Genomic DNA, 50,503 nt, shown 5'->3' with positions numbered 1-50,503 from the left:
AGTGGAGCTGTAGATATGCCCAAAAATAAACTTCTAAAGCTTTTCTAACCAAGGAAGAACACTCTGATAATTATGATGGAAAAACCATAGTGGAGACATTATGCCAAACATTAATTCCTAAAGCTTTTCTTTAAAACCATACACACACACACCCTGATAATGACCATGGAAGATAAACAAAACAAAAACTGAAATGAAAGGCACTATGAAACATCCAAACTACAATAAAGAACATTATAGTAAAGTTTGTATCTGATATTCACTTTATTTTATTTTTTATTCATTTTGTATTTTTATCTCACCACTTGGTCTTTTGGTAGGCTTCCCAAAGCAGCTTGCAGTAAATACCCAAGAATATTAAATATAACTGCATAGAACCACAATAAAACAGCAGAAGAAAAATTACAAGCATCAATAAAACCATGTTTAGACATCAAGTGAACTACGAACAGCTAAACAGCAGCTGCAAATTAAAATCAACCTACAGCTCCAAAAGCATTCCAATACAAAAAAGGAGCTTTTAAAAACCCACCAAAAATGGATTCTATTAAAAAAGAAGTCTGAATTGCATCTAGTAGGTTCCCTTAAGGAAATTGCAGAGTGAATAAAAAGTTTCTAATACAAAACACAATTCCCACATGATCAGCATAAAGTGGTACATATACGATGCAATATAATGAAGCGAACAACCAACCTCTAATGTAAACACCTTTATATTATACAGGCACAAGAGTGCCAATACCGTTAAGTTACGAGAGGTCAAACTGCGTCCCACCATTATGAAGCCTGAATGTTCTACATGTTAATAAAACAAAGGTGGTCTAAACTGTTTGAACTTAAGCATGTAGGACCTATGCATTTAGTGCCATAGTTGACCAAATTTAAAACAGATATTTTGAGCAATGGCTGAGATATAGCAATTTCAACATTTTCTCTTCTTGCAGAAATTAATTCTTCTCCTTTATATGCCTATTTTCCCCCCAAGGCATAACATGCCAAACTTTCCCCCCTTCCCCCATTTGGCTTTGAGGGAATAGCCAAACTTTAGTGCTTCCTGTTTTGATTAAAAATACATTGTGCATTTATCATCAACGTTTTCATTTTCAAACAGTGCACCTCAGTGCATTTTCCAGTACTGCCACCTAGTGCAACAGTCATTCAGTGCTTCTGTTACATCTCCCATGGGAAGCCTCTTCTCTAAACAAAGATGGCTGCCAGGAGACTGGCAGCACCAAACTTGTAGTCCCTTGGTTTAATTTAAATGTTAAACAGCAAGATCAAGATCACCCCCTATGGCAGTTCACAGGATTCCCATAAGAGTGTAGCATCATCACCAAGCACCTGTCTACACAATAAGAGTGGAACCATTAAAAATAGTGTCCCCATCTCTGGCAGTTTAGAAGGATACTAGTGACAACTGCAGCCTCCCTTTGTTCCACACAATTGTTAATAATAGTGTGAGCTATTCAACCAAATAAGGCTTAGGGGTTTAGACAAATTCATGGAGGTTAAGGCTCTCAGTGGCTGACAGTGCCTATATACTACACCCAAGATCAAAAGTGGCATGCCTGTGAATTACCAGTTGCTGGGGAAGAAGTGTAAGAGGGTTATTGGCCTTATGCCTCACTTGGAGCCTTCTCCTGGGTGCCTGGTTGGCCAGTGTGGAGAAAAGGTGCTGGAGCTCATAGTTCTTTGCTTTGATCCAAAGGGCTCTTCTTACATTCTTAAAATGGCACTTTAAGGCACTACAAAATATAAAGGATAGGTATATTCTATATATAGAAACAGGTATGTGCACTACTGCCCAACAGGTAAAGAAAAAGTGGAATTTGCAGTTGTGAACAGTTTTGACTACCAGCTATGCAAGGCAATCTTTCAAACAATCAATGACTCAACATATATTGAGTTAGATGACTTATGGGTTATTTGGTACACAACTTAGTCAAGTGTAATAGTACTGTTACATGGTAATTGAATTATACTTCTCTAATGAAGTACTGTGTGTGTGTGTGTGTGTGTGTGTGTGTGTGTGTGTGCGCGCGCACACACACACACACACACACACACTCACACGCAGGAAAGGGAGGGAGACAGAAAATGAATGAATGAGTGGACAAACAAACAAACAGCTGAAAATACAACTGGGGGGGGGGGGGAATGCCACAGGGTTTAGCACTTCCAACAGCAACACAGTCAGGCATTGACAGACAAGGAGGAGGGTGGCTCCCTCTGCCTCAACACTTCAAATGACTCAAGGCTGACAGGCTAAGTAGGCAGATGACAAATTTAAAGACCAGGGAGCCAAAGGGAAGGTAACTTGGGTGAGGAAAGAAGCAATAACATGGCCTGTGTTAATTAAGTACCTAGGCCAACCTAGAAGGAAAAGAGCTTAGGAGAAGCCCATTGGCAGGTCCTGTGATGAACTGGGTTCCTGACTTCTGAGAACAAAGGACTCAACAGGTCTACTCTGAAGTAGCCTGGCATTCTGTAGAACCTCAAGGTCAGAAGGGAGATCACCCCACTATGAAGTGCCACAGAGTCATAAAATAGCACCCAACACATGAACTACAGTAAATGTGCATTGAGTTTCAAATGGTCCCACAGCAGCTACTGGTGAGGATGAGACCTAACAAGGTGTAGTCACAGAAAAAGCAGAATACCCTTAATAATGCTGAAGGTATAGAGCAATTCTGCTTATAGCTTACAACAGAGGAGTTGTAACACTAGGAGCCACCCAACCAGAAGCAGCATGATCAACAGGGAGTAATTTAAAATAAGTATGTTACTCACCCCAGCTAGGGGAGGTTTTCTGTAGTAGGTGGGGTTTTTTGCTTTTTCAGGATTGATGCTTCATGCCCATAATAATCTACACATTCATTAGTAGCAGTAATAATAATAATAATAATAATAATAATTTATTATTTATACCCCACCCATCTGGCTGAGTTTCCCCAGCCGCTCTGGGCGGCTCCCAATCAAGTGTTAAAAACAGTACAGCGTTAAATATTAAAAACTTCCCTGAACAGGGCTGCCTTCAGATGTCTTTTAAAGATAGGATAGCTGCTTATTTCCTTCACATCTGAAGGGAGGGTGTTCCACAGGGTGGGCACCACTACCGAGAAGGCCGTCTGTCTGGTTCCCTGTAACCTCACTTGTCGCAATGAGGGAACGGCCAGAAGGCCCTCAGTGCTGGATCTCAGTGTCCGGGCTGAACGATGGGGGTGGAGACGCTCCTTCAGGTGTACAGGGCCGAGGCCGTTTAGGGCTTTAAAGGTCAGCACCAACACTTTGAATTGTGCTCGGAAACGTACTGGGAGCCAATGCAGATCTCTCAGAACCGGTGTTATGTGGTCCCGGCGGCCACTCCCAGTCAACAGTCTAGCTGCCGCATTCTGGATTAATTGCAGTTTCCGGGTCACCTTCAAAGGTAGCCCCACGTAGAGAGCGTTGCAGTAGTCCATAAATAAAGCACACATCTCCACACATAAATAAAACACCACACATCTCCAGTACTTTGTCCTCCATAGGAAATACTTTTCTACACTCTCTGGATGATGGGGGAAGAGCTGGTGGGAGGAGGGGAAACAATATGACCAACCTGGAATGAACATCAGACTAATGAGCTGTAATTTGGCTCAGCAATGAGACTCATCTGACATCATCTTCATGTGTCCCACCCCAAAATAGGGGATTTCCTGCTGCTGTTTTACACATAACAAAAAGCATTAAGCATTTTCCAGTGAGTAATGATACTGTTTATTATGTCTAATGTGCAGTTTTATTGAGGGCTGATTTATCCCACAACTTGCATTTATCTTTTTGCCTTGAAGTGACCTTTCTCTGACATTCTTATGGTGAACGGGTTCGAGATGCACTACACTGCCCATCAAGCCCCAGTGTACCTAACGCATTGAGGTTTCTGAATGTTGCTCAAAATGTGACTTCCAAAAATAATACCCTGGGGACCATGGTTGTGTGTTGCCGTGTTTGCACAGTTAAGAGTGATGCACTGTGCTTCAGAAATAGTGTGAAATAAAATCAATGCTCTGCATTAGCCAGTTAATATATGCATTAGAAACTCCGCTGAAGTACCATTTAATGGTATGGTTGGACTTTTTTGTTGTTTACCTCAGACAGCGTGCCACACAGAAGCCCCGTGCAGCTCCTTTTCTGAGGTTAGCACAGGAAAACTGGCTTCCTTTTAATGAGAAAAAACAAGGTTTCAGAAGGCTACAGAACTGTCTGTTTACCTTTTATCCACTGCAAAAACATTCAGTGAAGAATCTTTTTTACGTCACATGTTCAAACATACTCATAAATAGTGACCAATGGAAACACAAAAACCAAAAAGAAGTTGGCGGGGGTAGGAAAGTACTTTTCTAAATATCTTCAAGTAAAGGACAAAAATCAGAAGGACTAATGAAAGTTTTCAGCTGCAGAAAAAAACCTGGCAGTATATGGTGTAGTTCTGGGAAAAATTATATTTTCAATACTCATGAGATAACATAGGTTTTTTTAAGGTTGAAATATACTCGGAGTCGAGTGTGGATTTCATGCTCTTTATTCAGCTCATAGTAGTGAGGAATGAAAGTTCCCCCAAAATATCTGCTTTATATACATTATTTTTACAATGGGCCGCACGTGATTGGCTAATTCCAGAATTCTCCTGTAGGCCAATCAGGTTGCGGATTCACTTCCACCTGGAGCTGGATTGGGTGGCTCCTGCGGATCAATCATACTGCTGCATTGTTCTAGGACCAATCAGACTGCTGCATTCTGAATCCTATTGTTCTAGGACCAATCAGACAGCTGCATTTGGATCCTATTCAACTCAGTACATAACAAAGGTGCTAATCAAAGAACTGGGGAAATATCTCTACATTTGCTCTGCGCTGAATTTTTAATCCACCAATTGCTTGGCAGGTATCACTATCTTCTATGTGATAACCAGACAGATACAACTAACCTTTGCCAACTGTGTTTAGCCTCATGGAAATCAAGTAGTTCTAAATTGGAATTGCCCGTGAAATTATTTCCCACCTATTCTTACTGTATGATGGTCAAAGCCTTTCCTTAATATTAGCCCTGAACCTTTTGTATTCTCAGCAATGAATTTCTTGACTTTGACAACTGTCCGAAATGAATATCAAGAAAACACGAAGCATGAACCCAGCAATTACAAAGCTTCTTTGCTCAGTGATCTAATGCTGCTCTTTCTAGTCTGATTATTTGGGGTTACTAAAAATACCATACATTTTTAAAAATGATTATCTGTCAAAGCAGATCAGCTGTCAAATCACGCAGCCTCCCTATAGAGTAGGCATGTCCAAAGTCCGGCCCGGGGGCCAAATCCAGCCCACCAGTCGGTTTAATCTGTCCCCACCAGTGGTTATTCGCTGTGACTTGCTGCGGCTAGCCATCGTCTCACGCATATGTCCTCCTCTCTGCTGGTTTTGCTCCAACCCTGCTGGTTGCCTGCTCGCGCTGGCGCCCTGTGTTCGGCTCTAGGTACCATCCTCCTGTCAGCTCTCGCATGTGCCCACCTCTGTATCCAGGCTGTTTGCTGGCTTGCGGCAGCGGCCGTTCAGCCTTCTCTTCCGTCCGTCATTTGGCTCTTGCTGGCTCGCTCCAGTCATCCCTCACTCCCACCCACCGTTCCCTCTGTGCTGCCTGTGATGCAAGCCAAAAGGTATATGAATAGTATTTGGTGACTAATCCTTAAAAAAGGTCCAGAACTCCGGGGGGGGGATCCTAAAAAAGGTAAACAACAACAACTTTGGGGTAAAATCCTAAAAAAAGCTCTACAACTGTGGTCGGCCCTCATGCATGTTCACTTCATCAAATCTGGCCCTCTTTGAAAAAAGTTTGGACACCCGTGCTATAGAGCATATGTTCACTGGATTTAATTAGACTGACTTCTTTGCAATGTGTTTAGAGTTCGGGTATACAAGAGAACTGTAGATTGCCATCTGCTGGCTAAAAGGAATAGTAATGATGATGATGATGATTGATGATGATAAAAAGAAGACTCTCTCATTTCAATATCCTATTTCAAGCTCTAGATCACCTAATCTTCAGTCATGGGTGTTGCTGGGGTCCCAAGTCCAGGTCCAATCAGAGAGCAAATAACAAATACAAGCGAACAAATATATTTGTTTGCATTTGCATTATAACAAATGCAAGCGAAGAAATGCTGCACTCATCTCTGACCTTTTAAAAAGTATCAGCCCCAGTCCTCAGTTTCATTGGGATTTGCTTGTTCCTGAAATGAATGTTAGTGGAATTAGTTATGGTGTTGATGGCTCACAAAATAGTTTGTTTTAAGTATAGAAGGCTTTTCATACTTTCCAGGGTCTGAAGTAGCTTCCAATTCCCAACCACACTTGAAAACTGTGAGCTACCAATGTCATGCTTTAAAAATGTATGCATCTGAGTACAAGACAGGAACCACAGTTTATGCCACGTATAAATCTGATCTTAACACAACTGGTGCCAGGCATTGGTGTCATGCCGGAAAGGTTTCAGCCTCAGGAAATCATGCAGCTACCACCATTTACGTTCATTTTCCACAAGAGCTTCCTACGATGTGTGAACTACTCATTTTAAAGGTAAGTCGTTTTAAAGGGTTTGTTGGCTGCAATGTTATGGAGGAGATGAATGAAATGCATCTCCACTCACTAGAAACTTTTTGCAGACAGCTGTTGCAAGGAGGAAGAGGGATCTGTACTGCAAACATGGTTTGAGGGGGGAGGGTTAACCCTTTCCCCCTTGCACAATTTTCCTCATGAAAATCCCCCACAACTGCTATTTGTCACAGCATGAAAAAACTTACATGCCTATTTGTCAACATGCCTTTAGAAGAAATCTACTTGATACCAGGTAGCTAATAATTATTAGAGGCAAGTTGTAATTACTCTATCAGATGCAGTTAGCTATAACCTGGGTTCAAATCCATGCCATGAGAGTCAGTGAGTAACCTTGGACCAGTTTCTCTCTCTCAGCCAACCAACCACACAGGGTTCTTGTGAAGATGAAATGAGACAGATGCTATATACGTTACCATGAGCTCATTGGAGGAGAGATAGGATACAAATGTAATAAATAAATAAAATAACAGAAACAAACACTACTTTATAATACAGTGCATATAGAACATGCTACAATTCTGAATTTATGCATATTAGCGAGGCCAAGAGTGGGGTCTTGTCATCTAGGCAGCCCAGGACCTGCATACATGCTGCTCAGGCTTGTGCCCCCGATATATCACTTCAGGGCTACTGATGCATTGGTTTGACTCCATCGCCTCTCAAGATAGACGGATGCCAACAACAGCAACACTACTGCTGGGATCCAAGGCTAGAGTAATACACTGGTGTTCCTGTGTCAGCAACTCCTTCCAAGAGATGTGATGCACAAGAGTTGTTTTGGCAGAGTTAAGCTGCAGAGAGGCTTTATTTGAACCCCCCTTGAAGTATCTTATGGGTCGTTTGAGGAACTGCAAATGTGGGTAACATCAACAACTGAGATAAGGCCTCTTATGTACTATACATTTAAAGCAGTATTATACGGCTTGAAAGTCATGGGCTTCCCCCAAAGAAACCTGGGAACTGTAGTTTGTTAAGGATGCTTAGAGTTGCTAGGAGGTCACCATTCCTCTCACAAGACTACAATACCCAGAGTGGCTTAGCAATTACCAGTAATCCCTGTCTCCCGGAGGGGCGATAACAGATTTCCCCCTCAAGGACAGCCACTGGAACGTCCAAAAAGAAATCTCAATGGCACTTTATTGCTTCCACCCCTGTAACCTAATCATTTACTGGTGTCCCCCCCCCTCCAAATTTATAACCTTAAATTTATTTGCATGCCTTAAAACAAAGTTAAAAGGCACCATCTAAATTTATAAAGAAGAATTATATCAGTTTAAAAAGAAACAAACTAGTTGTACTGTAGAATGGAACCCTTAAATAGCTCAGCTCGAAGGGAGCCAAGATTATCACACAATTTTACGTCCTGCTGAAATGAATGGAACTTACTGATAACACATTTATGGTCAATGGCAATATCTAGGAAAAAATAAAAGAAATTATGATGAAATGGAGGTTATGAGGAACGTGCCCTTCCATGACTTGAGTCCTTTCTTGGGAATGGATTTTGATTTCTAAAACGAAGAAGGCAATCATTCTGAATTTTATTCTCGTCATATATTTTTTGCTTCTGAACTTGGCCAGGAATACTTGTTAACATAACCATATGCAGGCCTGCACATTACTTACAAAAACATGAACTCACTTGAGGCCTGCGACTTTAGCAACTGATCCCTCTTAGGCCCTGTGATAATTTCAGCATCTGTTTGAAGCACTAACAGGACCAAATCGAGAGCTCTACGCCACGCTTCCATCTTAGCAGTAACATTGTCATATACTTTCAGAGGCTTTTCAAATGTCCCACCATGTTCAGGGCTTGCTGTTCCCATCCTCCCCTTTTTAAACTCATCCAGCAGGTAGGTGGACGGCACACCACTCAAGGCTGCTTTCCTGAGATGCTGTTGTATAAAGGTGCTGGCTTCAAGCTCCGATGCAGAGTCTGCACTGTTACACATAACGGTACAAATGTACTGATGCCAACCGCGTGACAAAGCATTGAGCACAAGAGCTTTATATTGCTCTGAAGTTTTTGCAAGCCAAGAGTGGCCATCATGAAACTCTTCTTCCCTGGAATTCTTGGCTGCTTTCTCCAGATTCTCAAGATAAGCAAGACACAGGAGCTCCACGGTGCCACCTCCTGGAAAGACTGCTTGATCGAGAAGGGCATGATGCACACGGTGAGCGCAGGTCCAAAACTGATCTTCGATGGCTTGCATCTTGGATATAACCGGGCAACTAAGCACAGCAGTTGTCAGGTGAATGCCTTTTGCTGTTAAAGCAACTGGCACTTGGCCATTCAATCCAACCCAACTTAACTTTAATTCTCCACAGAGGTTCAGATAGACACCCTCACCTATGCAATGCTCATTTACTTGGGTGAGGTAAGTCACTCTGTCTGCTCTTGTAACATCACTAAAAGCCTTCAATACATTGTCAGCTACCCCGTTAATTGTCACTATCTTATTCAGCAGGCATCTTTCTTCTAAACTTGCTGATGTGTTGCCTCGTACCAAAATTAGATTTACCCTGGACTGAATCAGAATATCCAACATGGAGTTGACCCACAATCTTGAGCTGTTGTCTTCCACAGCTGGACTTTCTAAGAACATTCTTACATTCTGTGACCTGTTAAACCCCAGATGGTGGTATGTTTCGCTCAGGTCACCATCGGCAAGAATAATACGAAGAGGCCTATCCTGGAGCTGCTTAGCAACAGCAACTTTCTCTGGGTGTAATAAAGTGATGTACCCAGGACAGACACAAGAATGACTTTCAGACATGCCTGGTAAACAACACGTCACAACTTCTGAAATATTCAATTGGAAAGGATGGACAACAGCCATTCTGTTGGCAGTCTGCAGCTGGCATCTGAGAATATCCTGTACCAGTTTCATTGCGTGCCAATTTCCATGGCTCAAAGACACTGCCAGTTGCCCCAAATCACTTAACCCATTAAAAGGTTTTGTGCATTTGGCCAGCTGATTGGTTTGCTGCAGTGAAGGACTTTCCTTTATACTGCTTAAGTGCCTACTGAAGTGGGTTACTTTTGATATTTTCTTACGTCCTGAGGCACCCAAAGGACAGCTTTGAAAGCTAAAGCTTTTCTGACTCACAGTTTTGCAAACTGTAAAACCACAACTGGTTTCGACTGATTTACCTAGTGAACTAACTCTGCTGCCTGCAGTCAATACTCCTGGACATGCACACTTTCCCTGACAATAGCATGCATTTGCTTCCGGGATTGTAGCAATTTCTGATTCTTCTTCTGATACTTGTGCATAATCATAAGGATGTTCAAGCAAATAACTATTGTAGGATTTGGTATCTGGAGTTTTCATTTCAATTACCTGTTTTCCAGCAATGCCAGAACAGATGTCATTGGAGGCTTTGTCATCACATTTAAAAGGAATATCATATAGTCTTTGCTGCATGTTGTGTAGTGATAATGTATGGCACTGCAGATGTTCAATGCAAGAGTTCAGGCCTTCAAACATCTCAGCTACCACTATGGAAAGGGGAACACCCTGCTGAAGGCATTCAAGTACAGCCTTGCTCCAAATGCTGACAAGAAACAACAGGGTAGTTGTCCCAGTTCTATATTCTTTGTTCTGTGCCTGGATGGCTTCATTAAGAAGTTGTCCCACTGCACTAGTTAAATCCAAGCTTTCAAGAAGTCTTACTGCAGAACAAACCAACACACCACCAGGAGTACATTCATCAACAATAAATTTGAGTGATTTCACTGGTCCTAAAAATGTCCTTCCGGTGGATGCCAAAGCTGAAAGTTGCTGCAGTCCAATATGCCTCTTTCTGTTCATGTTCCGGAAAGCCATGACATCTACAAATGAAACACAAGACTTATTGCTTCTGCCTTTTAATGCCTTCCAGCTCTTACTTCATCCATTCCACAGTGTTGGATCTTACTTTTAATGTTTCCAAGGTGATATATCAACTTATCCATTTTCCTGACGGAAATAAAAATCCATGCTTCTCACATATTGGGGGATACCAAGTGGGTGCAGAACAGGAAACTAAGATGCCAGCATTAGAATTAAGGAAGGTAAAGAAACCACATCCACTACCAGAGAAACTGTGAGGACTTTATTAGGAAGAGAACATCACAGGAGCAAGGACAGGAAATGGGGGAGGCTATATGTCTTTCTCCATTAAAATAATGGACTTGCATCATTTTTGTTGCAAAACCTACCAAATCCTTAATTGTCTAAGTAACATAAGAAGCAGAAACAGGGGATGATACTAGATGAAGCATCTGGATCCGTTTCCTGGGTGGATTCTAGGTTGGCCACACCAAAGGATTCCAAAGTGTTCTATTTGGCAAGGCAGTTCTCAGAATCACCATTATGTCCTGAGGAAACACCTCTTCCAGGGCAGAAAAAATTCCTGGTTTTGAATGCTTTAGAAACACTTTTTACCTGAATGAATGCACACATACACACACAGAGTATACTAGAGTAGGGTTGCCATGGCATGCCAGGTCAGAGGCCAAGAGAATCAAAACCCTACTTTAGCTGTTGAAAATGTGCATTTGTGTGCTCACAGGTGCATTTTTGGCACACACATGGCAATAAATTGGCAAAATAGCCCTCAGGCAATAAATAAATACACCTCCCATTTCTGAAGTAGCATGAACATGCAGGTCAAGTGGTTTTAAAACTCAGGTGCATTATTAACTTGTTTGGTTTATGATGGATAACGGACTGAACAAATAAAGGGAATGTGACCCTATCTCTGTACCTTCCTTCTGTCCTTTGTGGTGTCCAGGTAATGCCTGGAAAAAATATTCAAGGCTTGCATGAAGAGCTTGCATAGCTGGGCAGCTGCCAAGGCCTCAATTTCCCAGGAAGGCTGTGTGTATAACAGCTGCTACTAAGCTGTAAGGCTTGAGTCCTGTTGAGTGGGTGCCATCGCTTACTACGGGATGTTCTGCTCTGTGCTGCGCTAAGCAACGCAGCAAGTGACCAAGGCAACTGCCAGCACCTTTGCTTGCTCCCTCTCTCCGCCTGAGCTGTGTGCCGTAGGAAGGAACTGGACCCAGCAGGCTCAAGCCATACTGCTGCATCCCCCAAAGGGAAGGCACAGAGCAACTTTGCCGTGCCAGCCAGGCGGCTCACCTGCACTTAGCACCCGGAGAGAGGACTGCGTAGGTCTTGCCCTCTCCCTGGGCAGCAGGACCACCATAGCCCAATACTTCCCAGCACACCGCCCTAAAAAAATACATTACCTGCTTAACTTTAGGTTCCCCTCTGAAAGATGGCATCACGCTGTGCCTTGAGCCTAAGCATCAGTTGTTCATCTCCCTTCCACAGAGCTCCCAACAGCTTTCGCTTCTCTCTGTGTGTATCTCTTTCTCTCCCTCCAGCCCCCACTAGCCTGCAAGCCCAAACTCTCTTGCCCGCCCCGGACGGAATTCAAGGCACTCTACTGAGCATGCTCCTGAGCTCCGAGCACGCTCAGTAACATCTACTGAAGCCCTTGCCCTTACCCAGCCCTTGCTGGGGTGATAGCCCAGCCTTTGCTGTTAGTGGGGATACAAAGGTAAAGGGGCGGGACAAGAGAAGTGGAAGAGCAGTGGCCGTTGGCCGGAAACCAGTCAGAGAATACAAAAGGGCAGAGGTGTGCCCCGAGCATTTTTTGGGTGGTCTCTGAAGAGGGAAGGGACCACACACACAAATTTTTTAAGGCACAAGAATTGCTGCTACTGGATTTTCTCGATTCCCTCCTCCGCGCTTCTCTGTGCTCAGTCATAGCCGCTATTTCTTTCTTCCGAGCCGTTGTAGATTCGCAGAAAAGAGATGTATTGACTGTAATTAGTTTGAATATGCTGCCTTGAAAGTATCGTTTAAGTGTAATATTTCAGAGAAGTGCACTGTGCATGCGTGCGTGTATTCACCCGCCTCTCGACTTGCAAAACCAACACCGAAAGGATTAGAAAGTGCGACTGCTTGCCTGCCAATTCTTGGAACTCGCTTCTCAAAGTGGAAGTGTTTGCGGCTCAAACTCCTCACCCAGGAACCACATTAACTGCAGCCTTATTACTGGGTGCACTTCCCGGAGAGCCAAGTCCCGTTTAAGTCAGCGGGCGCATAAGAGGACTGCGTGGTTAATGTGTAAAGCGTGCAGGGAGAACCCACTGCAGGGACAGACTGCAGACTGAAGCCTTTTCACCTCGTTGTTCTGGCTCCTGTACTCTCTTGTTCCTCCCTCGCTCCCTGATACCTGCGCAACCCACGTCCAGTATTAACATTCACGCCAAAGAAGCGTCCTGGAGAGCTCCAAAGCTTGCTCACAACTTTGGCATCACCGCACTATGGCGTTCAGGGTTCTCCCCACCCGGGTCAATGTGACTATCATCTAAGGGATTTGTACTAGTAGAGACACTCTGCACATGCTAAAAGGCAGTTTATTTTCCTCCTCCTTTTTGCTCCCTCATTTATTCCAGGACTCCGCAGTGCAAATAGAGAAGGGGCCAGCTTCCTGACATAAATCAAGCCCCTGGCCGCTCAGTCTCTCCTCCCTGTTAACAGCACGGCGGCGCCCTGGGGGGGGGGGGGGGCGGTTGCCAGGACACCGCCTCCGCTTTGTTTGTGTATCCAGCCAGAAATGGCAACAGCGTTCTGCGTGATGTCACAAGGCCCGCAACTCCCCTCCTGCCGCCTGGTTGGTCCTGGGAAGAGAAAAGGAGCCGGGGCTTGCCGGGAATCCCTTCTGTCATTGGACAGTGTTCAGCTTTTAGGGGCGGAGCGACATGAGTCAGAGAACGCAGGTGGTTGAAGAGTCGGCATCCGCCTCTTCGTTGAGCGAACCAAGCGCGGGGCGAGACAGATTTTACAGAATGGTGAGTTGTGCTTCCTGCCCGCAGTTCTTCATGCATTATAAAACAGTGCCTGCTCCCGCCTGCTACTTATGAGGACCAGAGCTGGTAAATCTGTCTGTTTGCCCGCCCATTCCAATCTCTTCAAAGCCTGCCCACCCCGGAACATCTTTCACCCCCCCCCCATCATGTTATTCGTGGTTTTCTCGCGGTTTGCTATAATAAGCAGAGGCGAGTAAAAACAACGCCAATATGAATCTGACAGTGCTCCTTTGAATGTTTACAGGGAAGTAAGACCCACTGAGTTCCTTGCAGGTAAGTGTGCCATTTAGCTTTATAACTGATGCCTCCATCTCAAATTTAGAAGACTGTGGGGCAGCAGTGCCCAAGCCCTAGATCTCTTGTGCCAGCCCCATCTTTCCTGCCCCTCTCCACTTTTTAGACTTAGTTGGGGGAAGGGTTACTTGGCTTTCAGGGTGACTGGGTCTGCTCGGTTTGCCCCAGACACTCCAGACGTCTGTGCAAACTTGTGCCGTGCCTCCAAGTAGCAAGCAGCATTCCTTCTCTGAGGCAGTTTGAACAGCCACTATTCAACACACTTTCGTCACACAATGTGCATGTGTGTGTATAATGGTAAGACCGCTATCACACAGCCTCCACTAGAAGATTTGCAGTGTCACATCACAATCCTGGATTTGCATGAAGTCGTGGTTGGGTAGGGGTAGGGGAGTCAAAGAGAAGACAGGTTGCACAACAGCTGTGGCTGTGGCATGAGAACTAGAAGGGAAGGACACTGAGAGGGGGAAGAAGTGGGAAAAGTCTGAATAGATTTGCAAAAAAGGTTTTAACAAGGAGAAATAGCAGAGGTGCATACAAAACAGAAGCTAACACCGAAAAGGTAACACAACAGAGCCTCTCTCCACTCCTTTCTGAAGCTTTGTTTTAAACCACCATTTCCCCCCCCTCAGTTATCTCCTTCTGCTTGCTCTACTCTGTTACAGTATTTAAAACCTCAATTTTCCACTCACTGTGGCCCTCTGCCACTGTTTAAAACTGCCATTTTCTTTTCAGCGCCTTTCATTTTTTTCTTGTACAGTGGTACCTCAGGTTAAGTACTTAATTCATTCTAGAGGTTCGTTCTTAACCTGAAACTGTTCTTAACTTGAAGCACCACTTTAGCTAATGGGGGCCTCCTGCTGCCGCTGCGCCGCCAGAGCACGATTTCTGTTCTCATCCTGAAGCAAAGTTCTTAACCCGAGGTACTATTTCTGGGTTAGCGGAGTCTGTAACCTGAAGCGTATGTAACCTGAAGCATATGTAACCCGAGGTACCACTGTATTCAAATTTTCTCCCTCTTCCTTTCCTCAGCTGCCCTGTGTGAAAGAGTTAAAAGGATGCAGAGCCCTCAAATATTCCACAGTACTTTAGCACAATGTATTTCATCCCTGGTACCATGTGTTGTTTTCAACATGAAGTTCCAGATTCAATGTAATCATTTAGAATAGGTCTTTTATTAGCAAGCATAAACACCCATGTATGTATAGGTACAACATCTATCAACTGAACTGAACCTTCTCTAACTGAACAAAGTAACTGGCAGGTGTGCTTCTCTAAGATTCTATTTGCCTTCAAGATACAGCAACTTATGTAATCACAGCAAAAGTGGCTACAGCATGGGAACGGATGTGGTCTCTGTGTAAGGGGGAGTTGAAAAAAGGAGTTAGGGTGAAGATAATAATGGAGTGTGTGGGCTGTGAAATAGACGAGGAAATATGAAAGTGGGGGTGGTCTGTGCGGAAGGAGGATGAAGAAGAGAATGCAGGGTAAAGGTGAAAATGGGTATGAAGGGAGTTGCAAAAAAGGGAGCAGAAGGTATAGGATAATGAAAACAAGGACAGGAAAGTGTTTGAAGAACAGATGGGCTTAATAAGTGGGCAGTAGTGAAAAGGGTGCTTAGTAGTTCAATATGTGGATGGGGAGGAAGATCCAGCTTAGCGTGGGAGGGGCTGTGTGCAAGGGTGGATTGCACAAAATAAGAGGGGAGGCATAGGCACAGGGGTGAAGGTGAAAATGGGTGCAAAGCAGGGCTGCCAAACAGAAGAGAGAAGTGTCTTCAGAAGTGGTGTTGAGAAAGTGAAAAGCGAGCTTAGTAGCTGCATTAAAAGGTACTGGTCTGTGCCTATCTACTTAGAGCTCCTCTTTGCGTGAGGTGGCACGGCTGCATGCTTACTTGGGGCAAAGGCTTATACAACACAGCTGGACTGCCTGTGTATGTTCAAACATGTATTTGTTGAATGAGCTGCCTTGGACAATGCATCTCCCCAGTTTGTGGAGGTGAGCATGTGTGCGCAGCTTGTCTCCACCCACCATGTCTGCCATGCCCTTCATGGTATATGCGAGGCGGGAAAAACCCAGTGACACTTGCACAATTCTATGTGCGTAGATGATAATTGTGTGCGTGCTTAATTTCCTGCTTTTAATAGGAAAATCAAACCTGATGTTTTTCTTTTTGCCTATGTGCATTGATAACTGTACACATGTGGGCGGCCGTTGTACATTCCATCCCCACAGGTAGAGATGGGGAGGGGCAGGTGGCGCTAGTGTGCTAGGAAGGAGGGAAGGAGTTGAGCGTGCTTTCTCCCCAATATGTGATGGGCCAGATCTGGGGGAAGGGGGTTGTATTGCCTGATCTGGTTCCATATCTAATATAGACCTGTGAGAACACCTTTGCGCGAGTAGTCATAATAGGTACTTCAGTACAGAACAGTGAGGAGCAGGGAGGTAAACAATTGTGGCCCAAAAGTCCTCAGCTCTTTAATTTTAGCAACTTTGGCAAATCAAATATATGTAGACATAATTTTTTTTTAAGAATATGATAACTATGTATTATTCTATTTTTAGGTAAAGGTAAAGGTACCCCTGCCCGTACGGGCCAGTCGTGTCCGACTCTAGGGTTTTGCGCCCATCTCACTTAAGAGGCCGGGGGCCAGCGCTGTCCGGAGACACTTCCGGGTCACGTTGCCAGCGTGACGAAGCTGCTCTGTCGAGCCAGCACCAGCGCAGCACACGGAAACGCCGTTTACCTTCCCGCTATAAAGCGGTACCTATTTATCTACTTGCACTTAGGGGTGCTTTCGAACTGCTAGGTGGGCAGGAGCTGGGACCGAAAGACGGGAGCTCACCCCGCCGCGGGGATTCGAACCGCCGACCATCCGATCGGCAAGCCCTAGGCGCTGAGGTTTTACCCACAGCGCCACCCGGGTCTCGCATTCTATTTTTAGCTTTCTGCAAATAATATTTTTAAATTCTCTCTTTCTCTCGCTTAATGAAAGGCATCCGGTTTTAGAAGACCAACCTTGGGTGCTAACCTGCGAAGGAAAAGTGGGCTGAAACATGAATTGTCTGAGGAGCAAAAGCAGGAGGTCCGGGAAGCTTTTGATTTGTTTGACACAGATGGATCTGGCACCATTGACGTTAAAGAATTAAAGGTATGTGTGTGTATTCTTTTAGTGATTTATAGTGTGATCCTAGGGACACGGGTGGCGCTGTGGTGTAAACCACTGAGCCTTGGGCTTGCCAATCAGAAGGTCAGCGGTTCAAATCCCCGTGACGGGGTGAGCTCCCTTTGCTCGGTCCCTGCTCCTGCCAACTTAGCAGTTTGAAAGCACGTCAAAGTGCAAGTAGATAAACAGGTACCGCTACGGCGGGAAGGTAAACGGCATTTCTGTGCACTGCTCTGGTTCGCCAGAAGCAGCTTAGTCATGCTGGCCACATGACCTGGAAAAACTGTCTGCGGAGCAGACAAACGCCGGCTCCCTCAACCTGTAATGCGAGATGAGCACCACAACTCCAGAGTCATTCATTTTTTAAAATTTTTTTTAATAACATATTTATTGAAATTTTCAAAAAATCCAGAAGGTCCCAGCTTCAACCTCTAGATCAGTGTTTCCCAACCGGTGTTCCGCGGCACACTAGTGTGCCGTGACACGTTGCCTCGTGTGCCGTGGGAGGGAGGCGGGCGAGTCGGGCAGCGAGAGGCGGGGCGGCGGCGACGAGCACACGCGGGGCGGCGAGCGAGCTCCCTCCCACATCCCATCGCCGCGAATGCAGGCTTTCGCTGAAGCCTGGAGAGCGAGAGGGGTCGGTGCGCACCGACCCCTCTTGCTCTCCAGGCTTAAGGAAGCTATCCCCCCAGCCGCGCAAGCTCCCAGAGCGATGCCAAAGCTGCGAGCACCTTCGCCATCGCTCTCCGACCCGTTCGGGGGGCTGGGAACGGGAGAAGCTCCGGCTTCCCCCGCCCCCAGCCCGCGCAAGGTCCCAGAGCGATGCGGAAGGTGCGCGCACCTTCGCCATCGCTCTCCGACCCGCTCTGGGGGCTGGGGACGGGAGAAGCTCCGGCTTCCCCCGCCCCCAGCCCGCGCAAGGTCCCAGAGCGATGGCGAAGGTGCGCGCACCTTCGCCATCGCTCTCCGACCCGCTCTGGGGGCTGGGGACGGGAGAAGCTCCGGCTTCCCCCGCCCCCAGCCCGCGCAAGGTCTCAGAGCGATGGCGAAGGTGCGCGCACCTTCGCCATCGCTCTCCGATCCACTCTGGGGGCTGGGGACGGGAGAAGCTCCGGCTTCCCCCGCCCCCAGCCCGCGCAAGGTCCCAGAGCGATGCGGAAGGTGCGCGCACCTTCGCCATCGCTCTCCGACCTGCTCTGCGGGCTGGGGACGGGAGAAGCTCCGGCTTCCCCCGCCCCCAGCCCGCGCAAGGTCCCAGAGCGATGCGGAAGGTGCGCGCACCTTCGCCATCGCTCTCCGACCTGCTCTGGGGGCTGGGGACGGGAGAAGCTCCGGCTTCCCCCGCCCCCAGCCCGCGCAAGGTCCCAGAGCGATGCGGAAGGTGCGCGCACCTTCGCCATCGCTCTCCGACCCGCTCTGCGGGCTGGGGACGGGAGAAGCTCCGGCTTCCCCCGCCCCCAGCCCGTGCAAGGTCCCAGAGCGATGCGGAAGGTGCACGCACCTTCGCCATCGCTCTCCGACCCGCTCTGGGGGCTGGGGACGGGAGAAGCTCCGGCTTCCCCCGCCCCCAGCCCGCGCAAGGTCCCAGAGCGATGGCGAAGGTGCGCGCACCTTCGCCATCGCTCTCCGCCCCGCTCTGGGGGCTGGGGACGGGAGAAGCTCCGGCTTCCCCCACCCCCAGCCCGCGCAAGGTCCCAGAGCGATGCCGAAGGTGCGCACACCTTCGCCATCGCTCTCTGACCTGCTCTGGCGGCTGGGGGCGGGGGAAGCTCGGGCTTCCACCACCCCCAGCTCCTGCAAGCTCCGGGAGCAATGGCAAAGGTGCGCTCACCTTCGCCATCGCTCTCGGACCCTTTCTGGGGGCTGGGGAAGCTCGGGCTTCCCCCACCCCCAGTCCCGCAAGCTCTGGGAGTGATGGCGAAGGTGCGCTCACCTTTGCCATCGCTCTCGGACCCTTTCTGGGGGCTGGGGGCGGGGGAAGCTCGGGCTTCCCCCACCCCCAGTCCCGCAAGCTCCGGGAGCCACTCTGGCTCCCATTCTGGGGGCTGTAGTCGGGGGAAGCTCGGGCTTCTCCCGCCCCAGCCCCACCTCTGGGGGGGGGGAATAATTTTTTTCCCTTTATTTCCCCCCCAAAATCTAGGTGCGTCCTATGGGCCGGTGCGTCCTATAGGGCGAAAAATACGGTAGTCAATATAGGCACAGAGTTAATTTTTTAAACATTTTCTAATGGTGGTGTGCCTCGAGATTTTTTTCATGAAACAAGTGTGCCTTTGCCCAAAAAAGGTTGGGAAACACTGCTCTAGATAGGACTGGAAAAAATATATACCAATCTGAAACTCTGGCCAGTCAGTGTTGACAATACTGATCTAGAGGGACCATTTTTCTGACTTGGTCTAAGGCAGCTTCCTGTCTTGCTAATCAGCTGGTGCCCATTAGTCACGCAAGCTTCCAGGTGGCTCTCCCTTATGTTTCCAACACCAACTTGTGTGTATAAAAGGGGTTTGCATTTCTATTACAGGTTGCAATGCGTGCTCTTGGCTTTGAGCCAAAGAAAGAAGAAATTAGAAAGATGGTAGCAGATATCGGGAAAGAAGGAAGCTGTGTCATAGAGTTTGAAGACTTTTTGACTATGATGACCCAAAAAATGGTAAGACATAAAATTTGCTTTTGTGCAGTTGGAGTAAGAGTCAGCACTTCTTCTTCCTTTACTTCTCTCCCCCTTCCTTTTCTTCAAAGAGTGAAAAAGATACCAAAGAAGAAATCCTAAAGGCTTTCCGATTATTTGATGATGATGGGACAGGCAAGATTTCATTTAAGAACCTAAAGAGAGTTGCCAAGGAACTTGGAGAAAACTTAACAGATGAAGAGTTACAGGTAAATGTTTTGCTGTGCTAAGCCTTTATTCATAGATGCTGCATATTTTAAATAGTTGGGTAATAGTTGGAGCTGGTGGTACTGAGGGCCATTGGGCTGTTTAATTGTATTTGTGCATATTTCAGAGGGCTCTGAAGTACACCTGTTCAGCCATCACCTCTTCTGGATTATGCTGTTCTATTTCCCCCTTGCTGGTATTCTCCACACTCCTGCAACATGCAGTGATCATTTTGTAGAACTGAACATGCTCAGTCCTGATTGTTGGACGTTTGCCCCCCCCCCCCCCTTACCCCAAGAGAAAGAAAAAAAATATGACTATTTTTTGTAGTTCTGAAAACATGAGTGTCTTCAAATCCCGCTGATACCTTGTGTTTAAACAGTTCTGTTTTGACTACATAAGCAAAGGCATTTGGCAAAAGAGTTTGCTGTTTGTATTTAGGATATTTATTCATCAAGCATTTCAATTTTGGGCATTATAATGGAGCTGAGAAAACACTTAACAAAATGAGTGCTGGATGCTTCCAGGTCAGTGCTTAACCTTCAGTGGTTTTTTTTACAGGAAATGATAGATGAAGCTGACCGTGATGGTGATGGTGAAATAGATGAACAGGAGTTCTTGAGAATCATGAAGAAGACCAGTCTATATTAATGGCTATGTTACCTAAAAGGTGACCCGCAAATATTTAAAAATATTTCTGCTATTCTATGATGAGCTCAATAGTATGGCAGGTTTGGATTGAGGGAGGGAGATGAGTGGTGCTTTTGAGAGAGAGAGAGAGAGAGAGAGAGAGAGAGAGAGAGAGAGAGAGAGAATATATCTGCCAAATAGTTTGGGGTTGTTTTTTTAAGGTGCTGGATTTAAACAGTTCCTGACTCGAAAACTGTGGTTCATATCTGGCCAAGTTAAGATTTGTTCACATTATAAAACTTGCAAAATGTAAGATCAGAGCACAGGCAGCCTCCTTCCTAGGACTTTGAGAGATATCACGATGATTTACTACCCCATTAAAAACAACAAAAATTACACCAGAATTGTGACTTGTAATTCTTCATTAAAGAATTTGCACCAACATGTGTTTGGTTTGGATGGTAAAGTGATAAGATCTTTATTTGTCAATAACATGTTCCTCGCTCAGCTACACAGGTGAATATATGTGAGCCTTAATTGTAGCAACATTCAATTTTTTCCTCACTGAAAGAAGAAAGGATGGTAGTCTTAACTGAAGGGGAGAGATTATGAGGTAGATGGTTTTGGATGCCAGTAGTTCCTTACGGAGTGCCAAGCAGAGTTCTGACCGTTAATGCATCTGAAATGTGAGGGTGGTCATGAGAGGCTTCCAGTTCATCAGGAAAATGTCAGGGGACAAATTGGAGCTGCTTAACCCTCTCCCCTCCAGTAGTTTTTCTGCTCGAAATTGCCCTTTTCAGCCAGTGAGGAGCAGATGGGAATGGAATTTTGAGCAGGAAAACAGCTGGAGGGGGAAAAGCTAAGCACTGCCTCCTGTTGTTCCTCTGGACAGTCACTCATGATCACCCTTCTCCTCTCTTGCATCTTGTTTGACCCCCCACTATTTGAATTTTAACCCATATCACTGGGATTCAGCTAGCAACAGTGCTCTGTATCAGGAATGGGAAGCCTGTGTACCTCAGGCTGTTGGATTTCATCTCCTATCAGCCACAGCCAGCCTGGCCAGTGAAGAGTTACATCCCTAAACATCTGGAGGGCCACAGGTTCCCTGTCCCTGCTGTATATGGAGGTGCTTACAGTGTATGCCAGACTGCTGCAATCTTGTTAGTCAGATCTTATAAAGGTAAAGGGACCCCATTAGGTCCAGTCGTGGCCGACTCTGGGGTTGCGGCGCTCATCTCGCTTTATTGGCCGAGGGAGCCGGCGTACAGCTTCCGGGTCATGTGGCCAGCATGACTAAGCTGCTTCTGGCAAACCAGAGCAGCACACGGAAACACCATTTACCTTCCCACCGGAACCGGTACCTATTTATCTACTTGCACTTTGATGTGCTTTTGAACTGCTAGGTTGGCAGGAGCAGGGACCGAGCAACGGGAGCTCACCCCGTCACGGGGATTCGAACCGCCGACCTTCTGATCGACAAGTCCTAGGCTCTGTGGTTTAACCCACAGCGCCACCCGTGTCCCTGAGTCAGATCTTATAGAATTATATAAATGTTTGCTATACAAAGTCCTTGAGTTTTGCAAAGACCTAAGCGTAAACTTTTTCTTTCATTCTGGGAGTAGCCCCAGTGAAGTTAACACAAGCTATCTAAGGGTGACTTTGGTTTGGCATGTTTTTAATGTCTGGTTTGCCTAGGTCTTGCACTCAGTGCCACACAGTGAGGTCCATATGCCAAATCATTGCTTTTCACATGGCAGCTTCTTCTGAGTGGCATGATCCTCCACATGGGTGCCTGAATCTGTGATGTGGAATATCTTAAATAAGGAAAAGTGGGTGATCTTACAATGAAAGTGCGTATAAATTCCTAACCTTCCCTGAAAGCGTCAGTGCAATAAATGCTTTACAAAGTTCTTTTTTTTCTAGAAACAGTTACTTGGTGTTGATTAACAACTTTTTTGTGGCTAGTATCTGGGCCGTTATATAAGAAATTACTGTCTCACAGTCTAAGCAGGACCACTTGTCAATTCCTTCCATTCTAGGTGTTTTACATGTAGGCAATGCATGTATGTAATCTACTGCTTGATGTCTCAAATGATGCTGTTTTTAACTTTATGAGATCTTCAATAAACATGCATAAGATTGTACCTGAGAGGGCCCCCCTTTTTTTTAATGCAGGCAGCTACTTTCTCAAGGTAGGGGTGATTTTACAGTTTTGCTGGGACAGCCATCAATGATCTACTGACAGTAGGTTATGGGCCTAGCAGAGGATTCCGATGTTTGACTTCCAGCATGTTCTAAACCAGCTCTTGCAGTGTTTAGGTTGTGCATACTTTGGAGTGCAACACTCTCATGAAAGAAACCTTGCCTGAGTCCCCTGCCCCCAATGAGGAAAAGTTTTGAGCTTTTTAATTTAGGAAAAAGTGAGTAAGGGGCAGACACAATAGAAGAGGAAGTTGATAGAAACAAGTTTTCCTTCTCTTCTCCTAATGCTAGAACACAGGATGGAGAAAGTTTAATTATACAATCCTTTCTCTCTCTAGATATAGTGATGGCAGCCAACTTGGATGGCTTTAAAGAAGGATTAGACCAATTCATGAAGGATAAGGTCCATTGTCAGATGGTATGCCTTTGAATCTGACTTGCCCAGTATACTAAGTGGGTAGAGAGTGCTGTTATATGCAGTCCTGTTTGTGGGCATTTCATAGGCCTCATGTTGGCCACTGTGAGAATAGGATGGTGGACCGGATAGCCTTTGGGCTGATTGAGCAGGACTCTTATGTCCATATATATGTTTGGAAGAAGTGCAAGCCTGACAAGTGAGCCTTAGACACCAGGAAGCGCACTTTGGAACACATTGAGAGAGGAGCCTGAAGAGGAACTTTTACTTTTTACATTAGTCACCAGCCACTGTGTATAAGGATCAAGATTTAGATTGCCAGAGATACAGACAATTTGGGGCAGGCAGGAAATCTGATAAACAGAAATGGAAATGTGAAAAAAGAAGTCAGAATTTCATTTGGCGTCACAACGCCTGGGTGAAGAAAACGTGAAGTGCGGCATGCAGTCTGCCAATGAATGGGGGGGTTTCTCTTCGTTTGGGGCTTTTGGGGACTGTTGATATGTAACAGATTAACGGGATGCCTTGGAAACATGATCTCCACCTACTTTTTTTTCTTTGCATTTACGGTAATAATGGGGAACAGTAGTGATTCCCCCCCCCCCCCTTTGGTTTAAGTTCCATTTTATTATTCATAGTGAAACTTGGTAAGATGGGCCAAGCTTGAAAGTTACTTCATCTGTACACCTGTGGGTTATTTCTCTGATCTTTTCTTCTTCTTTAATTGCAGTCTGAAGTTATTTACTTGTTCATGTTCCAAGGCATAACACTTTGGAGCTACTCTGCTCTCATTTCCAATTTCCTGTTTGTTTTTAATGTTCTGCTTGCATGTATATCTGAGTTATATTTTGATTTAGTTCTGGTTTAATAAAGATAATTGAATCCCGATTGTACTTCTAAATCATTTAGTGCTTTTATTCCTTTCACTTTATATTTTAGCAGCTGCCGTAGGGAACTGAGGGAGGCCTAGATGTAGGTATGATTCACTTAATTCTTCAGTGGGTTTACAGTTTCACCACTTATTCCTGTTGGGCTGTAAAGAGGCATCTCATTAGATTTTGACTCACTAATTGTGGTTTACAGTATGATACATGGGAGGCTTAAGTAACATTGCAATGGACCATTAATATTGGCAAGGTTCTTGTAATAATATACAAAGCCCCGGACAAACTGAGGGCAAGGTACCTTGCTGTCAGGGACTGGACTGAGGAGGAATGGTGGAGACTGCCTCCCCCTCCACTTCAATCTTCCAGAGAAGAGAAAGACAGTACAGTGGTACCTCGCAAGACGAATGCCTCGCAAGGCGGAAAACTCGCAAGACGAAAGGGTTTTTGGTTTTTTGAGTTGCTTCGCAAGACGATTTTCCCTATGGGCTTGCTTCGCAAGATGGAAACGTCTTGCAAGTTTGTTTCCTTTTTCTTAAAACCGTTAATACAGTTGCGACTTGACTTCGAGGAGCAACTCATAGCACGCGGTGTGGTAGCCTTTTTTGAGGTTTTTGAAGACTTTGGTGATTTTTGAAGCTTTTCCAAAACTTTTCCGAAACCGTGCTATACAAGACGAAAAAAATCGCAAGACGAAAAAACTCGCAGAATGAATTAATTTCGTCTTGCGAGGCACCACTGTATAGATTTACAACAGTGGTTTCCAGAAGGTAATGGCTCAGAGATAGATGAGGGGCAAAGCTGGGAAATAACGGGAGAAGGGGGGAAGCAAGCAGAACCGGAGCAGCTGGCTGACATGTTATCACTAGAAAGCATTCCAGACCCCCTTTCTCCCAGAACCCGGCGAGCAGTGAAAGTAGGAGAGCAAAGAGCTAAGAGGCAAATGGCCTTAAACAGCCACCGTAAGGGGGGTGGTGCTGTTGACAATTGAGAAGGAAAGAGGGGTGGAGTTTACTTGGAGCAATGCCATTACTCCAAGAGGTTGCCTTTCTAAGCTTCTCTCTGTGAATATTGAATAAAAGACTTTGGTAAGAGCTTTTCTTGTCTGTCTGTCCCTGGCAGCCTGCTGTAGGAGGATTGGATTCTCTGATGCCTGACACTTACGGTCTGCCTGAGCCCTTATATCCCAGCTGTGATGTTAATTATCCCAGGGTTTCAGAAACCCAACTTGCTCCAACTAGGCCATTTTGTGTCACTGGTCCCACATTGTGGACTACTCCTTCCAGCAGAGATTCAGCATGCTTCCTAGCTACTAATTTCCAGCCATCTCTTGAAGACCATTTAATGCCAGTAGGCCTGTCCAGTTGTTTAATTTTCAAAAGTTGAGTTAGTCATTTTAGTGACAATTTTGTATTGTTTTATACTATTGTATTTGTATATGTTGTGCACTATCTTGATTTTTTGTGTAACTGGAAAGTGTGTTTATTAAATCAACAGTGCACATTTTTCAGAAACTTCCAAGTAATCAGAGCAAAATTCTATGAAACTACACCAAAAGGTCTAGTGGTGACCCACCATTTAAATAATGAGTGTGACTTCAATCCTAGCCCAATGTGCTAAGAATTAAGTCCCACTGAAAGCAATAATGGTTATGGCTAAAGTAGCCAATGATGATCATGATAGACTTATATTTAACTCTAGCTACATGTAAGATGGGGAGTCATACAAGAACAGAGATGGATATTATCTCAGAGACCTGCATCAGATTAATTTAGCAATTAACTGGGGAAGGGATTTCCTGGAGGGAGGGGAGAGGAAAACTAGGGAAATTTGTAGGACTCAGATTACATTATCCATCCTTTCTGTTTCCAGAAGCATGCCCCACCAGCACATAACTTTGAAACACACCTCACCATTTACTTTCAATATATACAATGATGCCAACAGTCTGAGAGGTACAGATCAACAAACCCCTGTGTTGCAGACTTAACACAACAAACAACACAAGCAACACGATGACCAGTATACTAGATAGCACTGCAGTTCTTATTGCATAATATACATAATTTAGTACAACAAAAACAAAATGTGTACACTTGTAAATTCTCTAATATATTTGAAATCAAATAAACACACGTCATATGGCCACTTCTCCTTGTGCATTTTTCTAATCTATGGGTTGTGCTGAAGAAGATTCCAGCGAAATAGTCAGATTATCTGGGATCACTGTCCTACATTGTCATTCACTTACTACTTCGGCACCATGAATGCCTAAAAGGTTTTACCGTTTAGCTCACAGGATAGCATCTATTACAGTGGTGCCCCACAAGACGAATGCCTCGCAAGACGAAAAACCCACTAGACGAAAGGGTTTTCCGTTTTTCGATGCACTTCGCAAGACGATTTTCCCTATGGGCTTGCTTCGCAAGACGGAAACGTCTTGCGAGTCTTGTGATTTTTTCCGCTCCCCCCCCTTTTTCTAAGCCGCTAAGCCGCTAATAGCCTTTTAGCCGCTAAGCCTTTAATAGCCGCTAAGCCGCTAAGCCGCTAATAGCGCTAAGCCGCTAATAGGGTTGCTTCACAAGACGAAAAAACCGCTAGACGAAGAGACTCGCGGAACGGATTATTTTCGTCTTGCGAGGCACCACTGTACTTTGTTTCAACTATTATACTTCTATGGACTTTCAGAGATTGACAGACGTCTGTTCATTTGATTTCAAATATATTAGAGAATTTCCAAGTGTACACATTTTGTTTTTGTTGTACTAAATTATGTATATTATGCAATAAGAATTGCAGTGCTATCTAGCATACTGGTCAACAGTCTGAGAGGTGCATAGTGCAAAGGGAGAAGGGTTTTCTTCTTCTTCCTTCTCAGACACTCCAGAATGCTGATTAACAGCACTTGGGAAATAGATTCCTCTGAAAGACTGAGCTCCTGGGAGAACTACATCTCCCACAAACCTTTAAGCTGTTGTCCCAGTATGCCAGAGAAAGAAGGGAGAGGAAATTCCCTCCTTGCAGCACCAAGTGTCTGCCTGTGTTGACACATGTATTAAAACAAGTGGGGAGCTGGGGCTGGAATGGCAGTGGAGAATAGAGGATGAGCAGGAGGCAGTTTTTCTCTGTCTCAGCTTTTGGTAGCTTTAGAAACCTGCCCCTTTTTGAGGCGCGCTGATAATTCTGTGTCTGAATGATTGAGGCATAACACTGATGCATATTCAAATACACATCTAATTGAAAGCAGATTTCAATTGAAGGGAGAAATTCAGATGCACACCTCATTTACGTCAAATTATGGTTCCTAATTCACATGTGATATGCACACAGATCAGAGTGATGAAGCAGGAATTCTAACACATCATTTAAAATATTTAGTAGCACTTATTATTTTATTTAGTGCATGAAATCTATATATCGCTTGATTGTAAAAAATAAAAATCATGTTACATGGATCTAGTTTACTCCATATTGCTTTGACAGAAATGCGTTCACAACCAACTGAATTATGTGCTAGAAGTTCTATTGAAGAACATTACAAAGCTTAATTTTTTTTAAAAAAAATTATAAATACTTATGAATACACATAACTAATTCCAAAGGTAACTGTTAAGCTTTGGGGAAATTTTCCTCATGTTTTATTCAAATTCACATTGACGTTTTCACCCATTGTTCCCATTTAAACTGATTTGCCACAGATAGCTGATGGAAAAATGCTGAAAGGAAATAACAGAAATGCAAAAATAACAGCACCGAATACAACTACTTTAAAAAAAAAACCCAACAACCTGCAGGATGTGTTCTTATTCTTTAAAAGCTTAGCAATGCAACATGTTCTATGGAAAAAGTTTACTGAGCAAAACAGCTTAGCCCTTCAGTGATGTCATGAGAACTGCATTAACAAGCAAAAAAAAATTCTAAAAAGTCCCCAGAAGCATCAGCGAATTTGTCAGACCTTTTTCAAGTAAAATGCAACCACAATGCCAGAAACAAAGGCAACCTCAGAAATGCTGTATAGATTATGATACAGAGAACGTGGTGATTATTAACTTCGTTTATACTTTCTATAGTGAATCATATTAATTGTTTTGTTTTTAGTGGAGCACGGAGAAAGGGTGAATCACCTATTTCTGAACCATTTCTCATTGCAGTTCCCTCTATAATCTGTGATATAAGAGTGGAACCAGAGTTAATTCCCAGGTTACTCCCTTCTTATGCTTCCCAATTTCTCTCTCTACTCCCAACATTTCCTCATTCTGCAATGAATGAAACTTCACAGGGGTCACTTTCAACAAAATTCTTTGAAAGCAGTTAATTTCATCATTAGCCTTTAAAGGGGTTGAACTATATCTAACCCAATAGTGACTAAGCTATAGGAAAAGCATCTCTTCACTTTAAGAATAGGTGGGTGGGGAAACCTGGCTGTGAAGGAGGGCTTAAGTCACCTTAGCTGGGTGGTAAGTGAGGGGAAACAGAGAATTGTTGCCCAGGGTTTCTAGAATTCCACTGAATAGAATTCAGATTTAAAGCCCACGAGCTGTTGACTCAGCATGTTCCTAAACTGAGCTTTTAGAAAAGGCGTAACCCCTGCTCTTATCAGATGTGGACTATAACAGTTCTTCAAAGAGCATGAACGGCACAGGATACCCTAGAGAGATCACACACTTTTAAATCCGTGGTTGGTGCCCTGCCTGGAGAATTTATATATTTATCTACCAATCAGGCTGTGTAGACATCCTGACTGCAGAATGGTTTACAGCACAACATTAGATAAAACAGGATTATAATTTAAAAAAGAAGCAGCACATGAAATACCATTAAAATGAACAGCAGATAAAATAATCGCAAGGATTAAATGCCACAGCAATGCTGAATAATAATAATAATAATTTATTATTTATACCCCACCCATCTGGCTGGGTTTCCCCAGCCACTCTGGGCGGCTTCCAACAAAAGATTAAAAGTACATTAAAACATCACTCATTAAAAACACAGAATGATGTGGAAATGTGGAGAAGTGAACTTAAAATTGGAAAAATGAGAAATGAGGGAGAACCAAAATTGACCAACTTGTCCGTCTCTAGTTCCATCTGATACTTTTTTTAACTGACCATGTTGTGTTGTGTTTTGTGCTGTTGTGCCTTACTGTTAAGAGTTGTTTTATTGTTTTTATTGATTTTTTAATTTTTTCCCCCCAAGAGATTGCCATTCTGAGAGAGGTTTGCAGTGTGGCAGCAAAGGGGTATAAAACATAGAAATCAATATCTGTGGAAGTGCTTAATGCTTCAGATCACTAAGGTAAGCTTTTATCATATAAATTAGCAGGTGACTCTGTCTAAACCACAAAGCCTAGGACTTGCTGATCAGAAGGTTGGCAGTTCGAATCCCCGTGATGGGGTGAGCTCCCGTTGTTCAGTCCCAGCTCCTGTCCACCTAGCAGTTCGAAAGCACATCAAAGTGCAAGTAGATAAATAGGTACCACTGCAGCAGGAAGGTAAACAGCGTTTCTGTGTGCTGCTCTGGTTTCGCCAGAAGCGGCTTAGCTATGCTGGCCACATGACCCAGAAACTGTCTGTGGACAAACGCCGGCTCCCTCAGCCTATAGAGCGAGATGAGCGTGCAACCCCCGAGTCGTCCATGACTGGACCTCACGGTCAGGGGTACCTTTACCTAACACTCAAAAGGTTGGATCATAAGAACTGTGAGCAAATTTATGCCTATGGATTGGGGTTTTCCAGCTTTCTCCTTCCCACTGCAACCCCCTGTGCCATCTCCACACACCCGCAAAAAAGCAGTCCTTTGGTTGTGGTGCAGGAGGCTGAGAAAAGGAATTCATCAAGTGTCATCCTCTACCCCCTTATGTGAACAGGAGTGCTTTCCATTTGCACATGCAGCCTTTAGGATCCAACCCAATATTAATAATGGAATTACACAAGGAGAACCTATAGAAAACAATGGGTAGGATTCACCTAATGAGTTCCATCAGTGGAAGCCCTGTGCAAGGTTTTATACTTGCACTATGGGGCTTTCTCCTCTCTCTGCTCCCACCCCAAAAACTGGCTTGGGGGGCAGGGGGAGCTGGGAGAAGAATCAGAACAGCATAGGTGGGTAGGAGAGAGGGAACCATTCCCTGGGGAGCTGAAGAGCATGAACTGACAGAATGTTCAATTGACTTAGCACAACTTTAAAGTCCTCCCGATGTTGTAGTGTATCTTTACCACCTAGAAGAAGAAGAGAAGAGTTTGGATTTGATATCCCACTTTATCACTACCCTACAGAGTCTCAAAGAGGCTAATAATCTCCTTTCCCTTCCTCCCTCACAGCAAACACTCTGTGAGGTGAGTGGGGCTGAGAGACTTCAAAGAAGTGTGACTAGCCCAAGGTCACCCAGCAGCTGCATGTGGAGGAGCGGAGACGCGAACCCGATTCACCAGATTACGAGTCCACTGCTTTTAACCACTACACCACACTGGCTCTCCTCAACGAAGCTGAGGGTTCCTGTCACAAAGTGAACCACAAAATGGAACAAGTGAGCAGGGATGGTCTGCTCATGAGGTGGGCTGAAGAAGTCCAAGAGACAGTACCTCCAGGGGCTCCCCACCTGCACCACTGCCAGTGGAGAAGCAGCATTGGCAGTGCCAGTGGTTTCTGGTGAGATCTCATGAAATCTCATGCGCTCCATGCGATCTCCATGAAATCTTGCCAGAACCTGTGATCGCCACTTCATGGGCACCACCATACAAGAGAGGCTTCAGTGTTGGTGACACCTTCTAGTTTCTGCCCCTACAACAGAGCAACAAAATCATCTGCTGCCCTATGCTCAGTTGTGACCTCTACAGTTAACACAGAGTGACATCACCATCTGTACTAGCTAGTCAACACAACTAGGGTATATGCAAAGGTGCCCCAATGAGCCTTGGCTTAATTTTGTGTTTTATCTATTGTTTCAAATCCTAAATATTTGGGATAAAGCAACCTACATCTTAAAAAGCCCCACTGGTCCACTGAAGCTGAGCAATAAAAAAATATAGCCATATTTTAAAGTCCTTCATATCTGAGAATGGAGAGAGAGAAAATGATCTGCGTTATTACACATTGATTTCAATGATATTTTCCATCATCAAAAACTGTATTTCTTGAAAGAAGACAATCATGAAGGGCAAAAAGCAGGTAGACGACACAACACCAAGAGATCACCACAGCAAACCCTTTCTGTGGTGTGGGGTCCTAAGGAAATGGGGAAAGCCACATACACCAGGACCTTGTTTGTGCCAGTGTTTGAAATTGTGATATGAAGCTAGGAGCTAAATGGCACCTTAAACCTAGGTTATGGGCGCCGCAATGGAGTGTAGGCGTGCTTTTTTAGAAACAAGAATGCAACCTGAAAATGAATGAACTTACATTCATTTTTCACTTGGCCTAGTCCTCATCTTAAGACTGCAATAAACAAAGCCATACTTCCCTTGCCCCCCCCCCAATATTCTTATGAGGGTCCCTTCTCCAGTCTTCAGAGAGTGGCTGGAAGTGGAGAGACAGAAAAGGTCCTCCTTTCCTTTCAGCAGTGGCAGTTTTCATCTGAAATCTTAGGCTCAGTACTGCGTCCAGAGCTCAGAAACTGCACACATTAATGAAATTCCCTGTCACAAAATGCACCTAGAACAATAGGAGTGTTGAATGCTGGTATGTGGTCTTGGTACCTTCAAGGTCCCAGAGCTCATTCAGATGGCAATCCTAAACACATTTACTAGAGAATAAACTCCATGGAAAACGGTGGGAATTATCTCTGGGGTAATTAATAGGTTTTGCTATTAATGTGGCTCTGAATCCTTCCAGAATTTCCATCATGTGCCTCTTAGGCTACCACAGCTGAACAGTCAGCAGTGAATGGGAGAATAATGATACAGATAGACAAGCCTTCATCCAAATTCCAAGGGGCAATTCAAGCATTAATTCTATGTGGTACCATCCTATGATGCTAGTGATGGTAACACTGGTGCAGCCAATGCAGTGTCTTCCAGATTTTGTCAGACTGCTACTCTCATCACCCCTGACCATTAGCCATGCTGGCAGTGGCTGATAGGAGTTGCACTCCAACAACATCTGGAGGGTGCCATGTCCGTTCCCCCTGGTGTAGTGGTTAGAGTGCTGGTTTGAGACAGGTGAGACACAAGTTCAAATCCCTTCACTGACTGGGTGACCATGGGCCAGTCACCATCTCTCAGTCTAAGGTACATCACAGTATTGCTGGAAGGATCAAATGAGAGGACCATATTGGCCATTCCGATGTCCTTGGGGGAATGGTGAGAGGAAAAACTTATGACACATCTCTCTAACGTGTATGTTTTTCGTGATAAGTGGAATCACAACACAGGACACTTCTAGACCAGCAATTTGCCATGTGAAGTCTGAAACAGCCCAGGAAAGGACTTATTCAGATCTTGGGAGCGTTTGAACAAACTCTTAATAATTTGGATGACCAATTGACATACATAAGCTGTGGAATTTCTGAAAAAAAGCACAACTCCATCCATAATGCTTATTCCCTTCTGTTTTAAGGGTTCAAAACTAGCAACTAAAATTTTACCCCAACTTCTGTTGGGGAAAATTTGGGTTAAGATTTGATTTGCTGGTGTGAAATTGGGTCTGCCAAATGATGACAGGTAAGAGTCCGTCATGCACATACATCATCTTCATTTATTACGTATACATCATATTGAGGCACATGACTCATACTGAAAATGGGAATTCACCCTTTCACTCTTTTTCCCTGCCCAATATGCGAATGGGACATATTTTAACACATGAATCCATGCTCCTACGCACAAACTCTCTCACCTATATGCATCAAGCCAGTGGAAAAGAAAAAGGGGTTACTCATTAATCCATGAAATAAAGCTTTCCAAACTGAAATGTGTGGTTTTTCTTATCTCGCCAGAAAGTCTTAATAAATAGGTAGGTATAACGTACCTGAGAACAGCTAAATTAACCTAACTCTTCAGAGAGCACTTATTCTCCTTATGATTTAAAATTAAATTCCTGCAGATATGTCAAGGGTGCTCATTTACTGTCTGCTCTGTGCCTTTTCTACCAGTCTAATTCAGGCTGCTACAGTCAAGAGACCCACTACGGCCTTTAATGAACTCATTGAGAACTTAAAATACTTGCAGCGTAGGATACAAAATGTAAGTATGGTTTCAACAGCAATGCAAGTGAAATGTAAATTTTCTATTTATTGGGGGTGGGGGGAATTAAAGTTTTAAATGAAAGTATGAAATATAAAATGTACTTGTTTTTATATTTATCTAGGATACTGTTGAACTACATTCACCAAGAAATATCCTGGTAAGACTGACTCAACATTTGCTTTCTGTTGTTAAACATTCTAGATTTGTTTTCAAATTGTAGCTGTTGATGCCATATGTATTGCATAGTGCTGAATCCCTGTATCATGGGTACTGGTCATCCATTGTTGGGTTGCTCTTGTACAAGTGAAATGGCCCTGGTAGAAGCTGGCAAAGAAGCAGTGGTTTAGGATTAACCAGATCTCAGGAGAAAAAAGCACTCATCGCCTTGCAGGATTAGTTTCTTATTTGTTCTAATTAAGTAATAAATATACATTGGTCAAAAGCTAGAACATACAGCTCTCTCAATCCAAACAGATTACTGATTTGTTAACAGGGTGTGTGGTAGAAAGGACTGATGCCATTTTAGTCCCAAACAAAGGCAGCTGGTTATACCTTTTATTGCACCAGCTTTGCAGGCAGAGCAGCAAGTGTTTTGTAATGGCAGGTCAAAAGTTTGTTGTTTATTACACTTGTACAGCACTCTTCTTTCAGAAGCTCAAAGCCTATTAGGCGAGGCTTCCACGGTGTCCCTGCTTAAAACTGGGTCATAATATCCACTTAGCTATAATATCAGGTTCTCCAAGGCCACCATCAGCTGGCTATTCTACAAACCTAGTTGGTCAACGTAAAGATATCACCAGAGTCATTTTGAATATTGTTTTGATGAAGGAGGACTAACACAAGAAAGGTGACTTTTCCATATCTGTAATTCTATGCATGATCTAGGGTAACATTAAAAGAGAAAGAGAGATTTCACTTTTAAATTGGCATTTTGCATTTAAAATAATTGAGAAAGAACAAGATTGTTTTTACTCGGCAAGGGATCTTGGAGTTAAATGTGCGTAAATAAAATTGTTTCCTGAAAATAGTTAGAAGGGCAAATAATATTGCTCCACGAACTAGTTGCATTACACTTGACATCAGTATGCATTATAAAAAGGTGTATATTTCTGAAAGCTGAAGTATGAGAATTGAACACTCTTGTTCGCCTTGACTTAAAAAATAAATAAATCAGACCACATAGAAATTGCTTCATTTACAGAACAACAATATAACTGAAAACTTACATTTTAAAAGTAACAGAAAAAACTCACCCAATTTCCTTCTGCTTACTACATTCTGTTACGCTTCAGAATGCTATTCTGTTTTTGCTCATAACTTGAGCAAGGAAGGTCTTCCACTTCTTTGCTACATTTGTTAACTGTAAGATATGATTATAGTTCCCATCAAATTAGCATTCTTTAAATAGCTCAGTATGTGTTAAAACAAACAGAACTAGTTTCCCTCTTAGAAAACCCTGTCAGGATCCCAGAAGCAATGTATCTACAGTTAGTGACTAACTGCTTAATCATAACTTTTCAAGCAATACAGTCTGCTAGGCTCAGGAAGTTAGCGGTTTCGCACACACAACAGTCTTTTAATGCCCTTACCTACCATTCTGTACTAGTAGTTTTCTGGGCATAGCGGTCTTAGTTTACTGTGTATTGCTATAATTGAAAACTGCAGAGGGAGAAAAGGTCCCATTGTTGTAAGTTTGGGAAGCTCAAGGCAGATTACAAGCTTGAGTAAGCAGTGTTTGGGGAGGAAGAGTAGGAGATGGCTATTGCTTTCACACCTGACTCGCACACCCGACATGCAGGTTTCCTGAAGGTAATGGGTTGGCTGCTGTTGGAAACTGGACTGGTTTTGCACTGTATGTGTGAAGGGCACATGCAAAACTGAAATGGGAAAAATGCCAGTTGTACTTGCAAAGCTATCAGAATGGCAACATGAAGTGGTAAAATGAGTACGGACCTAAAACACTTCATGTGGGAAGACAAATTTGACTGTTCAAATATGACCAGAAGTCTAAGAATATCTTGCATCAATATAACAATATATATGTTTTTCCTTCCAGGGCACTTGCCTCCTCCCTGCCTTAGACTGCTTCAAAAATGAAACCATATTATTAAGGCCACTACAGGATCGCAAAACAGGTGTGATCCTCACTCGCATCAAATATTTCCGTCCTCCTCCTATTCCCGGTGCATCTGACTCGGTATGGCTAATGATAACATTTTATTTTATAGTAAATGGACTGACCCAATAATTTGTCTGATGTTTTGGTATGTTCCATTAGGTTCTGCAACAATAAAGGGTGCTAGCAGGTTTACCAGACATAAAGATTTGTGCCTGTATCATTCAAGATTAACTTTATAAATAATTACGTTTCACATGTCTATCTCAACAGATGGGCAGCGGATTAATGTGCTTAGAAAGCTCAATGGAAGCTGATATAACAGGAGTCAACACATAAACCATATAGCATCACAGCTTGAATCATCACATGGCACTGTGAATAAGCCATTAGACAACTTCTAATCATTAAATAGGACACTTTATTTCCAACTTCTATTCTCCTTGCTGTGTCCTCAGGGACAATAGAATTAAGAGCAGAATTGCTTTTAGAAGCTAGATATGTAGCTCCCCCAGCTGAGAAGTAAAACTTGGATAAACAGTGAGTGAATTAAACTATGGTGTAACATGATCAGGAGTAAGAATATAAGCTTCAAGTTCCTGTTTCAAGTATCAGCTCAGTAATTATTATTACAAACATTGGCCAGACCCACACACTCTTGTTGGCTTTTGGAGAAATCACTCTCCTTTTCTAGCGGTATTCCCTTGTGCAGTGTTGAATTCTGGTCTTCTATAATGACTTCTGTGGTGGCATGAGGGGCTACAGTGGGGCTACAGCTCCCTATGATCCTGGTCTGTGAGGCTTTAGACATGTCACTATCTCCAGATCTTAAGCAAATGGATGATACTAACCTACTTAGGAGAATTCTTGTAAAGATTCCTTTTGGTTCTTAAATGGCAAAACGATACTCTGATGTGGTAAGACTGCAAGTTACGATTTCCTGAAATTCATGGGAAATGTATGCTGGGGTTGAAGTCACACTTTGCCACCTTGGCAGCCTTCTGCCCAAAACTCATTGCTTATGTAGGATTGTCCAAATAAACTGGAATAATCAGTGTGAAGACTGGGCAGGCTTTTCTGCCACCCAGTTTTGCATTCAGACCTATAGGATTATATACCATAGAGTTTCAATGACAGAAACTTAGAATTTTGAGATGCTGTGTGGGATTTGTGAGACCTCAAGTCATACACCTGGTCTTAAGGAGAAGGCTGAACCCAGAGCTTCCTGCTTCATTTTACCATTTGAAAATGGCTCCAGGTGATGAGGCTAAAATGCCACATCTCAAAGAAAGTGTTTGTGTTCAGCCCTGGGATATATGAAATAAAAGATGATCACCAACAAGTTTCCTAGAGACTAAGCATTGCGACCAAGGGTATCAGGTGGCACAAACATTACAAAAGTGAATAGGTAACACTTAAGATAGGGGACAGCACCTTCTTGCTTTCTCACCTTTGTTTCTTTTCAAAAAATGGAGACAGCTAATTAATTTTATTGTGTACACTCTTTAAAACACATGAAAAATAATTAAGACTTTTTCTTCATCTGACAGACGTGCCCTTCATGTACCAGTTATAAGAAACAGAGCCTAAGAACATTTTTGGATGAGTTTATAACACTGCTACAGCAGGTAATAAAAGTGTAATCACAATCATCATTATCTTGTTTTTGGCATTTGCTTTTTCAACTTGTCTACTAGTGTTTAACATTTTTGTAATGTCTATTTTTACAGATGTATCAGCTTCACATGGAAAACCAAAATCAATAGGACACCTGCTGTTTCAATACCCGCTATGTCAATAATATAAATGTAAATATTGTCTGCCAGCCACATTCTTCTTTTGGGTGGGTGGGTGGGGTATATTGAACTATTCAGTGTGGGCATGTGGGTTCACTTGGTCATTTCCAAAATGCCAGCAAAAAAGAAAAGAGAACAAAAAGTATACTCTAAAAAAACCCAGTTAATTAATTCATACAGTGGACGTTTGGATTGTGAACGTGATCCGTGCGGGATGCACGTTCACAACCCGCAGCATTTGCAACCCGCAGTGGTGCAACTGCACATGCGTGGGTTCCAATCCAGCTCTTCTGCGCATGAGCAAAGTACGATTTAGTGCTTCTGCACATGCGCGACCGCCAAAACCCAGAAGTAACCTGTTCCGGTACTTCCGGGTTTCAGCGGGGCCGTAACTCGAAAAAACGCAACCTGAAGTCCCTGTAAGCCGAGGTATGACTGTAATTCTATGAAGTAAGATGTAATACACCGTTTTAAAAGGGGACTGTTTCAGTACTGTGACCAATAAGCTACCTCCAGGCTGCATAATATTATGGGGAAAGGTCTTGAACTGAAACTAAACTATTAAAAAATATGCAGAGTGGCTACAAGGTCTTGTTCACATTTGTATGCCCAAAGTAAGGAGGTATGAGGGATACTTTAATAGATAAAGCTCTTTTACTGTTTGTACCACTCTATGGGAATCATTGATTCAGAAAACCCACCGACCACTGCAGGTCACAGTAATTTAAAACGGCCTGCTAGTTCCTAAAATGCATCTTCATTTGAACCCTACAAGCAATATGAACCTGTTATGTTGTCCAGACATACAGGGCATATACAAATGTGAATATGCCCGAAAGAGAAAATCTGGACAAAGTTTTTTGGGGAACATTTTTAAAGCCTCCCCACAATCACCCTACTTGCACAGCATAAATCCACCCAGACACCATTTTGTAGCCCAATTCCAGGACATATGGCAGCCCTTCATTAAGCTATTTTGATTATGTGAAAATACATTTTAGTGTTATTGCACAGACTTTCATTCTTAATGAACATTACTCTTCCTCCATCTTATTGGCCACAAGTTGACAACAAAGCCAGGGTATGTTCTCACGTGAAAGAAGTGCCATTGTATCCATGTTTTGCATCTGGTTAGCCACTGTGAGACTAGGATGTCAGTCTAAATGAATCTTTAGTTGGTTCCAGCAGAGCTCTTCCGGCGTTTCTATTTATTGCTATGTTCTAACAATTAAATTAATGCAAACTCAGACATAAGAAACTGTTTGCTTCGAAGAAAGCCAGTATGGACTTGATCAAGCCCAATTCCCTTTAGCGTATGAATAGTTCTCACTTACTACAGAACAGATTGTGGCAGGTGGGAGTGACCGGAAATTTGCAGCCTTATCATTTTCCTTAAATTTTCTGAATGAAGATTTACACTGTGCTGAATGGTGGAGAATTAATTTTCTCCTAAGGAGAATTAAGAATCTGTTTATGGTACCAGTCATAATTGTTGTCAGCAAACATTTCAATATGTATTCTAACACGGCTTGGAGACTTTCTTCTTTCTTGTGTTCCAAAAATTATACATTGTGTCCTTATTTAATAATTATTTATTACACGAACTGTGTGAAATACTGCAACTATGTTGTTTATTTATATGCCAACTGATAAAATTTATTTAAAAATTTCAGAATATTAAAATGTTGTTCAAATGATATTCTTTGTTTCTCATCACTTACAAGGATTCTCATTACTTGCAAGGAAACAATCAACATTTCAGATTTGCCATGTTATTTAACCTTACAACTTTATCTGGTGTTATTTATGAAAATATATATTCTGCCCACCTTGCCATGAAGGTCCCAGAGCAGGTATAATAATAAAAAATAAACAACACTAAAATTGGTTAGAACAATTAGGTTATATTATGTCCCCAGTCAGTCAGTTATTTGTGCTTCATTCAAAAGCAAAGTAAAATATAAATGCAGTATATAAACTACCCTTTGCTACTGATAAAACAAAATAATACCTTCCTACTGATTATGCAAAAGTGGGAAAAAAAACCAAAGCTTAATGGTTATTCTAATAGCAGCTCAATTTATATTACTTATTTGCCCATCTGCTTAGACTACACTGGATTTAATCTTGTACATTAGCCAATATTCAATAGTGTTACCGGGGAATAATTCCCATTCAACTCAATGATGCTTACTTCTGACAACATAGGTTCAATTTGTAACGTACACTGAGCTTCAATAGAAGAGACCAGCAGGCAGCTGAAACGCAACGTTTTACTTTTACTGTAATCAGAAATACAAACCAAGTTGGGCTGAGCTACCAGGTGCAGGTCCAGGGCCATAGCCACCACCCTGGTAAAAGGCTGTGGACAGACTGACGAGACCAACCAGGCAGATGGAGAGTGGCGGATCACAATGAGGATGGAATTGAACAGACTCCTTTCTAGAACCCCCCACCCCCACCCCCTTCAAGTCTGGCAGCACATTCATTATCCCCTCATTCACTTCCCAGAGCAAGGAAGGTCAGTCAATACGCTGCCAGACACTCTGGGAGGCATCAGTCCTACTGTGAAAAATGTCCCAGAGATGTGTCCGGTCCCCCCATAAATCCACTCCATTACTGCTGATGTGGCTCCTCATAGATGGATTTGCCCTAAGGGGTGTTTGGTGTTATTAACCTAGCTTCTTGCTCTGATCAAAGGAGGACTACTATCTCATGCTGCTTTTGAAAACTCTATGCAGGAGATAAAAACTCAGCTTCCATGGTTGTTTGGGTTTATGACCACTATTAACAGGCTGGTCAAAGAGACATTCCCATCACTTTGGATGCAGCAGGACATCTCCAGAGATCCTGTATAGCCTAGCCTGGGAGAGACTGAAAGAAGGCACTATGTACCGTATTTTTCGCTCTATAACACGCACCTGACCATAACATGCACATCGTTTCTAGAGGAGGAAAACAAGGGAAAAAACATTCTGAATGAAACAGTGGATGTATCATTTTTGTGCTTCATGCTGTGGCCACAGACATGTGATCTGATGGTGAATTTGGGGTGACCCAATGCAAAAATCCTGAGAATTCCTGTGGATCCATGCTTTGTAACCACGTTTTGCACCATTGCAGCCCCAGGCAACAATGGGTGCGTGATTTTGGGGGGGCAGGCTGTAGCCATGGACATGCTAGGTGATCTGATGGTGAATTTGGGGTGACCCAATGCAAAGATCCTGAGGATCCATGTTGATCTATGCTTTGTAACCACATTTTAAGTGGGGAGCGAAGGAAAAACAAAGAAGGGACATGAGAGGGGTGTGCAGAGAAGCAGCTGGCTAAGAATGCTGGAGAGGGATTTAACGGGTGGGAGGAAAGAAAGGCAAAAGTTCCCCCCCAAGCCAGCCATCTCTCTCTCTCTATCTCTCTCTCTCCCTCCCCCCTCTCTCTCCCTCCCCCCCTCTCCCTCTCCCTCCCCCCCTCTCTCTCCCTCTCCCCCAGCAGCACCGGAGCACAGAGAGGAATTAGAAAGAACGACACTCTGCTTGCCTGGAGGGGAGGGGCTTTCCCTGCTCTTTGTTCCGTTTCAGCAATCACAGCAACGAAACAGAGAAGGGTGGGCAGTAAGACCCTGAGGCAGAATGCAGGAAAGCAGCCACTTCCTCTTTTCAGCTTTCCCTTCTCCGTGACTCGCGATTTGACTTTTGCTTGATTTTTTGGCTCCAGGGACCACACATTCGCTCTATAACACGCACAGACATTTCCCCTTCCTTTTTAGGAGAAAAAATCTGCGTGTTATAGAGGGAAAAATACGGTAAATGTTATGTACTGAAGTTCTCACCCTGGGCCAGCAGGGGGATACTGTAGATAGTTTTCATTCAGGTCCACATATGCAAATAAGGAATTGAGAGTGACAATCAGTGATTGGATAGTTACAGAAAGTTGTTACTGTTGTTTTGTAGTTGAGCTCTATACAAACAGGTTGGCTGAACCCTTCAGTTCAGTTCTGTTCTGGCCTGTGAATAAACAAAAGCTGTCTGAAGAATCGCTGTGTCGTCTGATATGTCCACCCAAAACTTAACAGTAAGAATTTAAACTCATCACCAAAGGATGAGGGAGATAGTGGCCCATTTCTGCCCAAACGGACACATCTCCCCTCGTGTATGAGGCCTGCATCTACTATTGCTTACTGTCTTATAAATCATCAGCATCATTTTGGAAGGAAGTTTCTGTCTGGTGCAAGTTCACTCTTTTCATCACTCAGGGATGATACAATTTGTGTTGGCAACGCATCAAATATCTAATGAAAGTTACCCACAAAAAATATACTCAAATGAATATTCAGAATGAGATCTCTTGTTAGCTACAGTACTCTCCTTTTCAAAAGATCTATTTTAAACTTTAGTAGTAGACTTTCCCCATGGGATGTAAATACTTTTGAAAAGCTTAAGCTAAATTGACTGGATAAAAACAGAGTCAATGTGAACAATTCAGAATAGGATGCTATACCATGTGCTTCTTCAGCCACTACGGGGGTGGGGGGTGGGGGTGTAGCTGACCCTGAGACTTATGTTAAACAGTTTGGTTATGTTCATTCAGCCCTGCATGCATGGGGGGGACCCAAATGCACAATCCAAACCAACCTCCCCAATCCTATAACAAAAATATATATAGTAAGAAAAATTGCATCGCAGTGACTCATTTGAGAGATAATATCCCTGTCTAGATACCGTCATAGACAAAGATTACTATAAACATAAGCACTGTACTAATGAGTATGCATTAATGAGCACTAATGAGAAGCTGTATTGAATCTGTTGTGCAGTTTGGTCCAAAGCAAGCATTAGGAGCTCACAAGTTTTATTCCTCAGGAGCCTCTGTAACAAGAGCCCAATTAAAACCAGAGACCTGCTAGTTCTGTTTTCAGACTGAATTTAGGCTGTGTACTGGTAAGGTGGCATGAAAATGAAGGGCCACAGGGAGGCAGGTTATTTCTGATAGTACAAAAGAAGGGCCAATGGCATATGGAAAAAAGGAACCTGAAAGACACTGGGATGAAGGGATTGATCAGTCCATATTTGGTTTGTTTCAAGTTTACATCTCTCTATTTATAAATCCACTCCATCCAGTTTTTTCATTAACATGAGCTTGATTTCTTTTTTGGGGGGGGGGAGGGAAGGGTTTGGTGTCTTAATTCTAGGTGTAATGCATCTAGTATCTTTTTGTTAATACGTACTGTTGTGAGTTGGTAAGGGGGGTAGACTGTATGGGGGATTTCAGTTTCTTTTTTTAAAAAAAAATCTTAACCAATTTCAACATAACAATTTGTCAATCCTCATAATCAATTACATTATTCCCCCCTTTATTCCCCCCCTCAACCCTCCCCACCACCAAGGACTCCCCTCCCCGATTTTTTTGCATATCTTGTTTTCTGCATGTTATAAAATCGTACATATCTTTGCTTTATCTATCATATGTTCAACTAAAAAATTTGTGAATGTTGAGGATTTCAGTTTCTTAGTAATGGTCCCTAAGTAAAGGTAAAGGACCCCTGGACGGTTAAGTCCAGGCAAAGGCGACTGGGGTTGCAGCACTCATCTTGCTTTTCAGGCTGAGGGAGCCAGCGTTTGTCCACAGACAGCTTTCCAGGTCATGTGGCCAGCATGACGAAACTGCTTCTGGTGCAACGGAACAGTGATGGAAACCAGAGCACAGGGAAATGCTGTTTACCTTCCCGCTGCAGCGGTACCTATTTATCTACTTGCACTGGCATGCTTTCGAACTGCTAGGTTGGCAGGAGTTGGGACAGAGCAATGGGAGCTCACCCCATCATGGGGATTCGAACCACCGACCTTCCGATCAGCAAGCCCAAGAGGCTCGGCAGTTTAGATCATAGCGCCACCCGCTCCCTAAATATGGGTCATTAGGGTAACAAAAGAAGTGGGCACATGGGTGGACTTCCCTTCCTCAACTGGCTGGTATTTAGAAAGACAAAAGTGAGAGTTTTGTGTGACAGCTAGAAACAAGAGGCAGACAGAAGCCTAGGAGGAAGAGATACACCTGATTTTTGCTTGAATCCAAGGCTATGGCTATGAGAGAAGCAAGACCTTCAGGGGTGTTAAAGCTGCAAGTCATTCCATCTTCAAGTCAGGTTGTATATATGTAAATAAACCATATATCATAAACAAAACAAAAAAAATTCCTTCCAGTAGCACCTTAAAGACCAACTAAGTTAGTTCTTGGTATGAGCTTTCGTGTGCATGCACACTTCTCTTCAGGTATCTGAAGAAGTGTGCATGCACACGAAAGCTCATACCAAGAACTAACTTAGTTGGTCTTTAAGGTGCTACTGGAAGGAATTTTTTTTGTTTTGACTATGGCAGACCAACACGGCTACCTATCTGTAACATATATCATAAAGGCACCACAATCTCCACTGTCCCACATTATGAGGAAATAGAACCCTAGATAAACGTCTAGAACCCCCAGGCATCACTCAGAGACTGGGATGGTGTGCAACAATGCAATTAATTTTCATCTGTGGACTGCATTTGTCTTTATTGTAGGGTATACTGTACAGGTATGTTCTGTTGCCTTGGCTGTTCTTTTTACTGAATGGCACTATGTTTCTTATTTTATGTTTTCCTTTTTTACAAGTTACTGGTGTGTGAGTTGCATTGTGTGTGAGTTGCATTGTGTGTGATGTACCAGTGTTGGTTGGTTTGACCTAATACAGTGGTACCTCAGGTTACATACGCTTCAGGTTACGTATGTTTCAGGTTACAGCCTCTGCTAACCCAGAAATAGTGCTTCAGGTTAAGAACTTTGCTTCAGGATGAGGATGAGAACCGAAATCGTGCTCCGGCGGCAGCGGGAGGCCCCATTAGCTAAAGAGATGCTTCAGGTTAAGAACAGTTTCAGGTTAAGTACGGACCTCTGGAACGAATTAAGTACTTAACCCGAGGTACCACTGTAAGTGTATTTTTTTTAAAAAAATTGTTCTGGGGACACAACGCAGAATCAGTACTTCAGGAATGGCATGTGAAACTATTTAATGCACCACGATTCTGACAAGAAGCACCCCCGAAGCTGCTATATTTTATCAACAAGAATAAATCAGAGACAAGCAAAAGGCTTTGCAAAGCCCATATAGTAGAGTAAGCAACACATTCAGTTTCCTTGCTTCTTAACAGCTTTTCTGACAAGCTCCTGCAGTTTCAGCACAGCCATCCGTTCATCAGATTAGGCATGATAACTGTACATAAAGAGGGAACTATGTGTTGTATGGTGCTGTTCACAAGCGCTACTCGGCTGGTAAAGTCAGAATGTTTATCAGACAAAAGGGAACACAACCCTTCTACAAAATTGTGTTATAGTGCCCTCCAGTGGCTGTTCCACATCCCTGCTAGGAGACATCTGTTGAAAGGGCTGTAGAACCCAGTTGTTGTTGTTTTTACCTTAGAACCCAGGTGCCTAAATGGCTGAAAAGATAAAGAGCCTCAAGATATTGACAAGCCAACTGTTTAGTTAATCTAACAGAAACCCATACAAACAAGTTAGAAAGTTCAAACCTGTTTTAAATATATGGAACCTTTCAATTTAAGTTACATTTATGGAACATTTCAATTTTAGGTTGCATTCAGTGACCATGCAGGAAAATTGGAGTTCTCACATTTCTTAGCTGTTCTTGGTTTGAAAACTACCTCACAGTCTTTCAGCATTGCTGGCATTGTGGAGAGGGTAACAACGTTCAGATTTTGGGGCATTGAATTACAAGAGGATCTGTCCTGGAGTGTCAACACAAGGGGGCTTGTGAAGAAGGTGCAGCAGAGACTGTACTTTTTGAGAATTCTAAGGAAAAACCATATTCCGCAGAAACTGCTGCTTGCCTTCTATCACTGTGCCATTGAGAGCGTGCTCACTTATGGCTTATGTGTGTGGTACGGAAGCTGTACTACCCAGGACAGGATGGGGTTGTGCAGAGTTGTTAAGGCAGCAGAGAGCATTGTTGGCTGCCCACTCTCCACCTTAGAGCAGATTTATGCCACAAGGTGCCATAGGAAGGCACTGGACATAGTAAAAGATCCACCGCATCCTGGTCACTGTCTCTTCGAGCTCCTGCCGTCGGGACGGAGATACAGGACGATGAAGACAAGAACGAGCCGTCTTAAGAACAGCTTCTTCTCCAGAGCGATCTCGGCCCTGAATGGGAAGCCTGGACTTTGAAAGTCATCTAATCTTCCTTGCTGTATTATATTGTATTGTTTTAATTAGTGTTTTTATAGTTGTTTTGATTTTGTGTGGAGTGCCCTACCTGGGTGGATGGAGCAGCCAAGTAATTTCGTTGTCCCCAAGAGGGGGCAATGACAATAAGGATATTATTATTATTATTATTATTATTATTATTATTATTATTATTATTATTATTTCTCTGTAACTAGCTGAGGATCTTTATGCCTCAGGTCAGTTTTAAAGAGGGGGAAAGGGGGATTTAAACTATTTCACTATCTAAAAAGCCAAACGCCACACTCAGCAATGAAACTCCCTGGGTGAATCTTGGGCCAGGTTAATCTACCTTACAGGGTTGTTGTGAAGATAAAATAGGGAGGGGGAGAATCATGTATTGCACCTTGAGCTGCTTGGAGGAAAGGTGTGATATAAATATAATAATAAATAAATGGAAGAACAGACCCATCCAAGTGAGATGGACCACTTCTGGTCCAAGTAGCTAGAGAAGGACAGGCAGCCACAAAAAATTTTGGAGCCTGAAACAATCTTGGCATGGATGAGCTACAGCAACTGTCCTGATTCACTACAGAAAGCCTGTGGATGCACATATAAATCAACATTCTATTATTAAAGATTGGGTCTGGTCATGGGGCAGGATGGAGTGGGGCAGGGAGGCAGAGAAGATGGAAAACATATCCACCATGCTCTCCCAGTTTTTAGGTGCTTGCCTGCATAAGTACATCAATGTGTCTGCACCCCAGTGAGCGGAGGTATGCGGGTATTTTAGCAGTGTTGTAAATGGGATAAAACTTGCTGTATTCCAAGTACACACCTGGTGGATTTGTACCTGATAGGTTAAAAATTCTCAGGTGTGTGGCAGTGGCAAAACACCCCTAAAAATGGATTATACAGAGGCCCTGGGAAGGGATAGATTGTCAGAAGAATTCCACAAAGACTTTCAAAAATCACTTGACTCTCATATTTATGGAGTACTCTCTGAACAGGTGACTCCCACATCTAGGTTTGTTGTACTTTCCAAGCCAGGCAAGGGCAGTATCAGTAGGATCATACTGGCCAATCACCTCACTTAATCAAGGCACAAAGATCTTCCCTTCATTACTGACCAACAGCTTCAGTAAAATTATAAGAGTCCTTAACTAAGCGGATTTCTAATAAGGAGTCAAAAGTCTTCTCCAAGCATTCTACTAGAGTTTCAAGAGAAAATACATAAGAGGAAAAATCAGGGCTGAGAATATTAAGCTCCACCATTGCTCCTTTGTCGTTTGGTTGCTCTCCACAAATTGGAGGTGAACCTGTGAAGCAGGGAGCATCCTGCACTCATGGAGGGGGGGGGGGGAGTGTCACCACAAGTCCAGGGGCCTCCTTGCCTCAGAAGTTCACCCTCCACTCTCCAACCTATTCTTTAGAATTCCCTCCTGTTAAATATTAAGGTAAAGGGTAAAGGGACCCCTGACCATTAGGGTGCAGTTGTGGCCGACTCTGGGGTTGCGGCACTCATCTCGCTTTATTGGCTGAGGGAGCCGGCGTACAGCTTCCGAGTCATGGGGCAAGCATGACTAAGCAGCTTCTGGTGAACCAGAGCAGTGCACAGAAACGCCGTTTACCTTCCTGCCGGAGCGGTACCTATTTATCTACTTGTACTTTGATGTGCTATCGAACTGCTAGGTTGGCAGGAGCAGGGACCGAGCAATGGGAGCTCACTCTGTCGTGGGGATTCGAACAGCCAACCTTCTGATTGGCAAGCCCTAGGCTTTGTGGTTTAACCCACAGCGCCACCCCTGTTAAGTATTAGTCAAGTGCAAATTAGTCTGAAAGTCTCCTGCCAATCTAGCAGTTCGAAAGCACAAGTAGTTAAATAGGTACTGCTGCAGTGGGAAGGTAAATGGCATCTCCATGCGCTCTGGTTTCCATCATGGTGCTCTGTTGCACCAGAAGTGGTTTTGTCATGCTGACCACATGACCCGGAAAGCTGTCTGTGGACAAATGCCGGCTCCCTCAGCCTCGGCCTAAAGCGAGATGAAAACCACAACCCCATAGTTGCCATTGACTGGACTTAACCGTCCAGGGGTCCTTTACCTTTTTACCTTTAGTCTGAAAGTTAACTAGTGTGCCTGAATAGATGCATGAAAGGCAGGGAACAAGGCATACCATGAATATAACAGAGCTATGTAAATCTAAAAAGATCTCCTTTGCAATCTTATTGCCTGATGTAAAGAAAACATGATATCTGGAGGAAATCTCATACTGTATCTCTTATCATGTCATATGGCATTTGTCACGGGTATCTTATAGACAAAAGGTAGAGAACTTTTAAAAATTGTATCTTTAATGATGTAGTGCTGTACATCACAGACCCACTACTGGTATTGCAACAGCTGGATAAATGTAGCAGAGATCGTGTCCACCAGCTTGCCTTCTGAGCAGTGATTTTGGCAGAGTTTAGTCCATGATAACGGCAGTAGTACATTCAGATCAAGCAGGTTTTTGCTAAGCATAGACAGGGAACAAACTATTTAAGATTAAGGCAACCAAATGTGTTACCAAATAGCCATAGAATGGACCCATCTGCACTTATTTCCCTACAGCCTGAAAAAATGATTTTAAACATATATTCACAATATGCTTGTTACCTTGGGAAAAATTTGAATTTCCTCAAGAATTTATAAAGTGGATTAGAATATTATTATTCTCTTCTAAACTGCAATTAAGAATGGAATCCTTTCAGATCTGTTTGTTTTGGAGAGAGGTACAAGACAAGGCTGTCATCCTCCATTGATTTTTGCTTGGAAATGTTGAAACTTGACAGAATAGGGAGATTTCTGGTTTTGTTCATGGTCAAGTAGAATTTAAATTAGCTTTGTACATAGATGATTAACAATTATTTATTAGCAGACCAGAAATATCTATATCTGAATTAATAAAGACAAGTAGTGCCTCAAGGTATACTGGTTAAAGTCTGAATTAATGCCAGTGGGCAATTGTAAATCACATACTTTGCGTACTAGCTGATGATTTCACTGGTGCCTGGAAGTCATAACATAACCAGGCATTTTGGTTCTGAGAAATGTATATCAAATGAATAAAAATGAATTTAAAAGCGTTGGTGATGGAAATGTCTAGCAATTTGGAAAGATGAGCAATTTAGCATTTGGGGAAGAGCCACACTCACACCATACATTTAAAGCACTATGATACCACTTTAGATAGCCATGGCTTCCTTCCCAATAATTCTGGGAACTGTCTTTTGTTAAGAACGTTGAGGGTTGTTAGGAGACCCCTATTCTCCACTGAAAGTTCCAGAGTGATACTGCTAGTTTTCTACAAGATGTGTCTTTTAGCACATACAAATGTTTGGCAAGTTTCTTCTTCGATGAATACACCAGCATGGGTAATTTTTAGAGACCTATCTAGCGTTCCTCCTAGAAAGGGTAGCTTTAAAAATGCTAGAAATGTACTGATTGAATCATCATGTCAAGCTAAAAGGCTGGCCTTGGTAAAAATGTATACAGAGGATTGTTCTCTGAAGGCGGTGATATGCATGGAGAGTAAATAGGCCACAAAGTATTGCTCACAAATCATACCTTACGTTCAACTTGCTAATCCTGTATAATGGAGAAAAATGTTTGACTAGGTATCTCTCCAGTTTATACTTTCCTGGTCCAACTTTTCTTTCAACCAGGAAGGTAAGCATCAGCATTCTTAAAATGGAAACAGTATGAGGCATATAGGTTTCAAACTATTTGAAAAAGGCATGATATTCTGGATAAATTTCATTTTGATGAAATTCCATGGTACCAATGCCTGCATCTGCTTAAGGATCCAAAAATATGAAGCCGAATTAACAGGTACACCACATGTTTTGAGAGTAAAATAGCATGCCCTCCAACATTTCTCTGATGAAAATAGGGACGTCCCATTCCATAATGATAATGTTACTATTTATACCCAACACACTGGGTTGTCCCAGCCACTCTGGGCAGCTTCCAACAAATTTAAAAACATAATGAAGCATTAATCTTTTTTTTTAAAAAAAAACTTCACTATATGTACAGGCTTGCCTTCAGACAGCTCAGAGATTGGATAACTCCACACCCTCCAACATTTCTCCAACGGAAATAGGGACGCCCTAAGGAAAAGTGAGACATTCCGGAATCAAATCAGAAACCCGTATGGCTTCTCTAAATCAGGGACATCCTTGAAAAATAGGGACACTTGGAGTGTCTGAAATAGTGGGCGTTCTGATTTCTGTACAAGTCATTGGACTCAAATATCTGGGGAAAACAGATGTCTAAAAATGTGGGGAGAAGACTCATGGTAAGCATAAGATATAGAAACAGTGTCGTTGCATTCATTAGATTTCAAGGTGGAGCATACACTAGATCTGGATGCACTCACCCAAAACACTTCTACTAAAAGGCCTCTAATACATGGGTAGGCAAACTAAGGCCCATGGGCGAGATCCAGCCAAATTGCTTTCTAAATCCGGCCCACGGACGGTCTGGGAATCAGCGTGTTTTTACATGAGTAGAATGTGTCCTTTTATTTAGAATGCATCTCTGGGTTATTTGTGGGGCCTGTCTGGTGTTTTTACATGAGTAGAAGCTGTGCCTTTATTAAAAATGCATCTCTGGGTTATTTGTGGGGCATAGGAATTCGTTCATATTTTCTTTTTTTTAAATATAGCCCGGCCCCCCACAAGGTCTGAGGGACAGTGGACCGGCCCCTTGCTGAAAAAGTTTGCGGACCCCTGCTCTAATAGTTTAAGGCAGATCTACTTTTTTTTTTCAACCTAATTAAGCTAACAGAGGATACCACATCTTAATAGAGAAGAAGCTGACAGCATAATCAACGAGCTAGAGAGAGGAGACAGGAAAAACACCTAAGTGGCCGCAATCAGGGAAATACTGTTTTGTGGGGAATCCCCTGTGTTCCAACCTACCCATGTATCATACCTGGCACAAAAGATACTATCCTGCTCAACCACAAGCAATTGTATCAGTTTATTTATAGAAGTATTATTAAGAGTAGGAAAGGCAGTAATACGTTTCAGTTTTCATTTGAACTGTTATCATTACATCTCTGAAATAACTTTTACTAGCTCGTCTAGGTGAATAGGTCTATATAGGGGGCAGGAAGTGTTTTGGGTGACCAGATCTCAAGTCATTCAGGGCTGTCATTAACAA

The 50,503-nt window shown here is 43.4% G+C and overlaps 2 protein-coding genes across 4 annotated transcripts; one reads left to right on the top strand and one right to left on the bottom strand.

Annotated features, from left to right (window-relative positions):
- Positions 1-8,169: 8,169 nt before the first annotated feature.
- On the bottom strand, positions 8,170-12,086 carry BBS12 (Bardet-Biedl syndrome 12). Its single transcript, XM_028744675.2, has 2 exons — positions 11,887-12,086; positions 8,170-10,482 (listed from the first exon to the last, which is right to left on the bottom strand). The coding sequence occupies exon 2, from the start codon at positions 10,475-10,477 to the stop codon at positions 8,270-8,272; it is 2,208 nt and encodes a 735-aa protein (XP_028600508.2). The 5' UTR covers positions 10,478-10,482; positions 11,887-12,086; the 3' UTR covers positions 8,170-8,269.
- A 1,255-nt stretch (positions 12,087-13,341) lies between these two features.
- On the top strand, positions 13,342-23,989 carry LOC114604455 (centrin-2-like). 3 transcript variants are annotated; one of them, XM_028744555.2, is made up of 5 exons: positions 13,342-13,500; positions 16,809-16,964; positions 19,498-19,626; positions 19,716-19,853; positions 20,413-23,989. In XM_028744555.2, exons 1-5 carry the CDS (start codon positions 13,411-13,413, stop codon positions 20,500-20,502), a joined length of 603 nt encoding a protein of 200 aa, XP_028600388.2. In that variant the 5' UTR covers positions 13,342-13,410; the 3' UTR covers positions 20,503-23,989. The 3 variants fall into 3 exon arrangements, with proteins under 3 accessions (XP_028600388.2, XP_077790149.1, XP_028600389.2); XM_028744556.2 differs by lacking the exon at positions 13,342-13,500 and adding an exon at positions 16,409-16,576; XM_077934023.1 differs by lacking the exon at positions 16,809-16,964 and having other exon boundaries at positions 13,362-13,500.
- The last annotated feature ends 26,514 nt before the right edge of the window (positions 23,990-50,503 follow it).

This window comes from Podarcis muralis, chromosome 9 (assembly GCF_964188315.1).
Source record: "Podarcis muralis chromosome 9, rPodMur119.hap1.1, whole genome shotgun sequence".
Lineage (NCBI taxonomy): Eukaryota > Metazoa > Chordata > Lepidosauria > Squamata > Lacertidae > Podarcis > Podarcis muralis.
The sequence above is the reverse complement of the archived record's forward strand: the minus strand, read 5'-3'. Positions and strand labels throughout refer to the sequence as shown.

Bases quoted from the DNA above. Each gene is read 5' to 3' on its own strand.
- BBS12 (XM_028744675.2), bottom strand. From the start codon at position 10,477: ATGGCTTTCCGGAACATGAACAGAAAGAGGCATATTGGACTGCAGCAA.
- LOC114604455 (XM_028744555.2), top strand. From the start codon at position 13,411: ATGAGTCAGAGAACGCAGGTGGTTGAAGAGTCGGCATCCGCCTCTTCG. The intron at 16,965-19,497 runs GTATGTGTGTGT...TTTCTATTACAG, and splicing joins TTGACGTTAAAGAATTAAAG to GTTGCAATGCGTGCTCTTGG. The intron at 19,854-20,412 runs GTAAATGTTTTG...TTTTTTTTACAG, and splicing joins TAACAGATGAAGAGTTACAG to GAAATGATAGATGAAGCTGA.